This window comes from Nelumbo lutea, chromosome 1 (genome assembly GCF_056320005.1).
Source record: "Nelumbo lutea isolate HS-2025 chromosome 1, American lotus-T2T, whole genome shotgun sequence".
Lineage (NCBI taxonomy): Eukaryota > Viridiplantae > Streptophyta > Magnoliopsida > Proteales > Nelumbonaceae > Nelumbo > Nelumbo lutea.
The window spans coordinates 18,467,768-18,518,725 of record NC_142684.1 but is presented as its reverse complement, the minus strand read 5'-3'; the positions used below and the strand labels follow the sequence as shown (position 1 = coordinate 18,518,725).

The 50,958-nt window shown below is 35.8% G+C and overlaps 1 protein-coding gene and 1 long non-coding RNA gene across 5 annotated transcripts; one reads left to right on the top strand and one right to left on the bottom strand.

Annotated features, from left to right (window-relative positions):
• Positions 1 to 7,980: 7,980 nt before the first annotated feature.
• On the bottom strand, positions 7,981 to 15,100 carry LOC148873803 (glutamate synthase 1 [NADH], chloroplastic-like). Of its 4 annotated transcripts, none has more exons than XR_016112603.1 (5): positions 14,789 to 15,100; positions 14,477 to 14,684; positions 14,303 to 14,379; positions 11,361 to 12,026; positions 7,981 to 8,387 (listed from the first exon to the last, which is right to left on the bottom strand). XR_016112603.1 is itself a non-coding variant. In XM_088983130.1 (4 exons), the coding sequence occupies exons 3-4, from the start codon at positions 11,850 to 11,852 to the stop codon at positions 8,209 to 8,211; spliced, it is 270 nt and encodes an 89-aa protein (XP_088839256.1). In that variant the 5' UTR covers positions 11,853 to 12,026; positions 14,303 to 14,379; positions 14,477 to 14,736; the 3' UTR covers positions 7,981 to 8,208. The 4 variants fall into 4 exon arrangements, 1 of the variants encoding a protein (XP_088839256.1); XR_016112606.1 differs by having other exon boundaries at positions 14,798 to 14,906; XR_016112602.1 differs by lacking the exon at positions 14,789 to 15,100 and having other exon boundaries at positions 14,477 to 14,746.
• Positions 15,101 to 29,462: 14,362 nt separating this feature from the next.
• LOC148873802 (uncharacterized) lies at positions 29,463 to 43,143 on the top strand. Its single transcript, XR_016101273.1, has 3 exons — positions 29,463 to 29,629; positions 42,407 to 42,719; positions 42,813 to 43,143. It is a non-coding gene; the product is annotated as an uncharacterized LOC148873802 (long non-coding RNA).
• Positions 43,144 to 50,958: the final 7,815 nt, after the last annotated feature.

Genomic DNA, 50,958 nt, shown 5'->3' with positions numbered 1-50,958 from the left:
AATACTCTCAATTGCGCAGGTAATTTGAACTTTGTTAATTTCATTTATATGTGTTAATTTGATTATGGTGTTCTAAATTTTGATGAGATATTTTTTTCTATGAGATTTATAAGATCGACGATTGCTTGAAAAATAGAAAAGATGCTTAAAGCATAGAGGGGATTTAGATCTTCATTACTGTCTACCAGAAGCACAGGAGATCCTTGATCTCCAAAAATTCTACTCAAATGCTTTCATTTACTACAATGGTGGGTTCCGTACCATTGCCAATCCACTAAGACATTTTTCAAGACACACTAAGGAGATTCTGGATTTCACATTTCGTTTATAGGAGAAGGCTGGCAGATTTAGTTCTTAGTTCTCAAAAGAAAATGAACAGTTTTTGGAGGGTATTTTAATAAATTTATATCGATAGATATAAGGGCAAAATAGGCATTTTAAAAAAACAAACACATTAAATCCTCTTTTTTGCCGAGAGAGGTTTTTAACTTTTTATGATTCTCAAAAAACTCAGGGAGGTTTTTATATTATAATTTTAATTCAATTTCCGACTATGATATGGAAAACCATATCATATCTAAAATCTCTGCTATTACCACGTATACAGCACTTACCTGAGTTATTTAAGTAACCGGTAATTATATATTTAATATGTTAATTAAAATTTTTAACACTTAACCTATACGTTAACCTCTAATCTTCCATTACCCATTCTTATCACCTTCGAGTTCCCTTTTTGATCGAACTTCTTCAAGCTCCCTCTTCTCGTCGAACTTCTCCTTCAAGTTCCCAATTTCGATCAAACTTCTCTCTCTTAAAATCAGAAATCCACAATGCCTTCAATCAGCATCCAAGAGGTTATTCATCTCCCTCACTCTCTATCACAAGTATATTATTCTTCTTCTTCTTCTATAATTTTTTAACATCTCTGCAATCAAACAGCCAGCAATTGTTCCCTCTCCCTTCTCCCTCCTCCTTTCTCATATTTTCTAAATCACAATTTTCCAATTACCACTAACAGTTGATTCCATCTCCTTCTTTCTCCTAGATTTTTTTTCCTGAATACAATACCCTCACTAAGGTCTTTGATTGTATTTGCACAAACTCCATTGGATTGGTTTGCTTGCCGCCACGTCAAAACCGAGGTGATATTGAAGAAAATAAGTACCTTCCCTGCTTTTTTGTTTAATCCTATAGTTGTTCTTTCAGTTTGTGTATATAGCCATAGCAACACAAATTATATTGTTCACGCATAATTTTGTAGGTTGTTCACAGGTTATTAAAACAAACTATTTAGAGCTTAGAACTTTAGATGACCAAATTCTAGTGGTAAGTTTATTGGTTATGGAGATAGCTAGGACAGGAAGAAGTTTGGCTATAATAGATAAGTTTTCTTTTCCTTGTTTGAAGAACTAATTTTTGGCTTATATTAGTCCGCTGTGGTCAAAGGTATTACATAGGAATGGAAATGGAGTGGGGATCATACTCCCTGTTCCCGACTCCGATTATGAAATTAACCCCTGTCCCCGTTTCCATCCCCGATCCCCGACGGGGATGCGTTACTCGTGAGGACCTGAGGTCGGGGACCTCAATCCCCAACCCCGACCCTGACCCCGACCAGGGATTCCTATTAATCCCCGTCCCTGTCTCTGCCCTAGCAAAACAATCCCCATCCCTGACCCCATCGGGTCAGGAAAGTCAGGTCATCGTCGGGGATGGGAAAATTGCCATCCCTAGTGCTACATTTTGTTTTTCTAAGCAACTGGTAAATTTCATTAAAAAAACACCAAGCATAATATCCAAATGTATAACACAAGCATCAGAACAAGAAAGGTTTCCAGCCAAAGGGAGCTCTGGAACAAGAAAAAGAATGATATAAAAACTGTTATAGCTAATTACAAGTTACAATCCAGCCTTGAATTTCCCCATTCCAGTTTATCCTTTAATATGCCTACTCTTTCCAATGCATTTGCCATTGCATTGGAATTTCTAGGTATCCAATTGAATGAGGTATTCAAAGAAGCACATAGAAATAGTCCCTCCCTCATTATTGGTCTAACCCCGCAAGGTGACTCATCTTGGTTCTTCAGCCATCAAATAACAGTTTGACAATCATCTTCTACCTCAGCATCTTTAGTCCTTGGAGCGTTCTTGTAACCAATTGGTCTAACCTTCTACCACCATCAATTCAGCCCTTAGAAAGTCCCCATAACCAATTGGACCTGAAAAACCGAGATGTTACCATTTTCATCTCAGTACACCCCCACACCTTACTCTTGGATTTCCAATACAGTAGCCATCAAAATTTAATTAATCAATGGATACCTCACTATCAAGTATAACTGTCAGCCCCAGAATAGATGCTAACCCCAAAAGACCTTTTTTTAACAATTCTGCCCAAAATAGCCTTTCCCTCAATATCCCTGGTTAGCTAAAGTATCACCTAGACCATTGGATGATTTTATAGTCCATTTGAACTCCTTTGTTATGTTGGTGATCTCCCTTTATAGAATGTCTATAAATCCAAGCTCCCAGCTCCCAATTTGCCCAGCTTCAACCAAACAATGAGCATTTTAGAGTTTCCTTCTAACTCTATTTACTTTTCTACATTCAAATCACTCTAAGAAGAGATGGTCCATCCATCTCGAATACATGGGCATTGCTACAGACTAACACCCCATCAGACCTGTCTCCCCAATTTAATCAAGTGTGAACTACTATGATACTCTCCTCTATTTTTATCTTTTTCGGTATTGTCCTTTTGCAGCTGTTGAATCAATAAACCTTTTATGTTTTATCATATAAAAATACCAAAACCAAATAAATTCCTTAAAACAGTGCAAGTGAGACCAAGGTATGATATGATATACCCGATACAAAACATATCATATCAATATTTTAAACCTTGTATATAGATAGCGAACTTAATGATTTCTTCTCCCAAAAAAGCGTTTTAACTTTCTAAGATGTTTGGTATGAACTTGTGTTGTAAAAGCAACTTCAGATCAGCATTAACCTGAGAGTCACTTCCTTTAATTAAAATATCATATTATATACCAGCAGGACAATGCTTAACCTAGCTGACATCCCACTTGCACTTCTATGTACATTAAAAGAACAAATTATGTACAATGGGCCATCATACCCCTGATCATCCCAAATTAATAAAAGAAATAACCTGCAGGTCACAAAAGACAGCAATAAAACTAGAAAATAAAACATTGGTAAAACATCAATAAATGCTGGAAATTATCCCTCAACAACTTCAAAAACTCTAATTTTGTAAAAATATGTATTAACTTCAGTAATATTAGAGTGCAGCATTTAATTAAGATTTTAGACTAAATCAAAGAATTTGGTGTAAGATTTTCTTTTTAATTGTTAACACTGTAGCTTTATTAATTGTAGTAAAAGAATGCTATGTAATATCTACATGAGGGTTTGTCTTTTGTTAGACTAGATTTCACTACCTAACCCCTTCCCAATACTGACTTTAAATAGAACAGGTACCCCCAAAACATCTATTCCTTGTCTTGCAACTGAATCAACTACATTGTTAGCTATTCTTGGCACTTATTTGATTGTTGCTCCCAACTCCCTTACTAGGATGATGGTTATCTCTCTCAAAGTGTACCTGTAATTCCATTTTCCTTGATAGTTATTCCTCAACCATTCCATAACTTGAGAATTTCCTTGAGGACAGCCATCAACTCAGCTCTTGTAGAGTCCCCACATCATATGGGACCTGAAAAGAGAGCAATCAATTCAATTCTTGTAGGGAGGTTCCAATAGTTGCCTCTGAGCACACCTCCAATACCTGAATTACTAGGATTAACCAAGGAACACCCATTAAAGTTAAGCTTTACTTGCTTTGTCTCCAGTGGACTTCTAGACAGAGATGAATGTGCTGCAACCTACCATCCTCTAATAATATCATCTATGGAAAACTACTTTGGTTTTATGCTCAGTAAATGTGAGATGCAACTACTGAAGGGCACACTATGATTAGAGGATAATTAATGACTCGTAAGTTGAATTCCACAATTAGAGGATAATAGTTGTCTCTAAGGTCCTGATTCTCCTGTACATGATTCAAGCTGGTCTTGGATCTAGGGATAGCAACCCTGTGGAGGAGGAGGAGGAGGTAGAGCATTTCCATTAAGAGAGAGTCTGCCACCCTGAAGGAACCACGATCCAGAGCAAATCTCGAAATACAATTTTCAATCATGGTGTTGGTGAAATAATTGACAATTGGTATGATATCACTGCCAGCACCTAGAAGGGAGGAACTAAGGTTTTGTGAGGAAAGGTGATAAGGGGGGAGAGAGAGTAGTTTCATTTCCAAAGAGGTGGGACCAAAAAAAGTGCTCCTCCCTAAACATTGGTTGACCATATCTTTAAAATGAAGTATAATTCCCAAGTCTCAATCAAAACTGAATTTTATACCAACATTGGAATTGGAACTCAAAATTGGGACTAATTCCAAATTCATATCAAATCTGGGAACCAAATGCACCATATAATTAGGATTTTAGACCAAATCAAGGTTTCTGATGAGACAACTTTAGCTAACCTTTTCTCTACAACAACTATAGTAGGGTTAATGGGAGAAGATTGAAAGGTCGATAATAGATGCTCAGTAAAATGTGAAATGTAATACATGGAAGCCAATATAAATGGAAAGCCTTGTATCAATGCCCTTAACTGCAATCTTGTATCACCACAACAACCACTTTCATCCTTTGTTTCACTCATGGTGAAGACCCCCTCCAAAAATATAAAATTAACGATATAAGATCTCATTTTATCTCTACTCAGATATACCTACTAAATGAGGAAATATACTGGAAGTGTACCAGAGCTTTTATTCTTTTAGAGTCTTTGGCAACAAGAAAATTCAAGAAATTTCAGTGAAAAGAAAGGCAAAGGCAAATAAACTAATCATCATAACAAACAGTTGGGCTTCAGATTGATTGAGGTAGAAAGGGACTCAAAAGTAGTTATCTCTTGGGCAATCACAAATAGGCATATCCCATGTGTTAGACAGTTTTTTATGCCCTTAGCTTCAATCAGAATGATGTACATTATGAGTTTATTGTAAATGAATAAAAGTACATATTTGATTCATGTTTCTGTGTAATACCCTTAAACTGGACACTTAATGAGACTCGCGTTAGTTTAGAATGTTCACAGCCAGTGGGTCGGTCTGGGGAGACCTATCCTGATAAGGCTGACACTGTTGTGCCACCAAGTCGACTGGGGTGGCTTGTCTCAGCTACCAGGGTGAGACCCTAGGCGCATACATTGTAGGATTAATTGAATCTTTGAACTGGACCAGATTTCCAGTATTGCCCTGGACCTTGGAGATTAATGGGCAAAACTGGAAAGTTACACCCGACCCCTAGACTCGATTATGATACTGCACTAGGTGTCGGATTGTGCTGTCTTTGATGTACCAATCAGTGAGATCCTTAGCGGGGGTCAAAACCTGGGTATGTTGGGACAGTCTGAGAATTCATCTGAGTGGGTGATCATAGTGACAGGATCAGCCCCTTTGTCAGGCAAAGGTAATGATCAGGGATGCACTCTCACTATGGAAACCAAGACTGCTAGCAGCCGATTTCAATCGTTGAGATTTGTTTTGCAAAGTATATTTTATATAAGATATAAAAGTATATATATTATGGTTTCTAAAATGTTTGCAAAATGTTTTAATTCCCGAGATCTATATAAGTAGAGAGTGCAACACTGTTCCTTGCAGCCGAGGGGAGAGGTCCTCTCTTGTCGGGCAGTGTATGATCATTATGGGCTAAGAGGTTAAGTGTAAGACCATTGAGGATAATACCTGATGGGATAATCTTGCATCTGCCCACAGTCCCTGGGTGTTACAAGGTGGCTTGGCCCAGGGACCACTTAGGGTAAGTGTTGGGCCCATAGAGCCCATTTGATGGGTTTCAGGGGGTACACTGTCCATAACAGTGTATTCGGCCAGGCCTTGTAACAAAGGCTGGGCCGAACCCATGTGGCTGATGTGTAGATCAATGCTTGGGTCCCACGCCATACAAGGAAGCCCAACTGGGCAGCAGTTAGGAAGGTTAAGTGAGCACATAATCTTAATGGGCCTAAAGCCCATTTCGAACTGGACTTATTTAATAAGTTAAATATGGGCGAATTCTGAGATGAATCAACAGATAGGATAGGGCCTTAACCCTATCCACTCAGAGAGTCCAGATCTAAATGTGATTTGGATCTGGAAACCTCCTAATAAGATTAGGAGAAGGTTGATCCAATCTGCAGATAAGATAAGGGTTTATCCTTATCACCTAAAGAGATGTTTTGATCCAAATAAGATTTGGATCAGCAACTCCTAATTGGATTAGGAGCTTATCCTTTGAGAATACAAATAAGGAGGGGGCGGCAGCCTTTAGAGAAGACATACTCACATCCTCTTCAGAGCTGAAATCACAGAAGAAAGATTTATGCAATCCCTGCAAAGATCTTTCTTGCCGCTTCCTTCCTGCAGCCGCCAGACATCCAGTTGGATCTCCAGTTGTGGGAGAAGTCAAGGTTCGATCTTGACATCAGTTCTTTGAGAATGAATTGATAGGAAGCTGTGCTCACGTGTCATTCTGTTGTTTCTTGCGAAGGACAGAATTCTTGGAGAAGAATACTGTTGATTCTGCTCCATCCTGCACTGCGTCATCTTCAGTGGGAGCAGTCTTTGGATCCTTCCTTGGACATGAACACCTTCGTTAGGAGATACTATTTCTCCGTATCAGGTATAATCCTCTCCTACTCCTTTTGGTTCAGATCTGGTTCAGTTTATGGTTCAAGATTGATCCTTGAAAATATGATTTTCTAAATAGGGAATGCGATTCCCAGTTGAAAGGGAGAGAAAAATTTTTGAAATTCACCCCTTTATTCCGCAAGTTTTGGGCGTCCATACGATGGATCTCTCATCCCTTCACCATGGACTCTTAGGAATGTGACAAGGGAAGTGGAACATTAATGCAGTATAGTTGATTAACTGAATCTAGCTGAAATTGAAGCAAAGACTGCTCTCACAAAACTTTTCACAAGCTCTTTGAATCAAGATTGCTTATTTGCTTCAAAGCTACTAACCCCACAAAAATGATAGAATAAATTAAAAAAAAAATCGCAAATAAGCTAACCTTTAGAGACCCTTTTAATGTTCTAAATATATTAAAGAAAAGAGAGACCACGAACACATTATAGTATGCCACAGAACATGTACAGAAATTCATTAGATATTAAATCCAAATAACCCTAAAATCATGCATATCAATGGAGACCACACTATCAAGAACTGTCAGCCCCAGAATAGGTGCTAACCCCAAAAGACCTTTTCTTAACAATTCCGCCCAGAATAGCCTTTCCCTCAATATCCCTGTTTAGCTAAAGTATCTGCTAGACCATTGGATGATTTTATAGTCCATTTGGAAGAAGCCCCAATCTCCTTTGTTATGTTGGTGATCTCCCTTTATAGCAGTCTATAAATCCAAGCTCCCAAGCTGTCCGATTTCAACCAAATAATGAGCATTTTAGAGTCTCCTTCTACCTCTATTTACATTTCTACATTCAAATCACTCTAAGAACAGATAGTCCATCCAAATTTATTACATTTCTACCTCTGCTAGTATAAATTTATTACGGACAGACTAAGTCCAATCCAATCTAATAAATCTTTTGGACCAGATTGGTCCAATCCATTATGTCTTGTTGGTCTGTCCAATCCATCCAAATTGATTTTGGGCTGGACGGGGTCCAATCCAAAACCGGTCCATTGACACCCTTACCTAGGAGGGCTGAGTTAAAGATTTAAGGGTCCAATTGCTTCATAGTTGGAATTGGATTCGAAATCAGAATCAAAATATTTTGGAATTGGAATCAGAATGGTCTATTCCCATAGTTTGTTTTGTCAACATTCATCTAAACTAGAATGAAATACAAAAATCAATATAAATGCAATTTAAAAGATCAATTTTCCATTCAAAATATTTTTCTACCGAAAAATTTAATACATTTGAATCACAAATTAATATACATCTTAGTTTAAAATTGATAAATTAATCATTAATACAAATTTCATCATCCATTCTCAAAACTCAAAACACTTGCGGTTTGTTGCCTCCTCTCAAAGTTATCTAAGTGGTTGCCTTGCTTTATGTTCTTTGATTGAATCCTCTCTCAAATGGATGCAAAGATGAACCATGGCTCCGTAAGAGCTGAGAAGTATTCATACAAGGCCTTTCTATCTGGATCCATATTCTGGTCGTTTTGCCATGCTTCAGGTATCATCATCATTACAGCTTCAGGGAGACTTCTCCCATCACGAACAAGAAGCTCAAGGACACCATCAAAAACTCCTGCAAGAACCACAGAGAAAATTAAGCTTACCTATCTACAAGAACTGCCCTTCTTCCTCCATATACTCTTGGGAAATACACACGTGTAGCATATGAGCATGCATATTAGTAACCTGCCTGTCAGTTAGTAATTTGGCCTCACCTTTACAGCATTGTGATGAAATGAGTTGCTAATAAAGGGAGTTGTCCTGCTACTGTGCAACTCCAAAGTAAAAGGGGAATATTGAGAGAAAATCAATGAAGGTCAGCTTTACGTGTTAGCTCTTTTCAGCTATCATTATGCATGGATTTGATGTTCTCAGAAATGGAAAAGGAAATTCCAGGCAAAACTTACTAATGCAAATGATCCACTTTGATCTCAAATTTCACTGTTCAAAGATGTCAATTCATCTCCTAACAGGACAATTCCATTACAATTTTCAATCTGCCCAAACAAGTTTTGTGCATGATCCACAAATTCTGAACTCTCCTGAACCTGCCGAAGCAAAACCATTACAGTAAACAATGAATCGTGGCAGTTTACATCAAACCTTAGGGGAAGTTTGGAATAGCTGAAGTGGCTGAATTGAATGACTTGTTGCTCTGTCTTACAATGAACAAGTTATTAAGGAGGTTGTGAGCTCCTTAATGGCTGAAGCTGAAGTTGGATTGACTGCTGTACCCTCGAGTATTTTGTCATTTAAATATTTTCTTTACTAGACTGAATAGAAGGTGAAAGAGACAGTCATGGGATCTACCTTGGCATTTGGTGGAGCCCAGGAATGGACTATTGGACCCCAAGAAATGTTACCATTCTAAACTGAATGATTGAAAGAAAGAAGCTAAGGAAAATGGTTTAGAGGGTGATTGAAGGGAGAATGACAGGTTCATTGCATTCATGGATTTGGGTTTTGGGATAGAGAGGATGACAGCTTGAATGGGCCACACAATGCCCACAAGAGCATGGGCAATGTGGGTTCTCCAACCCCTCAAATTATAAATACCCATGAACCTCCAAAGCAGTTTTTTCAACTCCTTTTTCTTTGACTCCCTCTCTCTCTCTAGAATTCCTGCACAAGATAGAAAGTATGGGCCCACCTTACTAACTAAATCAATGGGTCATATTCCCAATTTAGATTTGAATCTCACGTATGTGTCCAATGTGGGGCTTGGTTCATATAGTAAGCTTCAAGAACCCCCCAACTATGACTACAATGTGCAAGTCCAAGAACCCCCCAACCCCGCAGCAGTAGCACTAGGTATTTATCACTGTAAAGAATATTATCAAATGCAAAGACTTATCTTATCAGGACATTTACTATGAGGTTAGCAAAACCAGGGACCTCTGTTCCATATACAAAGCATTTAGTTTACAACTCTGTGATTCACTTGAATTTTCTAGTCTAATTTTACCAGATTTTGTATGTCTCTTATAGCCTAATTCTGGTGCTATTAATCTCTATCACCTTAGAAATCCGAACTTTGCAGGTGTGTGTAGAGGAACCAACATGGAATTTCAACAATATTCAAGTCACCGTTGGGCCTTTGTTTTGCCATTATCCATGATATGTCTGCAACATCTTTCAAAGTCTGCTAACTTGATTTTCTGGATTTAAAGAGTGAGCTTGCTGCTATTTTTCTCTAAAATCAAATAGATTATTGCCTGATGGGAATGACACTCTCTCCAAAGTTGATGTATTCTTATAGTGCTGACCAAAGCCAACTGAAAGGAGGGAACATAGAATAGGCCTATTGTAGTACCAATTGTAGATGTGTGCATTCCTCTTGATCAAAATAAATGTTTCTACAACTGACTGGGAAGGGCATGAGAATGAACCAAAAAATTCCACCACTCCCTCCTAAAAACAAAGCACCAAACTTTCCTTTCCCACAAATCATTTTAACTGTCTTCAAACTGATTCATTTAAACTAATAAAAAATCAACTTAAAAAGTATAAGAAATTTTGATCTTTGACTCAACCCTGTAAAGATATCCCTATTTCACCTACTTTATGAGAAACGGTTTATTGTAGATTTTTTTTTTTTAATGTCCACTGTCTTTTTGCAGATTAGAAGGGAAAGTTTGATGAATTGGTTGAGGACAAGGGTGTCAAGATTCTAATTGATCCAAAGGCACTGATGCATGTAATAGGGACTAAAATGGATTTTGTAGATGACAACCTAGCTAGACCAGATCTGGGCATGAATCCTCACATATTTGACCAACTTGCTATCCGGAATCTTCAGAGTTCAGACTTTATAGACTTTATAAGGTACCTTCAAATAAAAGTTAGAAACTTGTTACCTAGAAAATCTTCACTGGCAAACATTTAGCACTGTCACTTTGTCTGAATCTACCATTATGAACAACAAGGTCATTCAATAGACAAAACAAAATGAGCTTTATATTATACGCTAAACAAGTAATTCAATCTCCTCAAAATTTCAAATTTGTGCATACATATCCCAATAAGTAATTGAAATTTTCTTCACTTAAATGGCATTCATGAATTGAAACTGAGCATAAATATAAGAGTACAAGTCAAGCAAATGACAAGACGGCATCCATATCTTCATAAGTAGTTCGTAGATTGCTTTTGTTATTATTTATCAAAGAGATAAAATAATTAAAACATGTCATAAAATGCTAATTAATCAAATAAGAAATTCTAATATTCTATTCCTATGGTAGGTAGATGCCGAAGAAGAAGAAGAAGAAGAAGAAGAAGAAGTGGCCTGAACTATAAAGTCAAACACTGTAGTGTAATACTTTATCATGCACCATGAATCAAAAAGGAAGCTCTCACCACAAATTAAAAGATGCATGGTAGAGAAATTATTTTTCTGGTTACAGGACACCATTAATACGATGCTGTTTCCAGGAAAGCAACAAGATACTAGAAAATGGAGGAATGACCACTTAACACTAGAAAACAACCATTGATTTTTTCAAAGAAGAAAAAAAACCTGAAAATCAGAGAAAGGGATTTTTACCTCAATCAAATGCCGCCGATGTGTGAATCAGATACTTGCCAAATGCTGATGTGCGACTGCGTGTGAGAGATATTGAGATAGAGAGCGAGTGAGAGCGAGAGAACGAATGAGAGAGAGAGAGAGAGAGAGAGAGTCGACTGAGATAGAGAGCGAGAGAGAGAGAGAGAGAACTAAGAGGAGAGACGAGTCAACTGAGATAGAGAGTGAGAGAGAGAGAGAGGAATGAGAGAGAGACGAATGGATGGGAAGGAAGATGCGGGGGAGGAAAAGATCAGACAGCGCCTTTCCTCACACGCCATTTTTTTTTCATTTATACTTTTATGCTATACCGACGGAAATAACCGTCTGTAAAAATAGTTGTCGGTATATGCAAATTTTCTTGTAGTGATCCAGCCATTCACCTTGCATAATGGAAGTTCTTGAAACACTCGGACTCTTTTGTTGCAATTCAAGATTTCTTTCTCTGATGGCTGCTTCCAGAATCTGAACCATTTTTGCTTTATATAGAGGCTTATTGACCACCAGAAATGCCCTTTCTTTCGGAGCTCCATCTTAACAGCATTAGAGGTTTCATGGTTTAGTATCCAGGAAAACTTTGCTTTACTACGAAATTAATCAAGAAACTTTAGCTGCTCTTTCCATACTACAACTAAGTGCAAGCAACACCTGCATTCACAATTTAAATGTATATTACAAATTAAGAATGTAGATAACACAACCAATAAGAAGATAAAGGAAGAGAAAGAAACAATATAAGCAATAAGTGCTAGGGTGGTGATTTTGCAATGGAGAAAGAACATCTATAAAGCAATAAGTACCTAGAGATGAAAGAATCAACACCTTCACAAGTTTGGAGTCAGCACCAAACATATTACTAGAGAAACACCATCTAAGGAAATAATCACTTCTATGGTACACTAAATGGTATCATAGAAGTGGTAACCAATCAACTGGCATTCATCTCAAGAAGAGAGCAACTCTGGAAATCCTATACTTGATATGCAACAATCTAGGCATGTGTCTTATTGTAGGACCCTCCACCATTCTGTTACCTGACTTCCTTCTTAAGTAACCATCTCTCTCTCTAAGACACAGACAGACACAGAAGCTAGGTATTATGTGGACCACTTAATTCTGAACAGATCACCATAGCTTAGTTATCTAGTTTGCTAAAGATAAGCACAACTTGTTAGGTTTGACCCATGTGATGTCTGGAATACATGGCATATCCTGCCAAACTTCTCATCAATTCTGACTCAAGTTTGAATCTCAGTAACCTAAACTGTCCTAGGGGGTACAGCCTATGCAAAATCCACTGTTCCTAGAAGTTCGGAGTTAATGCAGTTCATATTATCAAAGAAAACTTCAAGTTTATTACATGCCTCTAGTATATAAACAGAAAAGCTTTAAATTATTCTTATAATATAATGCTTGGTAAAATCAAAAGGCTTCCTTGAATCATAGGCTGTTCTATGATTCAAAAAGCTTTAAGAATGAGGAGAAGGCGTGTCCTAATAAGATGGAATCTTCTGCTTCCTTGAATCATAGGTTGCAGAACAAGGAGCCAAAAAACAAAAAATCTGAGAAGACAAAAATGGTGCCATCTAACAGAAGAAAACCAATAGAGAAAGACCATGTGAAATGTGAAGTTGGATCAAGATCTCGGGATTGGGCAAAATCAACCTCTATAAAGTTGATAAAGCCTGAAAGTGAGCTGACCATCACAAATGTTTGTTTATTGGTTATCAGGACTTGGAAAATGTTTGATTGCTAAATTTTCAAGGCTTTGAAAATTGATCCAATACCAATATTTGCAGTACATTAAGAGTGACTTCTAAAAAGAAGTATGACTGGGAAATTCTCTTTCAAATACAACAGAGTTATAATAATGGTGCAGTTCCTGCCAAAACAATAATCTTGGCTTGGGATTATGGCTTTTAGGGAAATGCTCAAGCTTGTCTGGAGCCTACAGTGCCAAGCTCATGTATAGCTTATTTAAAGCTCCACTTATGCTTGGTTCAGTTACCATTCAGCATAACTTGCTTACTGAAGGGGAAAGGATATAAAACCATATCCTAATATATGGTTATATATATCCTTAATGAGTTGAGGTTTGAATGAGCCCGTCCCACTCTTGCTCAACTCAGGCTCTTCTAGCAAAAAAATGCCAGGTCTTGGCAAAACATGAAGGAGCTGATCTGGCTAAGGTCATATTCAGCCCCAGCTTGACTCCCCAAGTTTTTTGGGCCATGGCTAATCTAAGGATGGCATACAGTAATTGATGGACATGAGAATGGTCTTGAGTTGGGGACATTGTGCATACAGTAATTGATGGAATGGTCTTGAGTTTTTTTAAAGATCAAATGCATTTCATTGATAGAGAACATATTGACGGTATTCCTATACTAGAGCTGAGAACCTGAGAAGAAGAGCCATAATTATCAAAGATAACAATATAGCAAGTGTTATCTGTACAAGATGATACTAGCTAACTGGCATATCCTTCAACAATACAAAGAATTTCTCACTACCCGATAGATGGACATGAGAACTTTTCATTCTTCAAGGGAACAAATTTGCTCTGAAAAAAATTTATAATACGTTTTTTGGCCTAAAGATCAGTGACTAATTCATTCTTAAGAAGTTTTGCCCTTTGATATCAGGTTCAAACAGTTTTAGCTGAATAAATGGGCACTTAAATTATTCAGTATTTGATCATGACAAGTTTCATCCTGAAGGGTATAGGTACTAATGAATTTCTGTTCTGTAAACTTATTGCACATTAACAAAGTATGAATTGAAGTTTGACAACCGCATGAAATTGACATTAAACGAGAAATGGAATTCATTTCCAAGCTGCCAAAAAGCAATCCTATGAATCAAGAATCAACCTACAAATATACATGTATTCCAAGTTTCTTTTTCATTAATTCCACCAATACCTCTTTGTGTAGATCCCTGCTGCAAGTTCTGTCACTCCAGCACTTATTCTGGTCTGTCAATATGACCCGCAAGCCACCTACAAGAAAACAAGACCCATCATTCCCACTCCAACATATACACAAATGTAGAGAAGAGGGATCTAATAATAGTGTCTAGCGAATGAGAAAACAAACCTAGAAATGTGTTTGCCGTTGCCGGTTGGTGTCGTCCATGGAGAACATAAAGAAAATCAAATATGATATCGAATATAGAGAGAAGGAGAGAAAGAGAGAGAGGAGATAGAGATTTATCGGTGGTTAGATGCCGCCGCTAGTTTCGTCCTCACCGGTGGTGTGAAGTTTGAGTAAGAGAGAGAAAGAGACGACTGTGGGAGAGATTCATCTGAGGAGGAAGAACCAACGGAAAGACGTTAAATGTCTTTATTATTTGAAATGAATTTCTTTTTTTGAAATGTGATTTTAATTGTTGTTTTTGAAACCAGTTACCTGCGATACCTTGTATTCATCGAAACAGAAAATCGAAGGTGATTGGTCCATCTCATGCGATCATGCGATATGTTCCATATCATAGATTTTCCCTTTTTCAAGATCGGTATCTACAAGCAAGCATGCACCGACAAAAATTAATTGCACTCGACACATTAAATTTAAATAAGGTGATATCCAATCACGACTTCACGAGGTTTCGATTGGTCATTGGTCAAAGTCTTTCATAGTTTGGTAGAATTTTTCCTTGAAAAAAACCACCTGATTCATTATCTCCTTTATGATGCCTGTCGGTTGGTTCATCGGTTGATTATATTAAAACACAAGTTGTTTACCTTTTATAACCCTAAGGACTTTACCTTTTTAAATTTGACTAGTGAATGACTCCGTAGTAATTACGGGGAATAGTAATGTTAAATTATATTATGGAATTTGTTAATTTTATATTTATTAATATTTTAAATAATTGTTAAAATTTTAAAAATACTTATTTCAAAAATATCTTTATAATAATTATTAGAATATGGATAATTTTCTTTTGTTATGAATTATGATACATGTAAAGGGTTAATGATTAAATGATTGATAGAATGTAGGCAAAAGTGGTTGTAAAGAAACATTTTTGCATTTTCTACAATTTTTTTAGGAATGAATTGAAAATGGTGATAGTGGATTGTGGGCTTTACCATCAATTTCTCAGAAAATGCCACGTGTCTAGATTTTCAGAAAAATGAGAAAGCCATGTGTCTGAATAGTGGGGAGTTATAGCTTGATAGTGGGTTGTGGGTTTTAATAGGAATTTCTCAAAAATTGCCACGTTCACGTATCTAACTTTTTAAAAAATGAGAAGGCCACTTGTATGAATGGTGGGGACATAGTCTAAAAGCCTTCCCTCAATGGAATTGGGGATAGATATTGCTTTGGTGGAACGAGGATGGGGATAGGGATTAATAAAGATCCTTGATTATGGATGGAATTGAGAATGGGGAGTGAAGTCCCTGCCTCAATGAAAGATAACTTTTATCTCTAATGAGATCAGGGTTAAGGATAGGGATTTATTTTAAAATCGAGATCGGAATAAAAATTTATTTTGGGGATAGGGAATATTATCTCATTGCCATTCCTAACAATAGATAATGGGGTTGAGGTTGGTGGGTTTTTTTTTTTTTTTTAATTTGGGGGCTAAAAGTTAATAAACATGGATGGGTGCCGAAATATAAGTGGGGATTGTGGAAATTTAGTGGAGAACACTTAGACAGTGTTTGGTTTGAAGGAAAAGGTAGGGAAAGGAAGGAAAAGGTAGGGAAACCTTTACAAACCTTGTATAAGTTTCCCTGTCTTTCCCTTCCTTTCCCTACCTTTTCCTTCAAACCAAACATTACCTTAATGCACTCTCTTCTCTTAAACGTTACCCGACCTCCAACCCAAAAGCTGAAATATACTAAAACGTACATGTTAAGGATCGGGGTTGCTATATGCATCTTCCTGTTGTTGAATACCGATTGGTTGACATCTTTGTCTTAACTTTGATTTTCTTATGAGCAACCTACCTAAGAGCCCATTTCTTGATCCTTCAACCCTTTCAACATGATCCTTATTATTTAACCTTGGCTTTCCAGGAAATTACATGATGGGTCTCCTTTTTAGATAAATCCTTTTATCTTTTTCTCTTTTGTTTTGAAATTTTGTTTTTTTGCTAGAAGATGAAAAATGAATTATTCTCTTTCAATTGGGAAAATTATGCCATATAATTTTTTGTATACTGTTCAATATGTTTTAGTTTTACAGTATTGGTTGTGTTTGGTACCATTAGTTATTTCTACTTGAAACTTTTTTTTTTATTTAATTAATACAAATTGGTGAGAGAGATGTATTTTTCCAAGACATGTGAGAATTACTTCAGCTAGAATGATTAGACTATTCACCGGCTTGAGCAAGAAACACCAATTTATTGTTTCTAGACTCTCACATGCATCTTTAAATGAATGCCTATTTCAACCATAAATAGCATCAAATAATAGTTGTATGCCAATTTATATTTGATCAACCCAGAACATTTCACATAGAAACAACAGTGATACCAAACACAACCATTATCATATCAATAATAAAGTTGTTGATAGAGACTCTTGTCAAACTTTATTGACACTTAAAAAGCAGATAGACATTTAAGAGAGAGAGAGAGGTATATGTTTGGCATCGATGCTGCAGATGCAGCACCGTTTTCTCTGATGTGTGGGTTGGAAGCACCATTTTCTAAGAAAATGGTGTCTTTTTTTTCTTTGGAATCATTGCTGCCAGGTAGGACGTTTCCTGGAGCAACAACAATGCTTTTTGTTTGGTACCAATACGCCAAGAAATGTTTTCAGCACGGGTACCTATCATCCGGTGCCACATCATTGCCACCTCACATTCATGTTGGCAGCAATGAGTTGCAGATCCAAGAAACACCAAATTTGGTGTTGCTCCAAGCCATGCCTTCCCGATTTCTAAGGCGTGTCTTAGAGCACCATTTTTATGGAAAAACAGTTCTAAACAAACGCCTGTTTCCTAAAGCGCATTTTTCTCCGATGTGGCACTGATGTGACACCGTTTTCTGAAGCAACGACAATGATACCAAATAGATGCTATATATATCTTATCTCATATACTAAAAGTCTGAATAGAGTGGGTCACTTTTTTCTCCTTTTTGAATTCTTCTTTTATTAATTCACATTATTTTAGAAATAATCAATCACGATAATAGGTGTAATTGGGCTGTGTCGGGTTGTGTCAAGCCAGCATGACCCACTTTTGTGGGCCGTTTCATGTGGCATGTAGGTCTAGGCCGGTCATGCCTGCCTGGTCTAGAACCCCTCAAAGGTCAGACCCATGATGGTTGATGGCCTATAATATGAGCCCAAGCGGGCCCATGCAATGTCAGGCCGTGTTGTGAACTTGAGCGGGCATGGGTCCTTTTTATTTATTCTATCAATTTTCTTTTTTTTTTTTTGCTATGTAAAAATGACAATAAATGGAAAAAATAAAAATTTAAGAAAAAACACTTAACAAAATACAAAATATACAACAAATTAAAAAGCCAATTTCAAATTTTTTATTTCATTTGAATTTAATGAATACAAAGTAAAAAATATAAATCGAAAACAAAAATTATAATGAAATTGGAATAAAATATAAAAATGTTATACAATTATTGGAACAAAAATTACAATAATTTAAAAAAATGTTATACAATTATTGAGTACACAAAAGAATATTGACTTCATTATTTTCTTTACTTTCAACTCTTCAAGTTCCAACTCCAACATCTCCTTGCTCTTGATTAGTTGATTTATGCATTTAGTGAAATATTAGGTGAAGTGTCATGCCCTCCTTGATCTTGTAGTTTATCTTCAGTATCCAGCTAATCTTTCAAGCATATATACATCTATAGGCTTTCATCATTATGCCACTTTTGTTGTCGTCTAATACCCTATTACCTGCACTAAAACAAGACTTCAATGGAACTATCAACACCAAAGAGGTTAGTCAATGATCAAAATTTCATCATGTATCAACCCATATCGGTCAATACGTATTGTATGCCTTCCTGATACGCCCCTATAAGGGGTGTTTCGGGTTAGTGAGTGGTTCAGGGGGTAGACCGGCCTTAAATCAGCCCCTTTGAACAAGTTTCAAAAAAATAATAAATAAATAAATAAACAATACTGATACAGTATCGACCTTGTATCAATACTTTGAACCTTGGGGTTAGTAGATCACATACCATGGCGGCAAGAACTGGATAATTTTTTCCATGCTCATTCCACCAGGCTAAAATATAACTATTTAATTCCTTAGAGTTAAGGGAATTTGTTAAGTTATTCAAACTAGATTGTAAATAAAAATTAAGTTTAGTAAATGAAATGATGATGACGTGATAGTTGATTTTTGCCTTTTTTTACTTATTAAGCACCAAACTCTATCTCTTCTACTACTAAAACTAGAGATCTTAGTAATAGAGGTTGTACAAGTTCTTCTATATCCTAATAATTGTTTTATCAAAAAACATCCTAATAATTGAGATTCATATGCCCTATACATTTTAAATAATAGATTATCAATTTCTTCATTTTCTATTCCAATTTCACTTTTTATATTTTTATAATAAGATTCAAGTAAAATGTCTAAATTGTTTTTTCTAATCATAGGATCGAATGTTGTTGCTAAGCAATATAGAGGAGAAATAATTTCTTAATATCTTTAAAATTTAGTTTCCATTACATCAATAATAATTTGAAATTTAAAATTTTATTTCTATATTTTTGAAAAAAAATCACTAATTACACATAATTGATTAACTAAAACAAAAAAGTTAGGTAATAAACATCAGAAAATTCATTAGTTGTATCATAAAAATTAGTAAGAATATCTTTGTATGAAATACAACTCTCTAACATAGAATAGGTGGAATTCGACCTATGTTGAACATCTAATACAAATTTCTATATTTTAGAACATATTTTTGACATAAATATTTAAATTCTTATTTTCTTGTATCATAATTTCTGATATACATAATACAATTTCTAATTTTAGAAATATGATGAGAAACTATATTTAAAGAATCTTTAACACATAAATTTAAGATGTGGCATGCATGAACAAGGATGAGCCAAGGTTTTTAAAATTGAAATGGACAACAAACCATTCAGGAGTCCGGTTCCCGAGTTGAACAATCTAACCGTTCGAACCAAACGGATGGCCCATTTTGACAAAAAAAAAATTAGAAAAATAGAAAACAACTAAAAACTGTTTGATGGTTTGAACGGTTCGACCGCCCAGGTCAGCGTTATGCTAACCAATTCAACGATTTTTTGCCCAAAAGATAGTTCTAGGGTAAAACAAAACCGATAAGGTGAAAGATCCAAGTTTTCCGATCCAACCGTCCGGTCCAATCCAGTTTTGGAAACATTGGCATTAGCTGAACACAATGACTATTCAGCAGGCTGTGGAACCAATGATAATGTTTTGCATCAGTAATAAAATACATGGGACCCGCACACAAATATAACTTATTGATGAATCATTATTACTGGTATTATTAAAACTAATAAAAAACTTTATTTTCAATACATAATTAGGTAAAGTATTTAATATACTTACAACAATTGTTGGACCAATATGTGGCCATTCAAGTTTCGCAAAACAACAAATTCTTTTTTATAAAAGTCAATCTTCATCAATAAAATTCCTCGTAAGACAAATATAGCTTATATTATATTTGGAAGTCCAAATATTGTATGTGAGTGCAATTTTAGAATTAAGAGTTGACAAAGTAGAAATTAAATTTTGTTCGTATGAACAAAAATTTTTTAAAGCATTTGCTCCTAGAAACTTTTTTAAATTTGGGATTTATTGATTGTTGTAAAAATCATTTTAGCCTAGGGTATTTAGCTAGTAAAAATGGTTGCTCAACATGTATAAAATATTTATCTAATTGTTGTCTCATTTTATTCTTGATAATATTCAAAATTACCAAAAACAATCACGCTCAACTTGTGATTGATTTTGATTATCTTTATTTTTTAGATAAGTGGCTCAGTACCACCCTTAGTGTTATAACTAAAATCACTCTTACATCTCATGCAAATAATATTTTGTCCCTTTCCCTCAAGAGTTTTTATAGTAATTTCTCATACTTAGCTGAACTTTTTATTTCCCCTAGTACTGCAGCTACTGCTATTAGGGATGGCTCTAACAACAACATCAACTATAGAACCATTAGCATCCATATCGGTGTTGTCGTACTATGACCATACATCCTCAAAGTTGAACATGTTCGGAAAGAGATTTTGAGAGGAATTAGCCATTTTTACAAAAAATAGTATTAAGACTCTAAAAAATGAAAAGTAATTACAACTTACATAGTCTAGCAGTTCAAAATCCCAACTTGATTTCAATTGACGAAGCTTCAAAGACTTCTAAATTGCTAACTTGAGATACTTGAGTATACGTTTTTCATGTTAAAACTTGAATAAAGTTGAAAAAAAAGGCTAGGGATCAAGAGATTAAGAGAGTTTGTGAGAGAATATGAATGTATGACTGTATGAGAGAATATATGAAAGTATGTGGGTATATTGAGAGTATGAGAATGTATGAGAATTAGTGTGATGAGAATGAGGGAGAGTATTATAGGAGTTGGAATTAATTCAATTGACCAAAATAACCTTAAAATAGTCATTTTATAGTTATTGGGAGGGGTATTTTGGTCTTTTAAAAAGCTAATTATCACTTTACCAAAGTGCCTCACAAACTAGCTATTCTATAGCTATTGGGGATATTATTGTCATTTCCTCCCTAAAGCCAAAATATACAAATACCCTTCCAAACTAACTATATATAACAATTAAGGGGTATGTATGTATAAAACCCTCCAAAAAGCAAAAACTAGCCGTTGGGAACCCCAACAACTATATTCTTAATAGGCTAGCGAACTGGCTTCGTGTAGTGTTTTGTCAGTGGGCTGGGTTGTAGGCCATGCCAATATGACCCACTTTGTTGTGTTATGTTTTATTGTGTTATGTTGTGCTAACCTGTATGCCTCAAAAATGAAGCTTGCCATGGCCCAATGGTATAGACTAGCCACGATACAACCCGATTTTTATAGTGATTGAGTTGTGCCAGCATGCGAGCAACTCAACCCACTTTACAGCTCTAATCACAACCACCGACCATTTGGAAATAACCAATCATGATCAACGTCTAAAGCCTTTTGTCCGCTACTCCCTTTTCACCGCTCTTTTTCATGGGTGGATATTAAGTCTATTTTTGTTACCACTCATTTTTTTCATAAATATATTTTGTTATCACTCTTATCATAAGGGATGGCAATTTTTCTCATCACTGCCGAGTACCCGACATGGGGTCAGGGATGGGGAATGAAGTCATTGCCCTACCTTAACCCCGATTATATATACTAAATATAATATATATATATATATATGATATTATTTATATATCAAAATATGTTTAAAATATTATTTATATTTTATTTTTTTTTATTTTAATTACATTTATTTTCAAAAAAAACTTTTAATTAAAAAATTTTTGGGATTTGGGTCCTCGTGGGAAACTATCCTCCGCAGGGATTGTAGATAAAAGACAAATTTTATCCCCAATGGGGATCAAGATCAGGGATGGGGGTTTTATCTTTAAACCAGGGCCAGGAACGGGGAATATGATCCCCGCCGGGTTTCCATTCCTTCTTATCATGCACTTATTTCCTTTTTACACTAAACGTATAAAATCCTTTGTTTTAGTATACATAATCCATTTTGTTTGAGTATATGCAAGCACGTCCATGCATTGAATGGGCTAAACATTTCTATCCATTTAGTGGAATGGTTTTTCTTCTTTTTTTTTTTTTTGTTTTCTTACCTCAATTGCTATTTCAGGCCTTTCTTGTCCAGAAAATGTAAGTCCATGATTACAAAAGCTCATGCCAATTAAGGGTGTCAACAGTGTTTGAAAATTCGATTTTGAATTCAAGATTCAATATAATTGATTTGAATTCAAATAATTGGAATATCATAATCGGTCAAATTTGGATATGAGCTAATTCGATTCAATAAATATCTGAATACAACCAATCATTAATTCTAATATATGATACATAAAATATTTAAACATTTTATGTAATATATATCTAATATTTAAATTATATATTTTATATAAACAAAATATTTATTTTATATAGTATTTAATTATCCAAAATAATTAATCGATCAAATTCTAAATGAATCCAATATTTAAATATTTAATCGAATTCAAATTTGAACATTGATTTTCAATATTTATCGGATTTCAGATTTTCTAATTGAGTTCTAATTCAAATATTGCGTATCTCGATTCAATCTTGATCCATTTACCCCGTGCCCCACAGCCCATGCATCCCAGCCGTGCATTGTGAGCATCTCATGATAAGTATGGGAGATGTTCCCATGCACGCTGAACGGTGAGATGTGCATGTGGGGCTCCAATCTGAACTGCACATAACTACATATGGTCTCTTATATTTGTGAACCCATTCTACCAAGCTCATTAAACCGCAGGTTTCTATATTTCACTCTCTCTGTTTCTCTTGTGTCACCCTAAAGAAGCTCCGTACATGGGATTGTCACCTACTTTCACTTTTCTCTTATTTTGTAACGAAAACCGAAAGAGAGGAGAGAGGTATTGCTAGTTGCTAGTTGCTAGTTGCTAGATGTGGCTTTCAAAGTATTTATGCATTTTGTTTAAGAAAGACATATATAGAAAATTTAAAAATTTATTAAGGGTAAAAGAGTCTTGCTTTTCAATTTAATGGTTCCCCATGACCGAAGGTGAATTTCTTAAAACTTCAAGGATAATTTAAGTAGGTTCTGAAACTCAGGATTACATTAATTAATTACCAAAAACCTTAATGGTAGTTTAAGTAATTAACCTTATAAGAAATAGGGTAAAAGATTGGAAAGGAGAGGAATGAAATGCATCCAATATAGGGTTTAGGGGGCATTCTTTTTTTTTTTTTTTTTGGATTTTGAAAGGGAGAAAAGTTGGCCAATGGGATTTTGATTCCCATTGACCAAAAAACTCATGTTCTTTTTTCAGATTTACGTGGAGACTGGGGAAGTTTATTTTAATACCCATCTCTTAGGTGGATAAATAACTTTCCCACCTGATGGAAAGTAACCAACAATTGAATGGGACAAAAATGCCCCTTTTAGTTATGGATTTTTATGGTTAAAATGGTCATTTCCTTATTTACATGGGAAATAAAAAGGCATGGGTAAATGCACTTACCCAAGTAACTCTTTCCTAGGAAACACTTATCTAGGTAAGTGCATTACCCGGGTAAGTAACTTATCAAAAAGTGCATGGGGCCTAAGTGTTGTCTCATGCCGGTTCGAAGGATATGAAAGAAAATAAGGTAGGAACTTAATTAGATAACATAGAGAGAAAATAGCACTAGTATATATAAAGTTAATGAAACAATCACTTTGATTAATTTCCTTTTAAAATTTTCTTTTTGTATTACAGCACTGGCATATATAAAGTTACACACCTCACACCAGTCTCATAGCACTTGCAACTGTATTTCGGCAATATCTCCCCGTACTTGCATGTTATCATTTATGAGGCAACATTTCCATTACATGGTTGTAACATGCTATGAAGTTGGTACGAGGCACACTATGTGAGAACTAAATCTAATTACATAAGGAGCTTGATTGTGTTGTTCTTATTGGTATTGAGGGGACATTGCTCACTATGACCTCTCTCTCTCCTCTCTATTTACTGAAGCCTTTGCTTTGCTTGAAGGTATCAAGTTTGCCTTACAGCTTGAGATTCAATCATTTAGCATTGAAAGTGATGCTAAGATAATTATCAACTTTTTGTGTAGAGACTTTGAGAAGATCTAACCACAGGGCTATTTTTGTACTTTTACTTTTATTTATTATATAACTAATCTTTGTACTCTCCTTCCTTTGTACACTAAGGGCATATTTGTCCTTTTTATCATTTTAATATAAATTTAACTTTTAGGGTGTCAACTGACATTGAGTGTCACACCCACCAATCTGTTGTGTTCTCTCCTCTTTCTCTCTGACTTTTCGATCTGATTCTAATCTAGTATCAGAGCAGGCCACGATCTGATCTGAAAGTAACCTCTTCATAACCCCTTTCTTCTCTGCTACCTAGAGTACTCCCTAATAGTATTTGGGAGGCTCTCGAGTGGTCTTGAATCCCTTATCTAAGACTGCATTCGATTAGAACTCTATAGACACTTTTTTTGGACTATTGCACCATCAGATTTCTCTTTTTTGTTGGATTTGTAGAGGCATCAAATCATGCTAAAACTTTGGATCTAGTGTCGCCAAGCAAATCTATCGACTCTAATTGGTTTGGTTTCAATCGGATTTGATTTAGAAGGGTTTTGAGCCACTTGTGAGTTCAGCAGGCCCTTACAGTTTCCTTTTCTGGAATCGGCTGAAAGGTACTTCTTTCTTTCCTTTGTTTTGAACCCTATTCTTTGTGGTTTTCTTGCTCTTGTGATTCAATGGCATTAGAAAGGATGGAAGTTCTCCCCATTAAGTTTAATGGTATGAACTATGCACTTTGGAAATTTAATTTTCAATTTCATGTGGAGGCAAAAGGTCTCTGGGGATATCTGGATGGATCTATAGTTAAACCTGATGATTCAAACATTAAGGGTCTTAATAAGTGGGGAATTGATAATGTGAAAATTGCATCATGGATCCTAGGATTGGTTGAAACTGATATTGCAATTCCTATGAGAGGATACAGGACTGCCTATGAGTTGTATGAGTATCTCGAGAAAGTCTATCAGCAATCAAACACCTCAAGACAATACCAAATAGAAGTTGAAACTTCTCATATTATCAAGGAGAAAGAAAGGTCTAGGTGTATCATGCTGGGTTTATTAATCTTTGAACAGAGTATGAGCTTGTACACATGGGAAAAGATCCATCAGAATGTTGTGTGAAATATATGAAGTGCAGTGCTATGAGTGTAAGGAGTTCGGGCATGTTGTTTCCCATTGCAAGAAAAAGAATACATGCACCTACTGTAAGCAGTTTGGCTATATTATTGTTGAATGTCCTACTCAGCCTCAGAAAAGCAATGGATCAAATCAGAAGAAAGGAAGCTACAAGGCTTATCAGCTGGAGTATCCTCCATTACTTCTATGGCTGGCCAAAATGACACTTCAGGTGGCATGTCTGAAGAATGGATTTGACAGCACATGTCCTCGGTTATCTCTTCAGCCTTCTCTGCTATTGGTTTGTCTGGTAAGTCACTAACCTATTGTCCCTCACTGAATCATCTCTGGTATATTGACTCAGAAGCCTCCAACCATATGACAAGGGTCACACTTGGTCAGTGTCCCAAACCCCATCTTCCCAATAAACACATTGCCACTGCTAATGGTAAGAAATTAGATATACTTGGACGTGATGATCTGTATTTATCTACTTCTAAGTCATCTATGTTTCATTTACCCAAAACTTCATTTGTACCTAAGGTTACCACTAATTTAATTTTTGTTGGCCAACTTGTAGAGGAAGGTAATAATGTTCCTTCACTTCTGATGGTTGTTTGATACAAGACCGAAAAACTAAGGAGGTGAAGGGGAAGGGGCGTAGACTGGGAAGACTATTCACTTTGGAATTTGAGAAAAATAATACTACACCTGCTTCTACTTCGTGTTTGATTTCTACTACTTCTAGTTTTGAATTTGTTAATCGTAATAATGATTGGCATTTGTGGCATAAATGCCTGGGCCATCCATTCTCTAAAAAGCTTGATCAGTTATTTGCTTATGGTAGTTTACCTGTTTCTATTGTTTCCTTTAAGAATGTGAATAGATATTGCATCACTTGTGGTTTGTGTAAGAGTCATATTTTACATTTTCCTTCTCATTCTGAGCATGCAACATTTCCTTCTTATTTAATACATAGGGATGTTCGGTCATCTCCAGTTGTCTCACGACTAGGATATAAGTACTTTGTGAGCTTTATTGATAATTGCACACATTTCACTTGGGTTTATTTTCTTTGAAAGAAATCTGAAGTACACGCAGTATTTAAACACTTCCACAGCTATGTTTTTACCCAATTTGATGCTCGAATATGTATACTACGACCGGATTCAGGGGGAGAGTATATTGATGGGGATTTCCAAAATTATTTAAAACAACATGGAATTCAACCCAAAAAATCCTACCCTAGCACCCCACAACAAAATGGGGTAACAGAAAGGAAGAATGGGTATATCTTGAGTGTAGTCAAAACACTTCTACAGGATTCCCATGTACTTTCTTGGTTTTGGGTGGAGGCGGCTAGCACTGCTATGTATCTCATAAATCGTCTTCCATCATCTATTTTGAATAACTCTTCTCCTTTTCAATCCCTCTTTCACAAACCCCTAGACATATCCATGCTCAGGGTTTTTTACCATGCTTGTTTTGTCCACCTTCTACCTCATGAACGCACAAAGTTAACTACACAAGTAGCTTTATGTGCCTTTATGGGATACAGTTCTAAACATAAAGGGTTCCTTTGCTATGATCCTTCGGTTCGTCGTATTAGAACCTCTCGTAATGTAGTTTTTCTTGAAAGTGTGTCCTTCTTTGAACATATTGTAAAATTCCCAGCTCCTTCCATTTCCTTGTTGCATAATTTTGATTCTACATGTATCTCAAACATTCCTTTGTTACCTCTGCAACAACTCTAGACCTACTTCAAGAAGCAACGACCTTCTTCAGTTTCAATGCTCCCCTGCTCTGCCACTAGTTGCTGATCCAGTCACTCCAACTGCCTCAGAAAGTGTACTTGACCTTCTCCCTAAACTTACTGTTTCCACTTTACACCGTTCATCTAGAATTTCTCACCCACCAAACCTTATGGTTTTTCACCAGACCATAGCTTTTTTTCCATTGTTTTATCTACCACAGACATTCCCAAATCTTACCAGCTGGTTGTAGCAAAACCACACTGGAAAGATGCCATGGATTCTATGACTCGAGCCCTTATTGAGAATGACACCTGGGACTTGGTCAAAGCTCTACCTGAGACATCTCTCATAAGAAGTAGTTGGGTCTATTCTATAAAACTAAAATCTGATGGAAACCTAGATAGCTACAGAGCTAAGCTGGTTGCACAAGGCTACAAACAGGAATATGGGATAGAACATGAGGAGACCTTTGCTCCTCTAGCAAGGATGACTACTATACGATTTTTTATGGTTGTATCTGTAGCCAAACACTGGACAATTCATCATATGGATGTAAAGAATGCTTTTCTCCATGGGGAGTTAAAAGAGATAGTCTATATGAAGCCCCTCCTAGATATTGTACAAACCCGCAACTTGTTTATCGCCTGAAGAAGTCACTTTATGGCCTGAAACAAGCTTCTAGGGCCTGGTTTGAGAAGTTCAGATTTGTCATCACTAATGCTGGCTTTATCCGAAGTTCTTTTGATCATTCTTTATTCATCTTATGGAGAAAGTAGGGAGTAGTGATATTACTCCTCTATGTAAATGGCATTCTCATTATAGGGGATGATACAGAAGGAATTGCTAGGCTACAACAATTACTTAGTGAGTCATTTAAGATGAAGGACTTGGAGACTTTGACATATTTCTTGGGACTTAAAGTAAGTGGAAATTCTAGATGCTACTTTGTTAACCAACAAAAGTATGTGGCTGGTCTTGTCAAACTAGCAAATCTTAGTGACTCTAAGGTTGTAGATACCCCACTAGAATTGAACTTGAAACTCAGCAAAGATGACGGTTCTCTCCCTAAAGATCCTACCCTTTATCGTCAACTAGTGAGCATTTTGATATATCTCACCATGATTCAATCGGATATATCCTATGCAGTACAGATAGTAAGCTAGTTTTTGTCTTCCCCAAGACAACCTCATTTATCTACAGTTCATCGGATCATTAGATATGTGCGAGGCACCATGTCACACGGGATATTCTTCTCTTCTACATCATCTATTAGTCTTATAGCTTATGTCGATGCTAATTGGGCTGGCTGCCCTGACACTCAATAGTCCACTACTGGCTAGTGTGTATTCTTAGGCAACTCTCTTATCTCGTGGAAGTGCAAGAAACAAGCTATTGTGTCCAAATCTTCTACTAAAGTTGAATACAGGGCTATGTCTTCAGTGTGTAGTGAGATCATATGGCTTCGGGCTCTTCTATTTGAGATACTTCATGAATCACCATCGTCTGTGATCTCCTTCTTGAGGGTACCATATCTCTTCCTCATGTCTCCTCCAAGCTCCAACTAGCAAACTTGTTGACTAAAGCAATGACTCAAGCTCGTCATCTACTTATACTTTTATTTGTTGTATAACTATTATTTGTTCTCTCCTTTCTTTGTACACTAAGGACAAATTTATCCTTTTATCTTTTTAATATCGACTGACATAGAGTGTCACACCCACCAATCTGTTGTGTTTTCTCCTCTTTCTCTCTACTTTTTTATCACATTTTGTTGGAGGTAAACACAAACCCTCCATGGAGCATCCTCTCGCTCATTTTTTCTTGCAAGAGTCTTCTTTCCCACCTTCCAAATTCCTCAGTAATCTTTACGCCCAGATATTGTAACAAGGCAGCTCACATCCTTGCAAAATTCTCATTACGCTATAAGTATCCTAAAACTTGGTCCATAATCACGAACTTTCTGATTTTTGCCTTATATTTTGATGTAACTGAGGATTGGATGATTGGATAAGCCTTCGGGCATTTCAAAAAAAACCAACAAAGCCCATTTATGTCTAAATTCACTCCAATAAAATTCATTGCCACTCTTTCTAACAGAAAGAATACTACAAGAAAATAAGTCAAAGGCGGCGGTTTTAATGACTGCCGCTAGAGTGATATCTGAGGAGGCGGTCCTCTAAAGACTGCCTCTTACATTGCTTTTAGAAGCTGAAATAACGGTCTATAGTGATATGTTCGATAGATTTTACAACGGACCAGATTTAAACTGGTTTAATCTTACAACGGACCGGTAGTAGGAGCAACGCCGGAAGGCGAAAAAATTCTTCCTTGCATAGTATCCTCCTGTTCGACAAGACAAAAAGTTCTCTACAAAGAGAACCTTGCAGAAAAATTTTGAAGAAGATGACAGAGGAGAATTATTTTTTGGAGAGAAATCTAGAGTTATGCGATTCCAGTCCAGCATTCATTCTTTGTTTGAGAAGGGGAAAGATACCAGAAGGGGGAAATTTCTAGGTGATATCCAAGCCACCACCAAACTTGTTCATTCGAGCAGGAGAAGAGGAGGTAACATTCTGACCCTCTTTCTTTTTTCCTCCTCTATCATTCTCTCCATTTTTCTCTTTTTTTTTCTCAAGGAATCCCCCTTTTCCCTTCATCTTCTTCGTTGGGATGGCAGCCACGAACTGGATTCTACACAGTAACAACGGCAACCTCTTTTTCCTCCGCTTTTCTTGTCAATTTCTTTCCTTCTCCCTCTCTATTCGTATCTCTTTTTCACCACCATTTTCGAAAGTCAAATCTTATTTGAATGACGTAATTAGTGAGCCTGATTATGTTTGTTTTGTTTGGGAATCAATCTAAATGCAAGACCTACTATGTTTTCTTAGTTGATGTTTAGCATAAGCATTATATTGTGTTGTGGCTTTATCCCTGTGGGATGAATGTGGTAAGATTGATTTGTTGGACTTATTTAGCTTTACAATTTTGGATGATTCCCATGTCAAAAATAAAAAAAGAAAATAATAACATGAAAAGCAATAAAAGAAAATATAAAAGAGAATGAAAGTAGAGAATGATGACTTGAAAATAGGTAGCGCGAAATAGAGGTGATCTTTCCATTTGTAGAATTAGAGTGAAAAGGGGTGATTAGCCATGGAGGATGAAGTAACTCAAAACATAAGAAAAAAGAGAAGAGTAAAAAAATAAAATAAATAATAATAAGATAGAATAATAAATAAATTTGGCAAGAGGAAGTGAAATGGAGAGGCTGATTCTACATATTCCATTGTATTTAGGTGATAAATGAGTAGAATAAGTCATTAAATGAAATAACGATAAAATGAATAATTAAAATAAAAAGATTAAATTAGAACGAAATTATTGATTTATTTACCCTTGCTCTTATCAAAATCTTCATTAATAAGAAACTGAAAATCTAGGCTTAATTACACTATATTATTGGTTCATTTTTAGTCATAATTTATAGTATGGATAATAGCTAGTAATAACAATAGATCCAGAGGACTTGACCAAGGATAGAGACAAAATTTATCAAGTAAATAGTATGAATATAAGACTGTGAGAACTATGATTCTGTAGTCATAATTTATAGTATGCCCAACATGATCCAAGCCTAGATAGTAAAGAATCTAAAGAAAATATTCAGTTAGGATGAGACCATAACAAAAAGATAGAGAAAACTACAATTCTGTAGTTGAAAATAAGAATGATGAAACTAAAAGATAACTCAGAATAATGATACATGAAGATGAAATTACTCCATGAAACCTTAGCAACAAAAGAAACAAAAATATCAGACATTTATTATGTCAGTACTCACTCATGGAAGGAAAGTTGTTAAATTTTAAACAAATCAAACAGTTTCAATTCAATCTAACTCTTTTTCTGGTCAGTATGTTTGATAATGAGCATTTTTTATTGGTAAAAATCAAGATTTTATTGATAGATGGAATCGGAAGAAGAGAGAAAAGGAGAAATTACATGGGAAAAAACTCAGGCAAATAATAGCAACCAATCTCCCCAAACACTTACTTGAAAAACTCTTGTATGGTAGGATAGAACCCCAAAATAAAACACTCCTCATTACCCTCCTCTAGCAGCTGAATTAGCTAGGTCAGTGGAAGACTCTAAAAGAGTAGGAATCTCTCTCCCCCTGCCCCCCCCCCCCCCCCCAGGTATATGAACAGGGAGATTCATAGGTGATCTTGGTGATGCAAAGAAAATGAGAGCTGAGAAATGGCATAAGTCAGAAACTGAGAATGATCCTATGACAGAGAACTGAGAAATAAAAAAACAGCCATGAGGGTCAACAGTCCATATTCTCTAATTAGGACTGGATAAACCCTAGATAAGGAATAACAGATTAGGCAAATCAGCAACAAGAATAGAAAATAAAATAAAATCATTTGGACAAAACCCATTTTTTATACAAGGGGACACTCCTAATTATTAATCAAAAGGTAAAGTATAATAATATTAATGAAAAGGTCCTTTGTACAATGAGAAGCTATACAAAAAGCCATCACGACCTCAAAAGGTCACTCTCAAAAAAATTACAATCAGAATTAACCTCTTTAAAGTTAGCAAGAATAGACAACCAATTCCTTACAAAGCCTAAAGCCAAATTTTACTTTGTTTGTGAAAAGTAAAATAGGAAGCAAATGGTGTGGGCATATCCCTTACAATTGAAGTTGTTTTCTCTGGAAGCCTTTGGTTTCATCTTGGCCCAACATTACCATGGATCCCTTTCAGAGGTAAAGGTTGTTGTTCTATTCAGGGGCCCTGAATGTGTTCTTTCATCTTGACCCAACACTACCATTAATGGTTGTACCCTTCACCTTGCCCCTACTAGTCTATTCCTGGGGGGAGGTGGAGAGAGAGAGAGAGAGAGAGAGAGATTTATTGCAAAGAGCCCTGTCCAGATGCAATTATAGAGATCTGGACCATGGACCGTGGGTTAGATGGGAGTAAAATCTTGTGGTAAAACAATGGTGGGATTGCATCAGAGTAAAACCATTTGAATTGAAAATGGCATCACTGAATTATTTCAATTCTAATAACACCCACATTCACTGCACTTATTGTCATTTGGTCCCACCAAATGCTGAACCCTCAGCTCAAGCAGATCAAGCAATTGAGTAAGAAGTGGTCCTTGTTATACATGAATTCCCTCCAAGCTATTGAGTAAGAAGTGGGACCATGTGGTTGGGTGGGATAATGTTCTCAAGCATCAAAATTACACAATGGAAATACCACACTTAGACCTTGTATTGCTTCACGTCTCCTTGCCTACACTTGTTGCATAAGTTGTCTCGAAAAACTTCTGAATTACTTTCTTGTATTCTGAAAGCTGAAACAGGTTCTAGCTCCTCTGTATTCTGAAATCCATGGCATCAATTACTTCTAGAGGCACCCTTAATGTAATGCTTTTTGGTTTCTACATAAAATTGGAACATATTACACCCTTAAAAGGACTTGTTAGAGTATTATTGTGGCAATTTTTAGTTTTATCTTGGTTAATTTTCTTATCAGCTTCGGCTCTATTATGGAAGAACTTGTCAGTTACTATTTCTGTTTTAATTTATTTTCACTTGTCACAAAACTATATGATAGATGGTTTAGATGTTGGTTCTGTTTTGTCTTAATGGAGGTTCTTTCTGCTATCTCTGTGCAAAGACACCCCCTCATGTCAAACAAGAAATGGTGTCAAATATGATTTCATTTATTTCTACTTTTAATTTTTTATTACTTTAATGCTTGTTAGTAAAGTAATAAAAGCCTATTAATTACTAAATAATTTGGATCTGATGTTCTTGTATTTCCATTCTTGATCTAAAGTTGCTGCTTCCCGGTTTTGTTCTTCATCTATGGTCTTTTCTTGTAATTTGGTTATGTTGAACGGATCAAACATGGCCACCTGTAATTTGGTTATGTTGCACCAAGAAGTATATATTAGATTAGATGGGTGAGAATCTTCCAGATTGATTAATTTTTGTTACCAAATATCTATTAGCTTGAACTCATCTCCTCTCCAGTTTAAAAAGGTCATTATCCATGTTGTTCTTAGCTTATCTGGGTAAAATCTCTTTTTTCTTTCATTAGCACTGAAAAAGAAGCGTATGTTAAACCAGATGGTGAGAATCTTCCAAGTTGATTAATTTTTGTTACCAAATATCCATTAGTTTGAACTCATCTCCTATCTAGTTTAAAAAGGCCATTATGGCATTACCCATGTTGGTCTTAGCTTATTTGGGGTCTTGCGAGTGGCCACTCTCAGACTCAAACATGTGTTCTCACTTTCCAACACGAGATTTTACCATAAAACAACACAATAGCTCCTACATTTCCCACCTGTGTAGGGATGCAAATAAGTCAAATTGAATTTGGGTAGCCGCATAACCAAAATTTGATATGAAATCCAGGATAAGTGAATTTGAGTTGATACCAATTTTGAGTCAATATCCAGTGGATCTACAAAGTTGCAACTTGTACCTAAAACTGTCCAGGGAATAGTCATCTTATTTGATCCAATTCAATTGGCTAATGAGACCTGTAAAAATTAAAAAGAAAAAAAAAGATGAATCTAGGAAAACTATAGAAGAGAAGACCAGAAGCAAGGATTAGATGGAAAACGACTAATCTTGTTAACATGGGAGGTCTTGAACCTCTTTCAAATATTGACAGCCTATTTTTCCCCACTTTCTTCTTTTTTTTTTTTTTTCTTTTTTCCAGGGAAATAGTGGTAAGATCCTATCAACATGTACAGGAATACTGAACTATCAAAAAAAGATTGTTTCTAGATGATTTGGATGAGTTGTACATCCATTTTGGACTTTGGACGAGTTTTGACGTACACCATGGATGATATTGTTAGGGGCTTGGAGGCTCGTAAATGGTAGTCTTGACATAAAGGATGAGGGTTTCAAGAACTGAACCCTAGATTCCTCCACTTCCTAATTCCACACTGGTAACTTTTTCAGGTATGATCAAAGTGAAATTTTGATGGTTTACTCAGGTCCTATTAGTTGGGGAGAGTTAACAAGGGCCAAGCTTCTATACTTGCTCAATGGTCTAAACTGGATTGTTTCATTGGGATATGCTAATCCTGTGGTGGAAGGAGATTCAATAACTGTAACTAGATGGATGAGAAATAGAGGTTTAGGTCCTTAGATTCTAAGACACCATGTTCAGGAAGCTACATCTTTGACACAAACTTAATTTTACCTTGCAAATTCAGTAGAAAGATAGCCTTTAGATAACCCCACATTATTGCTTATATTTTGGGGTTTGAGGTTTTGTCTTACTGGGGGAGAGCGGCAATGGGTATGTCTTTTTTTTCCTACTAATTGGGGGTGGGGGGGTATATTGCCCTCATTTTCCTTGGACTCTAAACTATTGTTGTTGTTGTTGTTAGTAGTAGTAGTAGTAGTAGTATTTCAATAAAGTTTCTGATTAGTTATCAATGAAAATATAAAATAAAAAGTACAGACCTATCTGGATATCATGATGGATGATGTGATGAAGGCTTATCAAATCCGTGGCCCTCTGGAGTTGGGAGAGTTTTCAGGGATGGGGACGACAGGGTGCAAGCACTTTATCTTGGCCCAATAGGTGTGGGAGATGCTGAAGTTATGTATCTACTTCAAGGTATGAGATTCGCCAAGCAATGGGGATATGAAAACCTTGAGGTAGAGGGAGACTCTAAACTTCTAATAGGATGGTTGCAGACAAAAAAAGCTTGGGTGTATGGACCCTTAGACAACATATGAGGGAAATACTTTGCCTAGCAAGGGAAGTGGGAGTAATTTGCAAATGGGTAAGCAGATCAGCCAATTTTATGGTTGACAATTTGGCAAAGCAGGGGACTCTCAAGGAAAGCTTATTTTGGGTTGTATTGTAAGATTTGAGATTTGTATGGAATCAACACTCATGCTCTGAGTGGTTGACAATATTGTATTTAACTGTTATTTTAATGAAAGTTACCATTTCAAATTAAAAAAAAAAAATGAAGGCTCATCAAATCCATGCTAAAGAGCTAAAAAAAAAGAAAAAGAGAAAACATGCATGCTACAATCCTCCTTGCATGAAGAGCAACTTATTTTATTTTTTGGTTTCAAATGTATGGCTAGCAGTGAGTGTCCCATTCATTCTATCTTGTTTCGAGTGTATGGCATTTAGCAGGAGTGCTTGAATCACTACAAAACTGCTTCTTTCAAATGTTAGAGTTTTTCAAAACTCAATTGTTATAATTTATCAGTAGGTGAAAGGTTAGTCTGTTTATTGATTTGTAATTCCAATCCAACACCGAATCTTGTTCGTTCGAGCAGGAGAAGAGAAGGTAATGTTCTAACCCTCTTTCTTTTAATCATTTTCATGATCAGTGGCGGTGAACAATGAGAACCAGCCAACCATCTTCCTCCTCTTCTTTCTTCGTCCTCTGTCGTTCTCTCCATTTTCTCTCTTTCTTTCTTTTTTTTTCTCAACTAATGCCCCATTTCCCTTCATCTTCTTCGTTGGGACAGCAGGATGAACTGGATTTTTTTCAGGTATAATCAACTGCATCTCTCTCTCTCTCTCTCCCTCTCTCTCTCTCTCTTTCAGATTCCATTGGGTTTTAAGTGGTACTGATGCATAGATTTCTAGCAATGAATTTATAAGAATTTAAATTTTGATCTGTAGCTTCTTTTGCCTTTCTTTGTCATTTATCTTGTTTAATAGCCAATGCTCATTTGTGGGTTTGTTTGCTATTTTTCAAGTTTAGTAAAAAAAGTATTGTGGTTTGTGACATGTCTCTGCTCTGATCCAGGAACAAGTAATTGATATGTCTAGTGGTTTATGACATGCCCGTAGATTTTTGTGTTTTGCTGCAGCTGTTGGAATTGACCAACCAAATACCAATATACCATCCCTCTACTCTGCTCTTCTTTGACTCAATACAAGTTCCTTTTCTCTTAATTCTTCCTTCCAACTGCATCATTGTTAGCCATCGTATTTTAACTACTCCTTCAATTTCAACTGCAAGAGCTTTTATGTTCCTCTCTTTGAATCGTATAAGGTTTCAACTACAGCTTTTTTGCTCCTTCAATCTCTATTTTATACTTTTTCAGTTGAGAATTTGTTGTGTATGGGTGCTGAATGCAATCTCTGGGTGTAAGTTGTATTTAAAAAAAGTTCAACTACAGAGGGAATTTCATGTTGTTGGTCTTTTTTAGGGATGTTGAGTAGTGAAGGCCCAACAATTCTTGAAGTTACTGCCCCAGAGTATTTTTCCTTTTCCTCATTCTGTGAATGCATATTGGAATTGCATCTAAGGATTGCAAGTAAAGTGCAGCTAACAAATTAACTTCATTTTGGTCTTCAACTTTGTTCTCTTCAGAAGTAGCTTTTTTCCCTTGGTGGTGGAAAAATCCCCACATTGTCCATTTCCTATGGTTGGTAATTGCTAAGACTAGATCAGGGGCTAGGTTTGAATGTTTGGTGCAGTGAGACACTATCTGTATTGTTTCCTTCACCTATCCAGCTCTTTTTCATAAGTTTTCTTTCTATTTTTGTTCAATCCCACTATTAATACTTATGATACCTTGGTATGAGTTAGTACTTTTTCAATAATAATAAATTATAGGGAAAAGTACGGAAACACACGATGCAGAATTCTGAATTCCAGCCCCCCCCTACAACTAGCCCTCTGCCCCCCTATAAACCACATCCTGCCCGTGAATTTGGCATCAATTCACGGTCAGGATGCATTCCCCCTGTACTTTGGGCCTAGTAAATTCTGATCTGGGCTGATTGGTACTTCTCCCTAATAAGAAAGAATTGCAGTACTAAAATTTTCTTTTGTTGTGTTTTCCTGCATTAGTGGGCAGCAATATTGTCAGACTTGGACTAGATAGAAGACTGGAATGTTCACAGGGTCACAGTTTTACCAGTTAATTGAGTGGTTAGCTTATTCAAACCATGAAAACCATCATTTAAGCAGGACCTAGAAGGGTCACTGGGTTATTAGCTGTCCAGTCCAATCCAAGCCTGACAACACTAGTGAGTACCATAGAGATGAAGTGATACAATTTTCTATCCTTGCAAAGATGCTAGAGTTCAAAGATGGAGTAAAATTATAATCAGAGAAGGGAATTAAAATTTTTTGTTATTGAGGTAAGTTGAGAGAGGATTGAAGTTTGAGTCTTGTGCTTCAACTTGATATTGTAACACTAATATTGGGAATTATTTCCCCCTCTTTCTTCTGCTAGGTGCTGCCTCGGTTCTAATTCTCCCAAGTATAGCCAAGTTCTATCACTAGGCATATAGAATGTTTTATTCTACTCCCTCTATTGAACGGGTGCTTATTTGGTGGGCTAGAGTGTTGCAACAGTTATTTTGGAGTTACAGTGACTGATTTCATAAATAATTGGAGAACAATTATATTGTGATAGTTCTTTTTCTTGTATATTACTAATTCACTGTAAATGATATAGAGATACTTTTGAGTAGTTCTTGATACATCTTCTTTTACAACTGAGGGTGCCCCTCCCTTCTCATTCTCATACTATTAACACAATACTTTTCTCTAGCTTAAAAACAAAACAAAACAAAACAAAAAACTGAATAAAACCTTCATATTACAAATGCCCAAGTCAGGACCCTAATAAAAATTAGTTCTATTTGCCTTTCCCTAGAAAGTAAGTCAGCAATGAATTTGTTCTAGGGATCTATCTACATTAAATGTTCAATTTGTACTCTCAACTACAGCTAAGTTCTGTCAACTCCTCAAAACAGAATGTTTCATTGTACTCTCTGTCTAGACAAAGGATCAACTAGGCAATTGATTGATCTTGCTACTCATATAGAATGTCATGTCCAACATTCTTGCTAGTTTCCTCACTTCACAGATAGTATACCAGTACTACAAAGGTCTCATACTGCCATTTATAAACCAATTCACTACCACCTAGGAATCTCCTACTGGCCTACCATGGTTTGGTTCATATTCTTATGCATAGAAAAATGTTTATGGACTAAACCAATTCTGTTAGATTCAGACTAGATAGATAGGTCATGGGTTGGAGAGTCCAACCATCTGGTTAACAGTTCAACTAGCTCGTTGAATTAGTGACAGTTTAGGTGGGACCATTCTACACAGACTACAGATTGGTAATAAATAAATATAAAGCTTAATCAAACAACAACCTATTTGTTAAACTCTAAATAAAGTAATCTAAAACAATGACACCCATTTGAGGTTATGAATGCTAAAAATTAACAAGTCTGACATGAGAAAGCACTTTGGTGCTGCATGGACACCACATTTAGTATTCAACATCTGTTTTCAGCTTGGTTGTTTCCATGTATTATGAGAAGACAGATTACTATGGAATTGTATGTAAGTGGCAATTCTTTAGAGTTTGTGGAGTAACAGAATGCTAGATTATTTGAAAACAAAGAACAAGGCATGCATCGTATGATTGATAGGTTAAGGAAAAGGTAGCTCATTGAGTATTGTTGATTTGGTTCTTTTAAAAAAATTGGTCTAGCATTTTATCAATGAGCAACATAAGTTATGGACTCAAATATGGAAATCTAAATATCTTGGTGATAATTTATTTTTTTCCCTTATTCTATTAGGGCAGATAACTCCTTTTTCTGGAAATCTATGCCCCTAACCTTAGGGAATTATGCCAGGAGGCGGGCTTTCTTGTGAACTCCAATTCATCAATGATGATTAATTAACTCCCCTGGATAAAGAAAATTTGCAACTTTCCCAGAACTCTTTTAATATTACACTTGTTCTGATGCTGCCATTTCTTTATTTCGGAATAATTTGGTTCTAGTTTAATATTTTTCATAACAATTCTACTAGTAACTGACTTTATGACTTAATTAAGTTAAATAAGCCCTGCAAATCTCCATATATTATTAATTCAACAACTTGACTCCTAAACAGTACAATAATTTATTTGTCTATTTGTTTTCTTTACTATGTTGTATTTCATGGTGAACCATGCATTTTATAAGTCATACTTGTTTCCCAACAATCACATAATATATCCAGAGAGTAAATGAACAAGTGGGCTCGATTGCATTAAAGAAAGATTCTTTAGTTTGAGGGATCATTTTTTCTGCTATATCTCTAATTTAAAAGTTGGGGTAAACTTGAGCTTGACCCAGTCAGTTCAAGTTCATTGAATTTCATGGCTTATAAACTTGTTTCTTTCTCACTCATTTTTTATTTGACTATCTTGACCAAGTCAAAATCTGCTGCTAACATATGATGGCAAAAGTGGACTAGCTAGTTTGTTAATTATATCCTCACTGGATTCGAAGTTAAGAGGAATTTATGGGTTTTGAATCTCTGTACCCCTAGATAGTTTGTTAATTATATCCTCAATGGATTCGGAGTTAAGAGGAATTTATGGGTTTTGAATCTCTGTACCCTACTAGTTTGTTATATTTTAGAGAAATTTTTTTTCCCAAGTTTGATGTTTCATACTTGGTTTAATTGATAAAATCTTATGATTTCATAGCATTACCCTCTTTAATAATTGATTATACCATAATTTGATTGGTAGAAGTTGAAATTTTGAATGTATAGGCTAAAATGTTGGCAAGAAAAAAAAAGGTTATTTCTTTCAACCATGGACCTCTAAGTTATTTCATTGTACTTCTAAATACCTTGCTTGGTGATTATGTTTTGATGATCTAAATTTAATTTATGAATGCCAACCTAACAATGTTGTGACAGGTTAAAATGAACATATTAAAAAAACTTAAAAGAAAGGGGGACACGATCACAAGCAAGTAAACCAGGGGCCCGTTCGACCATTAGTAACACACACAATATAGAAGATACATGGCCACATGTAAGTCAATCGGTGGCCCATCCAACTACTAGGTCAACACCAGATGTAGATGATACTACATCACAAACCTAGTCACTAGACTTGAGAAGGCATGAGGAGTCCTCTAGTGGACAATATGTTGGAGAAGGGTCTTCTCGTACACCATGTAGGTTAAGAGGCCCCACCATGCCACTAGATATATGGAACATGCTTGAAGGGGAACAAATTGAAATATGATCAAATGAATACAACCAACCCAATGATGAAAAAGCAAAGTATTTAGTTAGATTTTTGGGTAGCCTTGCACGAACTCCAAACAAGTTGCCCATAGACATTAACGGTTGGAGAGAAATTCCTACAAAAACAAAGACATGGAAACTTATCAATGTATTGAATCCATTGTTTTTTTTTTTTTTGTTTTTTTGTTTAGACATTTCTCTTATGTAGACATAATGATTGATTTACTATTTTGGTCATAGAAAAAATTCAAGGTGATTAATGGTACAAAAGACTACATTATGAAGTCATTGGGTAAAAAGTGGAGGGATTGGAAGTCCAATTTGAAGAAAAAGTATTATGACCCAGATCCGGATAGTACATATGCACTACTTGAGCAAATTATCAGGTTAATATATGATAACTTTGCATTTTGATGCCTTAAGGGCATAATTTCAAGGGTATTTTCGGCTTTAGAATAATCAAAGTGTGCCATTTTCCCATTTAAAATCAATGTTGTGACCTCTGAGGGTCTCTATGCAAATTTTGTGGAAAACTGTAAAGTTTTCATGGCTGAAATGCAGTTTTTGGAAAGCTGGTGTGAAGTCCAACTGAGAGAGGGGGTGTTTTTGTGAAAAACTAAGAGCAGGAGAGCGCCTCCTATCTGCTAAACCCAGAATGGTGCCCCTCATACTGTATTAGCATGCTCCCATCTCTTTAGCAAACCTTATGGTGCCTTATAACCCATTCTATTCATCTCTAACAAACCTTAGCCACCCCTAACTGCTAAATCCTCACCTTCCATCCCTTTTAATCTTCATCATCCATTATAGGGCACTCCCTTTTTAGCATTCTAACCTTAGGGAGCCACCTAACTTATAATCTTCACCATTCAACCTTTAGCCATTAAATCTCAGTCGTACATAATATTGGGTGCCTTCTCCTTTTCTTTTCAACCTTAGGATCACCTTAGAACCATCCGAACCCTTCATTCTAAACCCTAGGGCACCCATATTTTTGCAAAAACCTATCTGCCGCTTCCCTCTTTCTCTCTAATTCTAGTTATATTCACCATTCTCTATAAAAAGGACCCCAGGGGCCCTGGAGAAGGGTTGGCCAATTCATCCAATTCACAATGCTAAGGTTTCTTGAGGAGTTCAAGGATTGTAGAAAGGGAGGACGCCCAATTCTTATAAGGAGGGGTTCCTGCAAGTTGTTCAACCAATCTGCAACTACCGCCACTATATCTGATCAATCATTCTTTTCTTTTCTTCATTTTCTTTTCCGTTATTTTTATTTTAACACTCTTTTAGATTTAATTCATGTTCGTTTCACTGTTTTGCATATCTGAATTCGTCCAATTCAAGGCTAAGGTGTCTTGAGGGGTTCAAGGGCTGAAGAGTGGAAGGACGCCCAATTCTTATTAAGAGGGGTTCCTGCAAACTGTCCAGCCAATCTACAGCTTCCACCACTGGATCCGAATTTGGATCACATTTATTTATTTCTTTTGTTAATTTCAGTATTCTGTTAATTTCTGAATTTTGAGTTATCGTCTTGTTTAATTCTGAACCTTTAAGTTTAGCATTAATAAATTTTATTTTATTATTTTCTGCAATTCCCAATTGTATTCTCTTTCCCGGATCTAAGTATGTAACAGTTTTTCCCTTGCTTCTTTGTGGATATTACCCGTTCTCACCCATTTACTGTGTTTGTATTTGTTTGAGAATCGAAAAAATTTTATAAATATTAAACTAGTGTTCCGAAATGATTAATGACATGCTTCTAGTCAAACCAATATACACCAATGGAAAAAATTGGTACAATTTTGGAGATCTGAAAAAGGGATTGTAAGTATCTTAAATATTTAAATATTTTTGTTTGTTATTTGAATGAGTGAAAAGTAAATTAGTTGTATTTTAATATAAGCAAGATCCATAACCAACAAAGCTAATCGCTCCAAACAAATAGTCAACCACACAGTAGGAGAAAAGAACTTTCCAAGAGTATGCGAAGAATTGGTAAATATACAACTTTAATATGTTCATTATACTTTTTTCATTCATTTATTTTTTTATATAAAAACAATTACATATTATTTTCATGGTGATAACAAATAGAGAGGGAAGCTGATGTATCATGTGCGGAGGTATTCTTTGCAACACACAAGAAAAATGATGGAACACCTGTATATCCAAGATTGGGTGCTTTAGTGGTATAGTTATTCAAGTGTGTATTAAATGGTATGAACTAACAAGTTTTGAATTACTAATAGGTTTGTATAATATTCAAGGAGGAAATGCAAAGTTGCATGTCTCAAGAGGAAGACACTCAAAATAAGGGCAATGAACAAGGACATGAGAATGTCTATGCTCGTGTGATGGGCCAAGAGCGTCATAGCCGAGTGCGTGGTATAGGTTTAGGCCCAACTCCATCCAAGTACAGGGGCCCATGGCAGAGCCATGAAGATGCCTTGAACTAATGAAGGTAAAAGAGCAAGTGAAGAGCATTTATAGAAGATGGAAGAACAAATTGCATCAATGCGAGAACGAATGGATGCGATGGAAGCTCAATTACTTAATAGACAGGTATCACCCTTACTTATATTTGTATTTAAATAATTTATACTTGATTGTATAAATATTTGTTTGATAATTTATGTTTCATTAATTATATGCAAGGATTGAGGTGAATCATCACAATTGTGAAGGAAGTCCTCTACACATGCTTTTCAAAGTCCCTTCTATCATCAATTTAGCTCCAACATTGAACCACAAGTGTTTTTACTAAGTGTAATTTGATTTAAATACAAATGAGAAAGTGTAAGGTGTTTGTTGACAAGGAGAATTGCATTTGCAGGAAAATACAAAATGTAATTTATTGACTTTCATGCAAGGAGGAATTGTATCCATTACCAAAGCAACCATTACAAGTTTAGATCCTCAGAATATTGTGGGTGGTGTGCCACTTGGTTATGAATGGACAAAGGTTGTGATCAATGTTCCAATTATAAGTGATGCACCACTAGTGCGCCTATATGAACGCTATAGAACAGTTAGAACCGTTGTTGGTGTTCCGATTGCTTGGAATTCAATCCACGTAAATTTTATGTGTCGTGTCTATCTTTTATAATTAAAATATTTGAATATAATTTTAAACTTTATATGATATGATTTGTAGATTCAACCATTATGCTAAGCAGATCTACATCCACTCTTGGTGTCTCTTTAGAAAAGTATGGAATGATTGTAAGTCAAAATTTTCCCTTGGAAATAATGTGATATGTAAAAAATGCATAAGGTTTCTAGGGTGTTTATTTTATGTTTTCAAATAGGTTATTTGTTAGAAGGGAATCAAATTGAAAATCAAAAACATATTTTTATTACAGTTTTTGGCACTAACAAACAAATATGACAGGAGTGAACTAAAGCCCCTAAAGGACTATCTGAAAATAGCTGAATTGCCTGAACTAAATGACTTATGTTTATGATTATTGTCTTTTAATGGATAAAATGGTCATATGATAAAATAATTACCAATGATTCAAATTGTTTGAATTTTCGCACCCACACCAATTAAGTGCCAACCCAATCAACAACATTTATTTGTTGATGCAGATGTAGTCACAAAGTAAGTGGACGAGTGGAGTAAAATGAAATGTTGGAAACTTGAACCCCTCCAAACATTAATCCCTATTGTCTTTTTAATGTTTTGAGGAATAAAATAAAATATTTTTCTTCCAGTTGGTGAAGAGAATCAGTTTTCGCTTCATTTGAGGAGTACAACCCAATATTTGTTTTGATTGCTCTCCTATGCATGGTTCTTTTAGGTTAATATTAAGTTTTCTTTCAGTTTGTCTATTGTATAGTTTAATATAGTTCCATTTGATCCACATAATGCTCACTTTCAATCCATTTCTTGGCTTATCAACTCAGCTTTAGCAAGCTTTATCCTTATGGGTTCTAGAAATGAAGTCCATTTACTAGTGGATTTTTAATGCAGATCATGCATTTCTGTAGGGAACATGATCTTATTGTGGTTAAATCTATCATGCTTAACTATGGTTCTTTCTTGACGTGGTTAAATTGTAACTCTCTATCTGGAAACATCTTATTGCACCTAACTTCATTGATTCGGATCCTAGTGCATGCTTGTTAATTGTGATATTCTTTTAAAGTTATATTGAAACCAGAAGTAGTGTTATCATAAGTTTTAACAGAAAAAGTGATTGGTGTATTTTGGTCTTGAAGATTTTACTTCTAGCAAATATCTTCGATAGTTCGATAGTTGCCATATGTACACCAATTACTACACAAGGTTATTTTTTATGAAAATGAGAACTCATTTGTTAATGTATTAGTGTTTATAGTTGAAGCTGGCTACAGTTCTAATGAAAAGCTGCTTTCTAAAGCTTTCATTAATTTCTTTTTGAGGATTTCAATGGATCCATAATGGGCCAAAGGACTAATGAAAATTCATTATTTGTGCAACAATACCTATTTCAAATGTATGTGATAAGAGTTTGCACAAGTATTCCATCTCTACCTCCCCTAACACAAAAAAGGAGTCTAGTTATACAATTGGATCTTATTTCCCTATTTCTATCATGAGTATTGTCTAACCTTCATTTGTTGTCTGCTCTAAGATGGTGTATTGTAATGTTTCTTTTTTGCATCTCTGGAATATTAGGGTGGTCGAAAGAGGCTGAAAAAGAGGGAGAAGACTACCCTTTATTTTCTCTTGATCACAGTGGAAAAGTTTGTCTAGACCTGTTTATTATGAGGATAAATATACTATCATACCTTTCATTCTCCCTCTTTACAAAGTTTTCCAACATGTTCCATTATTCTATTTGAATTGTCCCACTTTGAATGAAAGGGGAAGGCATCAAGAAGTCAACAATGTCAATGATCTGTTGGAACATCATGAACTTTGAACGAGGGTTGGGATTAATAATTGGTGTCAGGAGAGTTCTAGTAATAGGCTAACTTGTCAATCGTGCATAGTTCAAAGAAATCACCATTATAGATCTCAAATGCTTCATATTGTGGCCTGTATTTTGGGTATTAGGTATTGGGAAGTCGAGCTTTCATGTCCTTTGTTTTTAGATCTTCAACCATAGGCATGTGTAAATTCTATTGGGTATTGGGCCCAACTCCATAATGTTATAGTGCTTTTGGGCTCGAACTCAGAGCAAGACAAGGCATCATAACCCAACTCCATTAGGGCCTTTGGATTCAACATGGCCTGAATTCACTCAAAATCCATTTGATGCTTTATGTGGCTAAAAGCACTGGAACCTAATATATCATTTTAGCTTGTTCACATTTCCTTGCATGATTGTTTTGTAATCAAACCTTACAAATTTTAAGAACTGATTTTTGAGTTTATTCTAGGAGTAATTTCCATTTAATTTTCTTTCCTTGTGTGATAAATAGAGATTTGATGAAGCAGAGCTGATTTTGAAGCCAAATTCATCCTAATCCAATCTGATTAATAATTGTATTTGACAGTATTACTATATTTATACCATATGTTTGTATAAAGTTTAACTATTCAGTTTAGGAGTACAAATATAGATATGTAGAGGGCATAACCTTATATTTTGTATAAATTTTTACTATACACATGGAAATAGTACAAATACAAATAAGTAGAGTGCAAAACCTTGTCTTTTATATGTATTTGCATTGTACTAATTTGTATTTGTACTCCTTCGAAGCAAAATTTTGTATTTCGTATGTATTTGCACTGCACATATTTGTATTTGTACTCCTTCCTAACTGATCCCGAATTGTTTCATAAGTAATGGGGGATGTTAGAACCGGTATGTGTCATTAGGGGTATTCTTATAATTTTCTCAAGTTCAAAGAAAAGGTGATTAAGAATCCTAGCTCATTTCAAGATTCATTATGTTAGGGCATTCTAGTAAGTTCACTTTTGTTGTATAACATGTGCCACTACCCTAAAAGTAAGGTTTCAACTTGGGCTAGGTTGTGTTACAGTTGACCCCTTGGGCATCCCGACCCAACATGAACCCAACTCTATAGTATGTGTCATATATAAATATATGTTATATATATATATATATATATATATATATATATCATATATTGATTTTTTTAGATGTACGATAGTTGTATAGCCCTCACTAAATACTATCATGTCTTTCTTTTAAGATAATCACTTCACTTAATCCTAAATGAAAGACTAAAACCTTAATAACATATTTTATGTTTTTTGAATATTTTATTCTTAATCTCCTCTCTAATGTTTGGTGCCTATAAAAGATATATCATGTCATAACTCATAGTAAACTATAGTCATTTCAAATACTTATTTTTTCGATTTTGTACTAAAAGAACCAATAAAAACATCAACAAACAAATGCTAATAAAACATAGGATTAATATATATAGTGAAAAGTGAGTTAAGATTTGAGATTAAATAGTTTTATGAGATTTTAAGGGATGGGAAGAAAGTTGGGTTGGGCCCAACCCGAGCCCAGCCTAACCTGAAGTCAATTTCGGGTTGGGTTAGGGTTAAGGTTGGGCTTGGGGGTTTAGAACAAAGGATTGGGCTAGGGTTGGCCTCAACCCAAATTACAACCCTACCTAAAAGAGTGGCCATGGGTACTTGAATGAGTGGTTTGCTCTCGTTATGTACAACTTAAAACTAGGACCACCTAGAAGCCAAATTTGGGAGTGTACACGATCATATTCCTAACAAGTACTGTTGAAATAGACACTTACTAAAAGTACATTCTTTACTTGCAACTGAGATCCTTTCGGGGTTGAGAATGACAAGTTGTGGTTTTAAAATCATACGCTTTTATGATATTTAGGGTTAAAAATTCTCTAAGCACTATTCTCCACTAATCCCCTTTAGCACCCAATTAAAATAAGAAAGGCTGACATAAATAGACTAGACTGTCCTAATTTTCATTTGTTGTGGAAAACATTAATGTGCAAAATGCTTTATATGGAGTTAGGATACTCAAATTTTGAAAACTACATATTTGTATTTGTATTGTTTCCATGTGTACAATACAAATTTATAAAAATATAAGGTTTTGCACTCTACATATCTATATTTGTACTCTTAAACTAAGCCTTGAGTGCAAAACTAGATGCGACTCCAATTTGATTAAGAATTGTATTTGATATCTCATTTACTTTACATTATCTAACAATTTATATGTTATGATTTGCAGGTTAAACCATTATGTTAAGTGGATTTTCATTAGAAGATGTTTTACATTATTCAAGAAGATTTTTTTAAATGCCTTGTACTTTTTTATATGCCAATTGGATATTGTATTTAAGCAATTTGTTTTGGATATTATAATAACTAATAATTTAATTAAAAGTTTTTTAGTTTTAATTTACATTTTTTATTTAAATTGATTTTTATGTATAATCTGCCATAAGATTTGTATTTACCAAGTACCAAAAAATGTTGAAATCAAATTGATATAAATAATAAAAAATTAGAAAAAACAAAGTCGACAGTCATACAACCACCACCTTAGACATAAAAAAGACCTAAGGCCGCAATCCAAAGAGATCAAACCCGGTGGTCCAAACCACCACCTAAAAACAGAATCAACATTTCGATGGACCTAAGGCGGTGATCCAAAGAGATCTAATTCGATGGTCCTGACCGCCACCTAAAAACAGAAGCAACATTTCGATGAACCTAAGGCAGCGGTTCAGACTACCACCTAAAAATGGAAGCAACATTTTGATCAATCTAAGACGGTGGTCTAAAGAGATCTAAGTCGGTGGTCCAGACCGCCACCTAAAAATGGAAGCAACATTTCGATGGGCCTAAGGCGGTGGTCCAAAGAGATTTAAGCCAGCGGTTCAGATCGACACCTAAAAATGGAAGAAACGTTTCAATTGGCCAAAGACTGCCACTTTTATTAACTCTAAGCTAGTGGTTCATATCGCCACCTAAAAACAAAAGAAATGTTTCAATTGAGCTAAGGTGGCGGTTAAGACCACCACCTTTTTTAACTTTGAGCTGGTGGTTCTGACATACCGCCACTTTAGGAATGATTGAACCATGTCGGACCGGTCCTCAAAGGCAGCGATCTTTTCTATCTAAGCTAACAGTCTTGACCTAGGCCGGTAGTGGTTTAGGGGGCGGGCTCATGACCACCGCCTTACCTTTGAGGCGGCGGTTTAAAGGACTAAGTCAACGGTCCTACGACCACTGCCTTTGATGTCTAGTCCAAAATCAATTTGGGCATATTGGATGGACCAACAAGACATATTGGATTGGACCAATCAAGTCCAAAATATTTATTAGATTGGATTGGACCTGGTCCGTCCATAATAAATTAATATTGGATTGGGTTGGATTAAGCTAATAGTTGGTCCATTAATATAAGATAAGAATACAAGTGTCAATGCATCGGGTTTGGGTTGAAACCAATCTAAATTAAAACGAATTTGAACAGATTGGATGGTCCAGACATTTAATTGGAACAATCCAAAATGGTCCAAAATATTCATTGGATTGGATTGGACCTAGTCCATTTGCAATGGACTCGCATTGGACTAGATCGGATTGGATCAAATCCAGTCCAATTGACACCCCTATAGAGATACCAATTAGACTAGAGGAGGTTAACAACAATCCAACACCAATCATAAATATAAAGTTTTTGGAGACAAAAATCTCGCCACACTTGGTTACATTTGGGAGATAAAAACACCAATTTTTTCCATAAGAACACTTTATTTAGTAGAAAAAGGAAGTTTATTGAAAGAGTCATGGATGATCATAATCATTGGAAATCCTCTCATGAAGATATTGCTAAGATTTTTGTAGATTACTTTTCGGATCTTTATTTAACTCATGATCCATAGGAAATTGAAGATTTACCATAATGATTTAATACGATTATTACTAAAGAGGACAATAACATGCTTCTGAATTTTCCTACTAATGATGATGTTAAATCAGTCCTATTTAGCATAGGAAGCCTAAAAGCTCTTGGGCCAAATGGAATGCCAGCCTTAGTTTATAAGCAATGTTGGGATGTGATGGGGTCAGATATAGTACAAGTGGTTCAGGAGTTCTTTAGAAATAAGAAACTTTTAAGGAGGTCAAATCACATTTTCATCATCTCATCCCTAAAAAAATAGATTGCACAAAAGTCCAAGGCTGCTGACTTATTAGTTTCTATAATGTCATTTACAAGGTGATAGCTAAACTGATAGCATTTCAATTACGTACTCTCCTAGATAAATGTATTACCCCAAATCAGGTAGCTTTTGTGCCGAGTCAACATATGTTTGACAATTCCATTCTAACTCAGGAAGTCTTTCACTATTTAAAGCACAAAAAAATAGGTATAGGCTATATTGCTCTAAAGTTAGACATGTCAAAAGCCTATGACCGTCTTGAATGAAGTTTTCTTTTAAAAATCCTATCTCTTCTTGGCTTTTTAGAGGAATTTTGTTAGATCATCAAAGAGTGCATTTCCTCAGTTTCCTTTTTCATACTAATTAATGGTACTTTAGAAGGACACTTTTGCCCCTCTAGAGGACTCAGACAGGGAGATCCTTTATCTCCCTATTTATTTATTCTAGCAATGGAAGGTGATGAGGGTGGATTTGGCCCTCCAGTGAAATTGTGACACCTGGCACCTCATGCAAACCAAGTGCAGCTTCTTGACAATTGGGCAGCTCGGGAAGCTCGGGCAACTCGGCAGAGCTTGCCACAGCTTGCCACTTACAGACAGCTCGGCATGGCTCACCACAGGCAGATCGGCAGAGCTCGCCACAGGCAGATCGACAGAGCTCGCCACAGGCAGATCGACAGAGCTCGCCACAGGCAGATCGACAGAGCTCGCCACAAGCAACTCAGCATAGCTCAGGGAGCTCGGTACAGCTTGAAGGGATGAGAGATCCATCTTATGGACGCCCAAAGATTGCGGAATAAGGGGCGAATTTCAAAAAAAAATTCTCTCCCTTCAACTGGGAATCGCATTCCCTATTTAGAAAATCATATTTTCAAGGATCAATCTTGAACCTTAAACTGAATCAGATCCGAACCAAAAGGAGGAGGGAGGATATACCTGATAAAGAGAATCGATATCTCCCAATGGAGGTGTTCACGCCCAAGGAAGGATCCAAAATCTGCTCCCACTGAAGATGGCGTAGTGAAGGATGGAGCAGAATCAGCAACGTTCTTCAAAGGAACTTGACCCTTCTCAAGAATCAATTGGACGGCTTGTGAGTACAGCTCCAACCAATCTTTTCCCAAAAGATTGAGATCAAGATCAAATCTTGATTTCTCCCAAGAACTGGAGATCGAACTGAAGGAATGGCAATGGCAGGAAGGATGCGGCAGGAGAGAATTCACACTATGTAGGAAATCTCTCTATCTCTCTTTCTTTGCTCTAAAGAGAAAAATGTTATGTGTCTCTGTTGTGTGTCAAAAGGCTGCCACCCCCTTCCTCTTTTATAATCTCAAAGGGATAAGCTCCTAATCAGATTAGGAGTTGCAAATCCAAATCATATTTGGGTTAGAAGTCCCTTTCAATGATAAGGGATAATCCTTATCTTATCTGCAGATCAGATCAGCTATCTCCTAATCTAATTAGCAGGTTTCCAGATCTAAATCTCATTTAGATCTTGGACTCTTTGAGTGGATAGGGTCTAAGCCCAATCCTTTTAGCTGATCCACTTCAGAATTCACCCCCTTTAAGTGACTGATCAAATCAGCCCAGTTCAAAATGGGCTTAAGGCCCATTTAAGGTTATGTACTCAAAAAGCCTTCCAAACTGCTACCCAGTTGGGCTTCCTTGTATGG

Excerpts from the sequence above, each read along its gene's own strand:
- LOC148873803 (XM_088983130.1), bottom strand. The coding sequence starts at position 11,852 with ATGGTTCAGATTCTGGAAGCAGCCATCAGAGAAAGAAATCTTGAATTG. Across the intron at positions 8,388-11,761 it reads AAGAACTTCCATTATGCAAG|GAGTTTTTGATGGTGTCCTT; the intron begins GTGAATGGCTGG and ends TGGTTCTTGCAG.